A 65,996-nucleotide genomic window follows, 5' to 3' on the forward strand; every position below is an offset into this window, starting at 1 on the left:
GCAAGCACATGGTTTGCATGTAGTACTTCGAAGGCAAAAAAAATCTAAAATACAAGAAAACACAAAAACCTACATTCAACCAGTGGGGTATGGCCCCTGACTCTCTGAGGAGGTAGGTACCTCCAGGTACCCCCTCCATGCCAGGGCGCCCTGAATTTATGTTTATTAACAGCTCCTCCACTGGGGTCAAGACAATTTGAGGGCCAGATCCAGTCTACCGACTGTCGGCCTTTTCACGATTGGCTTAAAAAAATTGCTTATTTAAATTTATACCAATACGATGGTGGGAAAAGCTTACCAGTTTGTATGTTTTTTATACTTCATTTTTATACTTGATCCGCTGACCGCTTGGAAGCCATCGGAGTACATATTTTTTTAGAAGAAAGGGGTTATGTGGTAGGATCTTTAAGAATGCTTAACTGGGAGATTTATATATTCATGGCTCAAATATTAACGATCATGCTTTTGACATGTAACTAACGCATTTACGCGGTCAGCGATCCGCTGCCAGGCTTTGGTTCTCCGGGTTGCAGAGGCTTTAGCGTTCCCTTTTCTTGTGATAATGTCCTTCTCCTCGTCATAGCTCCCCAGGAGAACCTGAAGTTCCATTTCATTGAAATAAGCGGCCCGTTTCGCCATTTCGATCAGGGTTTCCATGATCCATACATCACGTCTTTTTAGGTTTGGCGGTGACGCGCACAACCCTGTGTTAACCAACACCGAGTTGGTTGAACTAATGCATAACCGCTGCTGTGGAACCGAAAACTCTGGGTTAGTCGGCACTGGGTAAATCAACCTAGAGTTCAGCGTTAACTCAGTGTTTGTTAAACCCCCGTTCGTGGAACACCCCTCTAGAAGAGTGTTTCGCAAGCTCTCTTGCGTTGTTTGGCCGCATGCATGCGCGGTAGCCAGGCGACCGCCTCATCCAATGGCGAGCTCAGTTGGCGCTGTGTGCTTCAAGATTCCGATTGGCCCAGAGAAATGTCAATTATAAGAAAGATTCTGAAGCAAGTGCTGAGATTCCGATTGGCCCAGAGAAATGTCAATTATAAGAATGATCCAATAATTGTTCGCAATTCTGGACCCCCCCCCCCCCAAAACAAAACTCTCCGGCTCTACACGATTCACGTGAATGACCAAATTGACCAAGAAAACGGCGATTGTCGCCGAAAAGCGACAAGTTTGCAGCTTTGAGTTGGCGGTGCTGGGGCAGAAGTCCCGCCTCCCCGCAATGTTTCGAAATTCTTTGGGGTGTTAATTGACCAACGCACACGCAAAGCGTTCGACCAATCACAGCAGACTTGGCTACTTGGGAGGGGGGCCTCAAAGAGACATGATACAAATCAGACCAATATTTGAAAGACTCTGAAATTGTTTTTGCTGAAATGAACAGTGTCAGAATAATAAGGGGTATTTCTAACCTACAGGCATGTAACCCTATCCTAGTAATACCCCCAAATGCAATTATCAACCCTAAAAAAGCATGAAACGGGATCTTTAAATCGCTCACAAAAGCAAGCCACCCAAGTTGGTGCCGATATATGTCAATCAGCACAGAAGAACATAACAGTTACTTGGGTTTGATTTGTGGACATTCTTATGAGTAGTATTTACAATCTGTTATTTTTGTTCTGTCTGTAAAAGTGACCAGCAGCAGGTAACAATGGCCATGGCTAGCTCCTCCCACTTACTGAAACAGAGAGAACAAGCAGGAAGACATTTTATGAGCAGGAACGCACACACAGTATTGGTTTCCATCGGTCAGCTGCTTGCTGCTTCGCTTTATTTACGTTCTCATTAAACAGTGTTTTGCTCGCAGGCGAACAGAGAAACACTGAACGGGAGCGCAGTAAAAGGGCTTGCATCTCCTATGCATGCATCCATGCATTTAGCATGGATAAACATCCATGCTAAATGTATGGATGTATAGTGTATGTAAATGTATAGTTGTGTGAATAAAGTCATGTTGCTTGTGATGTTTGGCAGTGATATGCCACCATATGGATGACTTTATGGTTGGAGGGTGAAAATGGTGTGTATGGTTGTGGGATTGTGTGTGTGTGTGTGTGTGTGTGTGTGTGTGTGTGTTCATAGTTTCAAATGTAAATAACAGCAGACGTGATCAGATAATCAGCTTCTCCGATGCAATCTAGACAAAGCCAAATCAGCTGCTGTGTGTGTGTGCCTGCGTGTTTGTGTTCCTACATGCGTATTTCATTTGTGCTTCCATGTTTGTGTGTGCGTGGTCTAGGTGGGTGTGTACCTCCATGTGTGTTTTTGCCTGTGTGCCTGCATGTGTTTTAGTATGCTTGCATGTGTGTTTTTGTGCGTGCCTGTGTGTGTGTGTGTGTGTGTGTGTGTGTGTGTGTGTGTGTGTGTGTGTGTGTGTGTGTGTGTGTGTGTGTGTGTGTGTGTGTGCAACCCGGTATCACGCCAAGGCGTAAAATAGATACGTTTGTCCACATCGCAAGGCGTGTTCAGGGCCACGCTTTGCCTGACCAAAGCGTCACCCTGAACACGCGTCCTTCTCCATTCGAAATGAATGGGGGAATAGCACCAACAGGGGGCGATACGTTCTCCTAGCATTTGGTGAAATTGTTACGTAGCCATATTAATCGTTATTATCTGAAAGGGAAATGCAATATTTTAGGACAGATACACCATTAAACGTGTTTCTAATGACATTTCTAGCGAGAAATGTACATTTTCCTTGCATAATCTTCAGTCAGTGAATGTGTATGATCTTTATTAATCTTTATTATCTGAATGGGAAATGCAATATTTTAGGATCGATTCACCGTTAAACGTGTTTCTAATAACATTTCTAGCGAGAAATATACTTTTTACTTGCATAATCTTCAGTCAGTGATTGTGTCTGATCTTTAGTTTTATAGTTATTAGGAAGATTTAATCGTCTCGCTCGCATGTTTCAACGACGTCAGGTTGCTAGGGACGCTGCTTTCGCTAAACTAGCAGCTCACGTGTTTCCTGCGTTTGTGTTATTAAACCGTTACTTTATGAAACTTTTAATGATATTGTAATAACCACAGGCGAGGTATTGAGCGAAGTAAGCTTGATAGCAGGTTTATTGGATTCCACAATCGGACAGGCAGGCACAGCTCCACCGGAAAACTACAACAACCAAAACTCCCGCCTGGAAGGAAACCCCCGGAACCCCCTCTCAGAAGGCCCGCCCCTTCCTCCCAAACCCTGTGACGTGAAACACGTTTATCTGAGAGCCAACCCAGTCGCCAAAAGCATACGTTGACAGTGTACGTTTTCGTGAACACTGTATTACGTCGCATTTCAACATAAAATAGCGTGTTAGCACACATACACACACACACACAATGCATTTCGCTTCTAAAACAACAACTTGGGCTGCTTCTAGGACATTTTGGGTGGATTTTGAACGGTATGTGGGCAGGACGTTTTTTGCAGGCAGGACCTGGCAACCCTGCGCTGTTGCCCGAGGTGCAGAAATGCTCCGGAACAGATCTGGATCCACCATGGCCAAAATAATTTTCATGAATAGCATGAATAGATTCATGCATTATCATTCAACTTGAACATGTGTTTTTACAGTATAGAGTGGTGGAGGGATGACGTATGTTGGCCAACCCGGAAGTGAGCGTCGACCTGGGTTTCCCTTGACAAAAAGCCAACGGGTTTTTCCATTGGATTTTGGATTATTGCAGAAAAATTAGCATCTTTGAAGCACCTCCACAAAAACTGAAAATAAATAAATAAATAAAAAATAACTGTGCTCCAAAGAACGAAATGTAAACCAATGCATTCTGAATGGGAGTTTTTCTCAGATTTTTCCATGCTACACAGAACGAAATGTAAACCCATGCAAATAAAGACTTCATGGTCATAATAATTTAAATATCATTATTCTCCTCAGTGTGTAGGGTGGTATTCTATTTTTTTCAACGGGGCTGCATCCAGTCACTTGACCGTCATGGTTGCTATGGTGGTTGCTATCGACCAGCCCCTCTAATCCTTACATGGCTCTGAAAACCACGCGGCAAAGGAGCTGCCGTACATTGTGTTGTTTTTGTCGTAAACTAGGGTCCGATGGTTAAAAAATAGACAGATATTCCAAGGTATCCTTAAAAGGCAGCTTGGATGTTTTTATTTTCTGCAGTTTAGACTTCTTCTATAACCTATTTTTGAAAGCAAAACACCAAGCTCAATGATTTAACGAGGCAGGGTTATTTGAAATAATTTATTAAATGTATATTTGTGAGAGGTCATTCCTTCTCCTGAGTTTGCTTCCTATTTATGTCTAGTGTACAACCCTACTGTCCACAAGCATCACCCCTCCCCATATGGATTTGGAGAATTGTTGCCACGTCCCAGTGGTGGAGGTATCATATATATGAAAGAGGGCATTCAATTATACTACAATGATCAATTAGGAGGCCGAAGCCCTTAAGGAAGTGATGCAATAGGTGACTGGGTCGACAACATTTGAGTTAACTGTACTTTGAGGTCTCTTATATATCAAAGGGGGTCTCAAAGGACGCATACGCTTCAACCTGTGGCTCCAGCCCTACAGGAAATGACTCAGCAAGTGCTCCATCTCGTTGCACCTGCACCCAGCGGCTCGCTTGCAAGATTTTGGCCTGAAGTTCTTCCCAGACCTACACCCTAGCCATCCAACCTGCATATCTGAGAATCAGGCCTCTCTTTAATAATGACAAAAAGTTATGAGAGAAATACACATTAACTTTTGTCTCATAAGCGGCGTGGTGCCGGCTCCTTTTGACCTTTTGACCCCAGACTTCTGGGGGAATAGCTGAATCAATTCATTAGTCAATCAGAAGCATGTAAATATCTTCCCGGTGGCGTAAGAGGGCGACCAAGGTCCTTCAACATCTACGCTTCCAGGCGATTGCAACGGTGCCACACATGAGCATATTCGAACATGTTTAAGGGTAGTAATTAGCTGTCGAAATTGGAGGCCTTAATCAATAATGAGCAGCTATTGATTTGCTTCCCGATAGAAATTTGTGACAAATGACATGTTATTTAGCATCTACACGTTGAGCTGAGTCCAATGACACCCAGCATGACACTCTAGCAAATGGTAACATGTATTTTACATGGTACACCTAGGTCTAGGACATGATCTCGGTGTAGCAAGAGAGCGAGCTTGATCTCATTGGACTCAGCTTAACGTGTAGATGCTAAATAACATGTAATTTGTCAAAAATCTCCATCGGGAAGCAAATCTATAGCTGGTCATTATTGATAAAGGCCTCCAAAATCGACAGCTAATTACTACCCCGAAACATATTCAAATATGATCATGTGTGGCACTGTTGCAATCGCCTCGAAACGTAGATGTCAAAGGACACCTTGTTTGCCCAGTTACGACACCGGGAAGATATTTTCATACTTCTAATGGATTGATTCATATTTTAAGGTTCTCGGAGTGAGACTTTAAGCGGCTGCAGCAGAAGTGTTGAGACGAAAGATGATATCAAGACATTTATAGAATATTCCCATTCACATTATGATTCTTCGTCATAACATCCGACCAAACATCCTTTACAGTCACCGAGCGAGGATTATGAAAGTCCAGGCCCCCCCTTCCTGCACTCGGGGTCCGACTGGGCCAAGTTTCGGTGCGGGGGTCCCAGTTAGGCCTTAGAATAAGGTATTCAAATTTCAGGGCGGTAGGACGTTCCTATCTCAAAAAAGTTTTTCCACCACATTCTGAACCATTAGGTCTTGCAGGTAACGCTTCTGAGGGGCTTTGTCCAAATGACAGTCCATTTGGGAAAACTTTTTTTCTCTAAGGGCTAGAACTCCAAATCTCGGATATGTCGTTCTCGGGGCCCCAGGAAATGTGTGTAAACATTTTAGCCTCCCTGCCTATCTCGAAAAGGCCGGAAAAGGGGCATGACCTCCAACAGTACAGTAAATGTACATAAGACAGAGGTTAGTTTCTAGTCCCCATTTTTTGTGGGATGGAGGTGTACATTTGTGGCTTAAGGTGTGTAGACACAGCTGGCCTGTGGCCACGTTTTTGAAGTCTGGGGTCAAAAGGTCAAAAGGAGCCGGCACCACGCCGCTTATGAGATAACAAAAAGTTAACGTGTATTTCTCTCGTAACTTTTTGTCATTATTAAAGAGAAGCCTGATTCTCAGATATGCGTGTTGGATGGCTAGGGTGTAGGTCTGGGAAGAACTTCAGGCCAAAATCTTGCAAGCGAGCCGCTGGGTGCAGGTGCAACGAGATGGAGCACTTGCTGAGTCATTTCCTGTAGGGCTGGAGCCACAGGTTGAAGCGTATGCGTCCTTTGAGACCCCCTTTGATATATAAGAGACCTCAAAGTACAGTTTACTTAAATGTTGTCGACCCAGTCACCTATTGCATCACTTCCTATAGGGCTTCGGCCAGTGGCGGACTGGGACAATAATTCAGCCCGGGAATTTGATGCCATTCCAGGCCACCCTTCTCATGCAGACCACCATACCTCTAGTTGTGTATTCTAACACTATTTGATAGTTAAAAGAGATTTAGGAGTGACCGATGAGTTATCTATTTGAATATATGATTTTCATTGAAAACCCTGCTTTCAAATGTTATAGCAATGGATGAATACTAAAAAAACTATTGAGGACAGCAGCCATAGGATACACAAATGTACAAGGCAAGACACACAAAACAATGGGCCTATATTTGTAAAAAGAGAGACAAATACTAGCTTGGATGTTCAATAATTAACTTTACTTTCAAGCATCAAACATATAAAACATTTATCAAAACTGGAATATATTAATTTCTTTAAATTTAACAAGCAACAATGTAAGAACAACAAAGAAGAACTTAGAATACAATATTCACTCATTAGTGTCAATAAAGTAGATCACCAAGAGTAACCAGTCAGCGATTATCCCTAGTAAACCAGTAGGCGGCGCAGTAGCTCACTGCTCTCTGCCATCTTGTCAATAATGTCATCTTTGTCAAGTGCCATTAGAATCTCCTTCTCTGTTGCCATCAGCATGAATGCTTCTAAGTTCTCTTGATTGAGAGAGGTTCTCAGGCGATTCTTCACAAGTTTCAAATCCGAACCCGACAAAGTCTATTCATATTTCATAATATTGTAATGACCACGGAAGAGGCAGTGAATGAAGTGATTAGACAGCTTAGATACCTAATAAACCGTTGGAACACGCAAGACCGGTCACCATAGCAACGCTGGTAAACAAACCCTCGGAGCTCGGCTTTTGGCCGAGTTTTATACCATAAAGGAATGAAGACATTTAATGGTCCAAATATTATTAATAAATATTCGAATATATTCGAATATTAATATTAATAAACATACAAACTTTTATCTTTGGTATACTACTGCGACTGCTTGATAAACGAACATTCCAGGTCGGGGAAGGGGGAAAATCAACAGAACTTGCGGTGGTTTGCGGCCATCTTGAACCAGAGCTCCCGGGTGTTTTCTTTTTAAATGCTCGTGCATTGCCGTAGTGCTGCTGTGGTACGCTAATGTAAATTTGCATAGTCTGCAAATAACCACCTTGTTGGGAGCGTTGAGAGTGAAAAAATCCCACACTTTTGAACACCTCAGTCGTGTTTTTTTTGCTGTTGGAGCCTCTGTGCTCCCGCTACTACTGCTTGCCGCCGCCATTGTTATGATTAAACGATTGGCGACTAACGTTCTGGTGCATATTTACCGCCACGACTGGACTGGGGGGGGGGGGGGGGGGGGGGAGGCGACTAGTCGACGCAAATTATTCATGTCGACGAATTTTTGAAGTCGACTATGTCGACTATGTCGACTAATCGTCCCATCACTCACGGGGTGAGTTCGGCATCAAACTTTTATTTACAACTAGCATGATGCTGCTATTGACGTCTTAGATGTCAATAGCGGTGAACGAGTTGATGGACTTAACCCTTCGTGAACGATAAACGCAAAAAAAGCTGTATCGTTTTTGACTGACCTTCCCTTCTGGTGAACATGTCATTTATTTTGCAACATTTTGCTCCGTCTGTGGCGAGGGCTTTACGTTTTCTGTCCCTCTCTCTCTCTGCTCCACCTTTCCTCTTTTTCTGACTCTCCATTTCTCTCGACTACTGGAATGAAGACAGCGGAGCTAATTGGTTGTTGTATTACGCCGACAGGTCGCCGAGCGGCGTTATTACGTAACTAGATGGATCGATTTGATTGGCCCGGGCGTCAGTCACTCAGTCCGGTGACTGTTCAAGTCAGGCCAGGAGGACCATCAGGCCACCGGGAAATGTCCCGGTGCTCCCGACGGCCAATCCGCCACTGGCTTCGGCCTCCTAATTGATCATCGTAGTATAATTGAATGCCCTCTTTCATATATATGATACCTCCACCACTGGGACGTGGCAACAATTCTCCAAATCCATATGGGGAGGGGGGGGGTGATGCTTGTGGACAGTAGGGTTGTACACTAGACATAAATAGGAAGCAAACTCAGGAGAAGGAATGACCTCTCACAAATATATATTTAATAAATTCTTTCAAATAACCCTGCCTCGTTAAATCATTGAGCTTGGTGTTTTGCTTTAAAAAATAGGTTATAGAAGAAGTCTAAACTGCAGAAAATAAAAACATCCAAGCTGCCTTTTAAGGATACCTTGGAATATCTGTCTATTTTTTAACCATCGGACCCTAGTTTACGACAAAAACAACACAATGTACGGCAGCTCCTTTGCCGCGTGGTTTTTAGAGCCATGTAAGGATTAGAGAGGCTGGTCGATAGCAACCACCATAGCAACCATGACGGTCAAGTGACTGGATGCAGCCCCGTTGAAAAAAATAGAATACCACCCTACACAGTGAGGAGAATATCGAGCATTCTTAAATGAAGTAGAATAATGATATTTAAATTATTATGACCATGAAGTCTTTATTTGCATGGGTTTACATTTCGTTCTGTGTAGCATGGAAAAATCGGAGAAACACTCCCATTCAGAATGCATTGGTTTACATTTCGTTCTTTGGAGCACAGTTATTTTTATTTATTTATTTATTTTCAGTTTTTGTGGAGGTGCTTCAAAGATGCTAATTTTTCTGCAATAATCCAAAATCCAATGGAAAAACCTGTTGGCTTTTTGTCAAGGGAAACCCAGGTCGACGCTCACTTCCGGGTTGGCCAACATACGTCATCCCTCCACCACTCTATACTGTAAAAACACATGTTCAAGTTGAATGATAATGCATGAATCTATTCAGGCTATTCATGACAATTATTTTGGCCATGGTGGATCCAGATCTGTTCCGGAGCATTTCTGCACCTCGGGCAACAGCGCAGGGTTGCCAGGTCCTGCCTGCAAAAAACGTCCTGCCCACATACCGTTCAAAATCCACCCAAAATGTCCTAGAAGCAGCCCAAGTTGTTGTTTTAGCAGCGAAATGCATTGTGTGTGTGTGTGTATGTGTGCTAACACGCTATTTTATGTTGAAATGCGACGTAATACAGTGTTCACGAAAACGTACACTGTCAACGTATGCTTTTGGCGACTGGGTTGGCTCTCAGATAAACGTGTTTCACGTCACAGGGTTTGGGAGGAAGGGGCGGGCCTTCTGAGAGGGGGTTCCGGGGGTTTCCTTCCAGGCGGGAGTTTTGGTTGTTGTAGTTTTCCGGTGGAGCTGTGCCTGCCTGTCCGATTGTGGAATCCAATAAACCTGCTATCAAGCTTACTTCGCTCAATACCTCGCCTGTGGTTATTGCAATATCATAGTAACGGTTTAATAACACAAACGCAGGAAACACGTGAGCTGCTAGTTTAGCGAAAGCAGCGTCCCTAGCAACCTGACGTCGTTGAAACATGCGAGCGAGACGATTAAATCTTCCTAATAACTATAAAACTAAAGATCAGACACAATCACTGACTGAAGATTATGCAAGTAAAAAGTATATTTCTCGCTAGAAATGTTATTAGAAACACGTTTAACGGCGAATCGATCCTAAAATATTGCATTTCCCATTCAGATAATAAAGATTAATAAAGATCATACACATTCACTGACTGAAGATTATGCAAGGAAAATGTACATTTCTCGCTAGAAATGTCATTAGAAACACGTTTAATGGTGTATCTGTCCTAAAATATTGCATTTCCCATTCAGATAATTACGATTAATATGGCTACGTAACAATTTCACCAAATGCTAGGAGAACGTATCGCCCCCTGTTGGTGCTATTCCCCCATTCATTTCGAATGGAGAAGGACGCGTGTTCAGGGTGACGCTTTGGTCAGGCAAAGAGTGACCCTGAACACGCCTTGCGATGTGGACAAACGTATCTATTTTACGCCTTGGCGTGATACCGGGTTGGTGTGTGCGTAAGTCTGGGAGGCGGTGGATCAGGGCAGATGTTCAAAGGTTAGCGAGGCCTCAGAGAGGTCCCAACCCCTCTGTGGTTGTTGTTACTCAACAGAGATGACTGAGTGATACACAGAAGGATGAATCAGGCACGGAAAGGTCAGATAGTTACCATGGCTTTGTTGTGTAAAGATAGAATCAACTTGATACCAATTGAACAGCTTTATGATCAAGATTGGCTTTTATTATTCAAAGGTCATAATAAAACAGTTGTTTTGATCTGTGAGGTATTAAAGATCAAATATCATGGTAAAAGTCAAATATAGCCCTAATTATATAGGAGGGTTACTCATATTACGTATGTGTTTCCATGTGTAAATCAATCATCTATTTTTTCAAATATAGTGAGATTAAGTCATGTCCTCGAGCAACAGCAAAAATAAACTAATGATGCATCAACCCGAGAGCCGCACACTTGCAAGTTGACATTTTATGTTAGCTCTGTAACATTAAAGGATAAGGTGTGTGTGTCTGTGGGGGGGACACCTGTCTTTGGTCAGGGGTTGTCATAGGAACAGACCATGGTGCAGATGTACAGAGTTCCAGCAGAGAGACAGGGCAAAGCCCACCGCCTGTCCCCAAGAGGGGAGCCACTTGGGGATGACAAAGAGGACCTGGGGGGTATTCCATCAAAGTCGCTAACGAAAGCGGCGCTTAGTTGATTAAGCCCGGTTAGAACTAACGCCTACTTCCACTTGAGGCTAAAGCCGTTCCATCAACCCAGTTCAGCCACGCCTTGCTCAGGTTAGTTCAAGCCTGGCTTAATGTCGAATCATGGATCAAAACATAAATTTTGTCGTATTTGGCTGTAGGTGAGTTTGGTAACTAAGATTCCTAGTGTTTAGAATTCCGATTGTTTGTTCTAACTTTCCATCTGTTACTACAGTGTGATTTAGACCTGTCGTGTTGTGATCAGTTAAGAGGTCGTTCTTCTTGCTATAGTTTCTGCCACTTGAGGGGGAACAAAAGGCTTGATAGCTGGGCAGAGCTAAATCTACCTGAGCTTTTAAGGGCTAGCTATCGTTAGCGTCAGCTGTAGCGTCAGGACCCAGCAAACGAAGACCCGGGAAACAAAGACTAAGGGAGTCCCTCGAAGAAGCCCGGGGAGACCACCTGCCCTATTGTAGCTATGTGTCATACTTCAATCATTGTCAGGATTTCTACCCGTAGACAGCGTTACCATGGCTCCTCTGCTCGGCACAGTAACCCGTCTAATCTTTGCCATCCAACTACCCTTGCTTACACTGACCTTGAGGTGATGGGAGGACTCTGGAACTGCCAATCGGCGGTCAAGAAGGCGGACTCGATTTCAGCCTAAGCTTCCCTCATGACCCTTCACTTCCTGGCCCTGACAGAGACCTGGATCACTCCAGAGAACTCTGCTACTCCTGCTGCCCTCTCCACCGTCTACTCATTCTCGCACACCCCTAGACCATCCGGGCGAGGAGGGTGGACCGAACTCCTCATCTCACCCATGTGGTCCTACCAGGTCCTTCCACTAGAACACTTGGCCAGATCTGCGTTTGAACTCCACGCTGTCACTGTCACCATTCCTATCAAGCTCTCCATTGTGGTGAACTACCGTCCTCCAGGTCCCCTCCGTAACTTCTACGACGAGATGGATGCCCTCCTCAGTTGCTTTCCTGAGGATGGCACACCACTCGTTATCCTCGGCGACTTCAACATCCAGCCAGAGTAGTTGCATTCACCTGAACTAACCAACTTTTTCGCCACCTTTGACTTAACACTATCCCCTTCTCCTCCCACACACAGGGCTGGGAACCAGCTTGACCTAATATTCACCAGGTCCTGTGGCACCTCTGCTCTCTCCGTTACCCTGCTCCCCGGGTCTGACCATTACTTTGTTGATTTTTCTCTCCCATTGAAATCCTCTCCCCCCCTCCTCTCTAGTCCCCACATTGTCACCACTCGCCGTAACCTCAAATCCCCCTCTCCCTCTACGTTTGCCTCTACTGTTCTGTCTTCACTACCTTCTATCGAATGATTCTCTCAACTATCTACAGATGAATCTTCAGACACTCTGCTATCCTCCCTCTCCTCCTCCTTGGATTCCCTCTGTCCCTTCCACTCCAGACCAGCGCGATCCTCATCCCCCCCTCCTTGGCTGTCCCATCCTCTGCAGACTTGTAGAACAAAGTTGCGAGCAGCTGAGAGGAAATGGAAGAGATCAGACTGTCTTAATGATCTATCTCACTATCTTTTCCTTCTTTCTAATTTTACCTCTTGTGTATCAACAACCAAATCTGCCTTCTACTGGAACAAAATCAACTCCTCCGCCTCGAACCCCAGGAAACTGTTTTCCCTGTTCTCGTCCCTCCTCAACCCTCCCTCACCCCCACCGCCTTCCTGCCACACTGCTGATGACTTTGTTACCTACTTTACCCAGAAAGTGAAGGACATTAGCTCCTCTTTTATCCCTGCCTCCATTCTCCCTCCTCCCGTCCCCTCCTCTGTCTTTACCCAATTTAGCCCTCTCACCTCTGACGAGGTCAACAGAATAATAACATCTAACCAAGCCATGTGATGGAAAATCTACATGTTGCATTGTTTTGGTCTATATGAATTTAAGTTTTGTTGCTATTCTGTGTAATTTTATATAGTGTCTGCCTTCTGCTCTCCTTTTGGGTCATTTAAAGTGTGAACGTTCGAGAGTCGTGTGATGCATTTTATTGCCTGCCTGTTCCTATGTTTTCGTGTTTTGTAAATCAGATTACAAGCAATGCTTTGATGTATGGGCTTGTTTCCTCGACCCCCTGGCTAGCGTCAACGAAGCCAGAAGGTTAGATGGCACGGCCGCTACCCCCTCCAATGGCATCCAGGGGAGCTTCAGTTGTAAAGATAACCATCTGCTACACAAAGGCTTTTGGCTGATTGGGGGACACACCCCCTTCAGAAGCCAACCGAAGTGAATAAGAACTCATTGATTTCAAACACTCGGTGGACTTCTCCCCAGCGTACCTTCAGAGAATGAAGTAACACGCAAAGAGAAGCTCCCATCTGAGGCCTCCGATTATTGTAATGTATGCCTGTTATGTTGTTTGTTGATGCATGTTGTGATGTATCTTTGTTCATACTTTTATTACAAATATATATGATCATTAATTGTCAACAGTATTGTGTGCTTTTTTGCATCTAAATATCTCATCTGCTTAGACGCAATATCTGATAGAGAAATTGTCACGACAGTTGGGGGCTCGTCCGGGATACCTAACATGAAGATTCTACGAAATATCAGCTTCCAAGACAGGTCTGAGGATTCGTTCTCAGTCCCAAAGCTCTACCTCGCCTCCAGGTGACTGTAACCAGAACTAATGGGGTCGAGGAGGGGGTGCCTGTGGGGGATAAACTAGTGGTTCTTCAGTACGGTATCCAAAGGAAAAAGAATTCGAGCAGGTGAGATCACAATACTGTTAAAGCTTCAAAATAAAATCTGTTACAGGAACGGTATATAAATGTTTCGGTAAACGTAAACTTATATCTGAACTTAGGCCTCGTTCAAAGAAACTCTGTTATAGGAACATGCGGTAGCTCCGTTTCGCTTCCGTCAATATATATATGGCTATATAGGTAACAGAAAGGGCAGCTAGGGTCTGTCAGGAACGGGAAAAAGGGAAACCCGTTGAAGCGCGGTTGGTGTTTTATATATATATATAAATAATAATAATAGGCATTCATTAATAAATATATGTATATGTGTGTAGTAACAAGGAGGTTTCGGGGATATTAGATAATTTGTTAAATAATAACTAATAGTGTGTATGGATCTAAAAATGTATAATAGATCGGGAGAACCATAGTGAAATATTGGTATAAACTGGGCTTAAACGTTTTAGCTTAAACGGTTGTTGGGGCCAGGATAGAGAAAAGAAATCAGCCAGGGACAGAGAGCGTAGAGAGTGTAGGAATTTTTAATCTCGATTTCACCCAAGATGTAGACCCGGACCTGGACTGCACTGGCGGACCGCGTGCGAATCCCCCTTCACCTCCACCGTATGACGACAACGCCCAGGCCGCCGCCCCATCATTCAACCTCTATCCAGACCTCACGGCAAAGGAGGCACCCGCTAATAGCGCAACAGGGGTTATGGCAGTCCGGCATACGTTTTCCGTGCATGGAGACCCAGTGACATTAAGGACATAGCAGAATGTCTCCCGGACCCATCTGCAGTGGGAGGGGAATCCCTCGCTACAGCCATTCTGGAAATGGCCCATCACCCATCGGCGAAACACGCCAAGTCAAACTGGGCCTACGGTGGGGTCGTATTCAAGGCGACATTCCCGGGAGAGACCAAGCTGATATAATGTTCGTGGAGGCGCCGGACGGCAAGGACGACCACAGGAAAGTGGGGAAGCACAGAGGCAGGCCTGCTTTCGTTGTGGCGTCATGGATCCTTGGTTCAACGATTCTCCCAAAATAATCGACTAAGACAATGGAAGGGCCGGCTGGCAGTTCGCACCTTCCCGTGAAGTGACTGTGAATCATCCAAGAGGCAGAGGTGGAAGGGGGCATTCGCATTGACGGGACGCAGGAGCAGACCAGGTCCAAGGAGGAGGTATGAGCACCATGACACAAACACGCAAAATGGTCTCAACGTCACAACGCACACAAGCACCACATCCAAATTATTGTTGTATGGTTCTCACCAGCCTTACGCGAGCTAATCAGCTAAATTTAATATTAGATATGGTTATTTTAAACAACGGGCTATTGTAGACAGTGGATACTCGATTATTACAATCTAACACAACCAATTTAATGGTCAACCATATCACACAGCCATGACATGACCCAGACTAACCCCGACTGACCCCCGACTGACAACGTGACGGGGACAACAGAAGTGTATTGCCTAATATTAAAAATGCAGATTTTTATATTATGATATTTTGTTAGTGTTTTATGGCCAAAATGGCAACAAGGTGTATTAATGAACGTATGAGAGAGATTGGAAGAAGTATGTGTTATGGAAGGAGAAGAGATAGATGAGAACGTAAGGCAAGACAAGATAAGGAAAGGGGTGGGGAGAGAGATAACCCATCTGCATCGAGTTTTGTTCAAATAGATCCGGACCTGGACAACGCTCCTCCTTCTCCTGCTTTCAGCCCGACCAGTGGCCCAATACAGTGCAAATACCCCACGTCACGACTCCTCTTCTTCAGACTTTATGAAGTTACAGACCATGGGAGGCCCACCTGAAGAGCTACGGAACGGTCTGCTGGACGACACTAGGAGACAGTCCAGCAGGACCAACAGCACCAGAGTGGTGGCCTCCATGGTGCCTGTGTAGCCACATTGAAGTGGCCTGAACAAAGAGACAAAGGAGGGTCTCAGAGACGGGAGAGACGTGGGGACAGGCACTTCAAAGGACAGCCCGGGATGCGGATGAGAGGCAGGAAGCAGAGAGAGAGGTGGAGGCGTGTCCAGGCGGAGGGAGAGAAGAGCAGTGTACGGAAAGTATCGCACTAGACACAGCATTCACGTATATTACAAGAGACGAGATCTAATGTGTAACTAGGACTGTCTATATGAGTGTGTGATAGTTTCTAAGAAGTATATCTGAAAGGTTTGAAAGTTATTAGGAAAAGTAGTTTGAAGGATCAAAGACAAGTAGAAAAGTTGTTCAGAATTAAAGTAGAAGGTTTTTGGTGCGCTCGCAACAGAAAGCCATGCTTACAGGCCTGGGCTTTCCCTTATTATGGTAAATTGACGCATGGGAAAGTCCATGCGTCAAGAGGGGGGATGGGGAGCCCACAACAACAACCTTGGGTATACCAAAGCAAACCAAATAATTACTCAAAAAAAATAAATAAATGAAACAAACCCCATGTAGGTCCCTCAGAGACATCATGAAGGACAATGGGAAAGAGAAGAAGAATAACGTTTACATTTTGGGTTATACTGTGTGTTATTAATACTGACTGGATTGACAATCAATGTTTAGAGTAGTAAACATTAAGTGCTTGCCAACTACTCATGTGTTTGTATCACGGAAGCAGCATTAAGGACAAATCAAATAAGAATATTTTTTGTTTAGAAATGTTTTTAAAAGGTAGCCTTGTTTCTTTGTTTTAGTTTATTTTTTGTTTTTATTTTTATGACTTTTGAATATATGGAAACAGATGACTTGATTGTGATGTTTATGTGGATAATTATCAAAAGGGGGGATTCCCAAAGAAATTATCCAGTGACAATGGTTCACATTTGGTGAACCAAGTCATCCAACAGAATTGATCCACGCAACCATTGTGCGTACCACCCTCGGAGTGGTGGGACAGTAGAGAGGGAGAGTGGTCCCGTAGAGAGCAACGTCTACGGGACAACAAGCCAAGGCAACTGCAGATACAGCCCAAGGAAGAGCAACTCAACGATACATGGATTACTATCAAAGACGTGCCTGGAATTCACCAAGGTGGTTGGAATCATTCCAAGTCCTGTGGATCACAGCAAGGCAGCTAAGAGTGCTACCCAGACCCACGCCAGCCACTGCAAGCGGGCACCATCACCAACAACAAAGGTCACTTCCGACCCAACCCCCCTGGCCGTCACCCCACACTGAAACCAGGGTGAAGTGCAAGTAACTCACCCTTACACACACAATCACGTCAGAACCAGGCCCAAAAGACTGTCTCTGGCCTGGGGAGAGATGAGGCCAGAATCGACATCATTCAGAATGGATGCCAGCCCTGGACCACTATCTGATGGGATTGATAGTGTGATGGAAGTTTAATGGTATTTTTCCAGGTGATGTTAGGTGATTTTATGCTACCTTCTGTAAAAGCGAACGATGGTATAAATATCTGTACTTGGAGGCCATGGTTAGACATAGTAGATTATGAACATATGCATGTTGTGATTAAGTGATCATTTTAATCCTAAAGGTTGCATCATTTTGTGATTATAAATAATCAAAGGGTGGATTGTGATGGAAAATCTACATGTTGTATTGTTTTGGTCTATATGAATTTAAGTTTTGTTGCTATTCTGTGTAATTTTATATAGTGTCTGCCTTCTGCTCTCCTTTTGGGTCATTTAAAGTGTGAACGTTCGAGAGTCGTGTGATGCATTTTATTGCCTGCCTGTTCCTATGTTTTCGTGTGTTGTAAATCAGATTACAAGCAATGCTTTGATGTATGGGCTTGTTTCCTCGACCCCCTGGCTAGCGTCAACGAAGCCAGAAGGTTAGATGGCACGGCCGCTACCCCCTCCAATGGCATCCAGGGGAGCTTCAGTTGCAAAGATAACCATCTGCTACACAAAGGCTTTTGGCTGATTGGGGGACACACCCCCTTCAGAAGCCAACCGAAGTGAATAAGAACTCATTGATTTCAAACACTCGGTGGACTTCTCCCCAGCGTACCTTCAGAGAATGAAGTAACACGCAAAGAGAAGCTCCCATCTGAGGCCTCAGATTATTGTAATGTATGCCTGTTATGTTGTTTGTTGATGCATGTTGTGATGTATCTTTGTTCGTACTTTTATTACAAATATATATGATCATTAATTGTCAACAGTATTGTGTGCTTTTTTGCATCTAAATATCTCATCTGCTTAGACGCAATATCTGATAGAGAAATTGTCACGACAGCCACCACCTGTACCCTTGACGCTATCCCCTCCTCTCTCCTCCAGGATGTCTCAAGCGACATCCTGCCATTTCTCACCTCACTTATCAACTCCTCCCTCACTTCAGGCATTGTTCCAGCATCTTTCAAGACTGCCAGAATAAAGCCTCTCCTCAAAAAAACAACTCTTAATACCACCGACATCCAGAACTACAGACCGGTATCTCTTCTTTCATTCCTGTCTAAAACACTGGAACGTGCTAACCAACTGTCCTCCTATCTCTCATCTAACAACCTCCTTGACCCTCACAGTCAGGTTTCAAGAAGGCACACTCCACTGAGACGGCTCTCCTCGCGGTGACTGAGTCCCTCCGTGCTGCCAGAGCCTCGTCCCTCTCATCGGTTCTCATTCTCCTCGTCCTGTCCGCAGCATTTGACACAGTGAACCACCAGATCATCCTTGCCACTCTTGCCGAACTTGGCATCGCTGAATCTGCTCTTTCCTGGTTCACATCCTACCTGACGAACCGCATCTATCAAGTGACATGGAATGGCTCTTTGTCCAAACCTTGCACGCTTGAAACTGGTGTCCCTCAAGGCTCTGTACTGGGGCCTCTTCTGTTCTCCCTCTATACCAGATCTCTGGGGTCGGTAATTGCATCACACGGCTTTTCCTATCACTGCTATGCTGACGACACGCTATTTCTCTCTTTCCCCTCATCTGATAAGCCCTGATTGCAACACGCATATCGGAATGTCTGGCGGACGTCAGCACCTGGACAACTGCCCATCACCTGAGGCTTAACCTCAACAAAACCGAGCTCCTCCTAATCCCAGGGAAAGATTGCCCACGCATGGACTTACTGGTCACCGTTGAGAACATCACTGTATCTCCTTCTCCAACTGCCAGAAACCTCTGTGGTACAATCAGTTATGCTGCACCGCAAACATCACTGCGGTGGCCTGATCCTACAGATTTGCACTTTACAACATCTGTAGAATCCGGCCCTTCCTCACAAGGGAAGAAGCTCAGCTTCTAGTCCAATCACTGGTCATCTCCCGCCTCGACTACTGCAACTCACTCCTGGCTGGATTTCCTGCCTCTGCGATTAAACATTTGCAGCGCATCCAGAATGCGGAAGCGCGCCTCGTGTTCTACCTACCGAAGTGACCCCCCTCTTCCGGGACCTACCCTGGCTCCCTGCAGTAGCTCGCATCAAATTTAAGACGATGGCATGCAAGGCAGCTGTGAACCTCGACTTTCGCGAGACCTCACGGCACGGCACTTCCTGCATACGGCCACTAGGATTATCGAAATACAGCAGCATTAACACCTTGAGGTTCCACTCATTCGCCTCGAGAGCCTCAGCACTGTATAACGTGGTCCCTCCTAGCATCAAAGTGCACACATCTCTGGCTACTTTCAAGTCAGCACTTGATGCGTTCCTTCACACTTTCCCTGACACTCCACCAACACTTGGGTACACTGGACAGAACAGGAACTCAATGTTGGAGTGGGCCGGTAGCACGTGTCTGTAACGTTGCTACAACACTGGCGGTGGAGATGCGAGACATCTTGGCCTGAGCCCTCCAGCTCACAACCAACCCAAGAAACCCAAGAAAAGTACCATGCCTACCTCCAAGCATTGCTAAAGCCACACACCCCAGCTCGATACCTCCACTCAACTAGCTCAGCTGGACGTCTGGTACCGCCATCGCTAAGAGCTAGCAAAGGCCGTTCAGCAAAGTCACAACATTTCTCGGTTTTGGGACCTCAGTAGTGGAACGAGCTCCCTGCCGCTCTCAGGACCGCAGAGTCGCTCGCTATCTTCCGAAAAAGACTCAAGACTCACCTGTTCAGAGTCCACCTCGACTCTGCATAGCCACCCTCCCCCTTCTGGCCACCATTGTACACTGTATTGTGTTGTGCTGTATTGTATTGTATTATAGTACTTAACTGTGTAGCATCTGCAGTAGCTACTATCATTGCTGTAAGACGGGAAATTGGTTAGCCTAGCGATTGTTGTACTTGCACTTGGTTTTATGAACATCCTTTCTGTACCGACAGCGATATATTGCTGCATTTCTTATGACAAATCTACTTATTGTAAGTCGCTTTGGATAGAAGTGTCTGCTAAATGCCCTAAATGTAAATGTCCGAAATGGACTGAGCGGGATCTTTTCCAGCGGCAAACAGAAGCTGCTTGTGGAGGTCTATGAGGAGTACAAGCATATAATAAATCAAAAAGGGAACATGGTAACCATTAGGGGTGTAACGGTACATGTATTTGTATTGAACTGTTTCGGTACGGGGTGCTCGGTTCGGTACGGAGGCGTACCGAACGAGTTTCCATACGAACATATTAATTAGAGGACCACATGTGTGGAACATGCTGCGGCCGCACATGCACAGTTGCGCACACTGTAGCTGTGTTCGAAACCTTTCCCTATTCACTCACTCACTATTCCCTATATAGTGTTTGTTGTAAATTCCCTATTAGTTTGTAATATCGTATCGTATAATATATAGCGTTATTTCTATTCAGGCACTTTGGGCAGCCCAGGTAGCGTCGTAGGGTCCTAGAGTTACGAGTTGTACGGGGCTGCGCCAGAGCTCGTTGCGCGCGACTGCTTAACACGCCATGACAGAGAATGCGTTCGTGAAGAGTGAGTAATATTGAACTACGTGTATCTACGTAATATAAATGTTATATACATTCCGTAACTCGGTTCCTTATAGTAGCCGTGATTTGTGTGGTTCTGTTACTGTGTTAATTGATTTACTCACGAATTGGGTAGCTAGTGTATTAGCCTGCACCTCGTGTAGCACGTGTGCGTCACTCTTTCGCACCATGTCGGCCGTTATATTGCACTATTGCATTATTGTGTTAATGTGTGCATGTGGCAGCTATTTATGCCAATTATGTTTAGATAGCATTTATGAGATGTTGTTAGTACTAGAGCCCGGTGTTTTAGTAGGTAAATCTAGTAATAACTATTTGTCTATTTCTTATTCTGTCTTACAGAAAAACCATTCCTACATCATTCATTTATTCCTACATCTGTTCATCCATTCCGTCATTCATTTGGTTGCTTATTGAAGCCATCATTGATGTCATTCGTCTGCAAGAGATATAAACATCCTGAACTGCTCCCTGTGTATGCGTCTACTCTCTGACCGGAGTTACCGTCCTGGATAAAGTGATCCAAGCAAACACACAATTACATTCTACAATATTGGTCCTTCGAAACCGGAATACTTCACCCACGATGGAGCCATGGACGCACAGAGAACAACAGCAGCCGAAAGCGGAACACAAGGACGAGGAAGGCCGCGACAACTTCCAGCACACATGCAGGGCTATCAGGTCAGGTTACCACAGTCCCTCATGCCTTATACTGCCTCCTTCAAAGACGACATCGAGAGCGCCAGCGCACAGCAGCTGCGGTCACTCAGCCTGCGGACCGAGTCCGCCGCTACAGGTGACCAGCTATACACCGCGCTCGGGCCCCCTCCCTGTCCCTTTTCGCCAGGAACAGTCGACGATAAGGCGAGTCAATGGGACTTAGCATCGGATGCTAGCAGTCTGCCCAGCCACCAGCACGTGTCTGTGGGGCTCCAATCGCCACCCCCCTCCGAACAGAGCTGCTACAGACGGCGCTTAACAGAATACAGCTTCGATGCTAGCGGACCAGGTCCTCCTACGCAACAGCACACGCCATATACTGGTCTAGGTGTCCTGTCGAACCAATCACCTTGGTTGGATCCCCAACCAGACAGCCGTGTCATTCAGCAGCAGCCGTTATCCCCCCAGCCGGGACCACCTACCCAGCCTCAAGATAAGCTGTCGCTAACATCATCGCTGTGCACAACAACCGCAGTATTGCGGTCTCAAACAGGTTGTACACTAGGCCAAAGGCAGCAGAGCTACACGTTGACTCAGTCCCTGCCATCAACAATAACTTCTGCACCGCCATTCGGAGCAGTTCCTAGGCCGCCAGTTCCCACTGCGACGAGTATGGTCATGACACAGTCTAACTCCCAGGCGATGCAAGCAGTGGGCCAACAACTGTCAACAGCAACGGGGTACCAGCCTGCCTTCCATCCAAACCAGCCTGTGTCATCGCCTGTGCATATCATGTGCGCCAATATGCCAACGGCCGTACAGGCCCAATATCAGCCTACATATCAACCCCAGACAGCATATCAATATGCTCCAGCTACGCCTGCACAGCCTACATATCAACCCCAGACAGCATATCAATATGCTCCAGCTACGCCTGCACAGCCTACATATCAACCCCAGACAGCATATCAATATGCTCCAGCTAAGCCTGCACAGCCTACATATCAACCCCAGACAGCGTATCAATATGCTCCATCTACGCCTGCACAGCCTACATATCAACCCCAGACGGCATATCAATATGTTCAAGCTACGCCTGCACAGCCTACATATCAACCCCAGACAGCGTATCAATATGCTCCAGCTATGCCTGCACAGCCGACATATCAACCCCAGACAGCGTATCAATATACTCCATCTACGCCTGCACAGCCTACATATCAACCCCAGACTGCATATCAATATGTTCAAGCTACGCCTACACAGCCTACATATCAACCCCAGACTGCAACAGCGCAGTACCCCGCACACCAGTTACCAGCTGCAGCTGCTCTCCAGCCAGTGGGCCAGCACCCAGGAGGCACGCCTCGGCAGTTCACCTGTCAACCACCCACATGGGCAGTGGAGCCCTTACCATACACACCTGCTCCCCCCCCGCAGACAGCGTATCAGCCTCCGCCAGTCATCCCAACTCAGCCAGCCTATCAGCTGGTGCCTTTACCACCGTACCAGCTGAGCCATCATCCACAACCGGTGTACCACCCCCAGCCTGCTCCAACAACTCAGCCAGCCTATCAGCTGGTGCCTCCAGCACCGGTCCAGTATGCCCTTCAGCCCCAGCATACACCAACACTGATGCCATCCGCTCTCCAGCCTCCCAGGCAGCCAGTCCCAGTACCAAAACTGCCTAAGTTGGTCAACGACAATGAGAGAGACTTCACTGACCTTAAGATGGCGCTGGACCACCTACTCAGTCCCCACACTGAACTCTCTGAGCATTACAAGTACCGTGTACTTATGGAGCACCTGGTTCTGGATGAAGCCAGGTTGATAGCACAGTCCTGCAGGCATTATGCGCAGCCCTACACCGCCGCCATGCAGGCCTTACAGCGGCAATACGGACAGCCACATCAACTCGCACAAAGTGAGATTGCCACGATCCTGAACTCTCCTGACCTCAAAGCAGGAGATTCCAAAGCCTTCCAGAGCTTCGCCCTTAGCGTCGACCTGCTAGTGGGAATGCTTACATCGCTGGAAGGGCCCAACGGAAAGGAAGTGATGTCGACCGGCCATGTCGATCGGCTCCTGAGTAAGCTCCCTAAGCAATCGAGGGACGGCTTCGTGGAGCATCTACAGGCTCAAGGTCGCCTCAATACAAACAGCCTAAACCCGTACAACATTCGAGACCTCTCCGACTGGCTCAGGGTGAAGGCTGAAGCTCAAAGACTGTCCGCAAGAATGGCACAGCGCCATCGGACTGAAGGGCCACAGGCCCCCAACAGAGATAGGCAAGTTCCTGTGCCCAGGCCTCGCAACCTCTCAGTTTATCATGGCTCCGACAAGCCTAAATCCGACAGCCGTCACGTTTAGGTCGGAGGCCAAGCAGCAGAAGTTCGAGAGGATATGTCTCTTCTGCAAGAGTGCCGATCACTACCTATCACAGTGTCCAGACATCGTCCGGCACTCACCGGAAGAGATCGAGAAGTGGATAGCAGACGGCAAGCGTTGTCGTAAGTGTGGTCGCACCAACCATAAGCAAGATGCCTGCACCCTGAAAAAAGCGTGCAGTGAATGTCAGGAGGTTCACCTCAGAGTTCTTCATTCCATTACCAAGCCAGGTCCCGGTGTCTACCTCATCACGCCAGAGGATCGCGCCTCACTAGCCAACTCCAAGCAAGGAGGAAAGGTGTACCTCAAGGTGGTGCCAATCATCCTTAGCCATGGGAGCAAGTCGCTGCACACCTACGCGATCCTTGACGATGGGGCCGAACGCACAATAATACTGCCAGCTGCCGTTCGTCACCTGGAACTCAAAGGCGAAGCCGAATCTCTCGCTCTGCGGACGATCCGCCAAGATGTGGCTCGCCTCACTGGTGCATCTGTAAACTTCCATGTGGCCTCCCTGGCACGGCCTTCAGAACAGCACCTGGTTAAAGGTGCCTTCACAGCGGGACGGCTAGCCCTGTCAGAGCAATCTTACCCCGTAACTGCACTTCAGAAGCGCTATCGCCACTTGAGGGGCCTCCAGCTGCATAACTTCAGTAAGGTGCGTCCGCTACTGCTAATCGGTGCAGATTGCACCCACCTGATCACAGCCAAAGAGCCCGTCAGGTTCGGCCCCAGAGGTGGACCCGCAGCTGTACACACAGCGCTCGGCTGGGTGCTCCAGGGTCCAGATGGTCTCGGGTCTCATGCTGCTTCATGCTACTTCACATCTCTCAAGCCAGCGCCAGACGACTACTACCAACATGTTGAACGTCTCTGGCAGCTCGACGTCCTCCCGTTTCGAAGCGAGAAGCTAGCAGTACGGTCCCGTCTGGACCAAGAGGCCGTGAGCATCCTGGAAGCACGCACTGAGAGGGTGACGGTCATTGACACATTCCGGTACGCCACACCTCTGCTCCGGGCTAAGGACGCGCCACTGCTGAAAGCCGCTGCTGAAGCAGTCATGCCAATGCTCCGCAGCACAGAACGCCGACTGGAAAAAGACCCAGCTAAGGCTAAAGTCTACGAAGCAGAGATCCAAAAGCTCATCGATGGAGGGTGCGTTACCAAGCCCAGCAAAGAAGAGACGGATAAGTCCAGTGAGTCATGGTTTATTCCCCATCGTCCACCACAACGGCAAGGCCTCTCCCTTAATGAGCAACTCCTCCCAGGTCCAACCCTTGGACCATCGCACATCGGGGTCCTCCTGCGATTCCGGCAGTATGCTGTCGCCATCAGTGGAGATATCCGGGCAATGTTCCATCAGGTTTGGCTCCTACCAGAGGACCGGCCATTGCTGAGGTTCGCCTGGAGGAACCTGCGACGAGAAGAGCAACCTATCATCTACCAGTGGCAAGTCTTGCCGTTCGGTACAACAAGCAGCCCATGCTGTGCAACGTTTGCGCTGCAGAAGCACGTCAAAGACCACGCAGAGGGAAACGAAGACATCCTGCAGTCCATAGAGCAGTCGTTCTACGTGGACAACTGTCTCCAGAGCCTTTCAACACCCGAGTCTGCCAAGCTCCTCGTGGACAAGATGCGGCAGTGTCTGGCCTCGGGAGGATTCGAGATCCGGCAGTGGGCAAGTAACTTCCCATCTGTCGTCTCCCATCTGCCTTCCACTGCCATATCAGAGAGCACAGAGCTATGGTTAGCTGAGAAGAGCACCGACCCTCAGGAGCCGGCTCTGGGCCTACGGTGGCATTGTCCGACCGATCAACTTGGCTACAAGCCCAAGCCGATGGAGAGCGAGATTCCCACCATGCGCCACGTGTACAAGGTGCTGGCCAGACAATATGATCCTCTTGGATTCATCATTCCCTACACAACGCGGGCCAAGGTTCTCGTCCAGAAACTGTGGGCGAAGAAGAGGAGCTGGGACGACCCAAACCTTCCTCCTGACATCCTTGAGGCCTGGTCCAGCTGGGAGAGGGAACTTCCCGAGCTGGTAAATATCTCCCTACCGCGAACCTACGCACCACAGGACATCGCCAATGATGCCACAGAGTATACAATGCATGTCTTCTGTGATGCCTCTGAACAGGCATACGGTTCGGTAGTTTACCTCACAACGAAGAGTGACGACACTGTCCATGTCTCATTCGTTATGGCAAGGTCTAGGGTGGCTCCGAAGCGCCAGCAGTCAATGCCACGTCTAGAGCTCTGTGCAGCATTGACAGGAGCCCAGCTGTCCTCCCTCGTTCATCGAGAGCTCACCTTAAGCATCACCCAGACCTTCCTTTGGACTGACTCCACCACTGTCTTAACCTGGTTGACATCCGAGTCCTGCAGGTTCAAGGTCTTCGTTGGAACCAGAGTCTCACAGATTCATGACCTGACGTCCTTGCACACCTGGCGGTATGTGGACACGGCCAACAATCCAGCCGACGATCTCACCCACGGCAAGACTTTGGTTGAGCTCCAAATCGGTGGATTCAAGGGCCATCGTTCCTCCGTGGTCCACCTAAAAATTGGCCCACCTCCACAGAGCCAGAAGATGCTGCTGAGCTCAAGCACAGTATCTTCTGCGGCCTCACACAGATGAGTCTGGCACCTCAAACACCAGACGTCACACAGTTCGACAGCTGGACAGACCTGGTCAACGCCACCCAGCAGTTATTTGATGGGGCGGCGGCTGACCCATCCCTACCTCAACCGGACCTTCTTGACGCCGAAGCCCTCCTGCTGAAGGCTAGCCAAGCAGACTGCTTCCCAGGAGAGATTAAGTGTCTCAGGGCTGGTAAACCAGTACTGCCCAGCAGTAAGCTCAGTACGCTTACACCGGAGATGGATCCAACAATGGGTATTATCCGAGTCGGTGGACGCTTTCGTCGTATGGACACTTCCTGTTCTACCGACATCCACCCCATAGTTCTCGATCCCTGCCATGCGGTAACAAGACTCCTTATCAAGGACGTGGATGCACGACTACTCCACCCAGGACCCGATAGGGTCTTCGCCGAGATCAGGCGCAAGTACTGGGTCCTGCGTGGGAGACAGGCTATCAAGCACCATCAGAGGACTTGTACGGAATGCAGAAAATGGAGAGGGCAGCCAGTGGTTCCAATTATGGCGGACCTACCGAGAAGAAGTCCTGCTCACAGTCTTAATTGAGGTAGAAGGTATCCTCAATTCCAAGCCCTTAGGATACGTGTCGTCAGACGTTGGGGATCCGGATCCTGTGACACCAAACATGTTGCTGATGGGGCGGCGGGACGCCTCCTTGCCACAAGTGTCCTACGCTCCGGACCCACTCACCAGGAGACGGTGGCGTCATTGTCAAATGATGGTGGATCACTTCTGGACACAATTCATCAGAAGCTACTTACCGTCTCTTCAGGTCCGCCAGAAGTGGCCCCAACCTACCGATGATCTTCTCCAGGACACTGTCGTGATGATCGTCGATCCTCAGCTGCCGCGTGCTCATTGGCCCGTTGGGAAGGTGGTCAGGCTGAATGCCAGTGCCGATGGATACATCCGGTCTGCTGAGGTCCAAGTGGGGGACAAGACTTACCTGCGACCAGTAGCACGCCTTGTCCGGCTGCCAGCTGTTCCGGACGACGACGCTGATCCAGGGATTCCTGTAGCACCTTAGGGAATTTATTTTGTTTACATAATAGCCATGCTATTCAGGGGGCGGCTGTTGTAAATTCCCTATTAGTTTGTAATATCGTATCGTATAATATATAGCGTTATTTCTATTCAGGCACTTTGGGCAGCCCAGGTAGCGTCGTAGGGTCCTAGAGTTACGAGTTGTACGGGGCTGCGCCAGAGCTCGTTGCGCGCGACTGCTTAACACGCCATGACAGAGATTGCGTTCGTGAAGAGTGAGTAATATTGAACTACGTGTATCTACGTAATATAAATGTTATATACATTCCGTAACTCGGTTCCTTATAGTAGCCGTGATTTGTGTGGTTCTGTTACTGTGTTAATTGATTTACTCACGAATTGGGTAGCTAGTGTATTAGCCTGCACCTCGTGTAGCACGTGTGCGTCACGCTGTCGCACCATGTCGGCCGTTATATTGCACTATTGCATTATTGTGTTAATGTGTGCATGTGGCAGCTATTTATGCCAGTTATGTTTAGATAGCATTTATGAGATGTTGTTAGTACTAGAGCCCGGTGTTTTAGTAGGTAAATCTAGTAATAACTATTTGTCTATTTCTTATTGTCTTACAGAAAAAACATTCCTACATCATTCATTTATTCATACATCTGTTCATCCATTCCGTCATTCATTTGGTTGCTTATTGAAGCCATCATTGATGTCATTCGTCTGCAAGAGATATAAACATCCTGAACTGCTCCCTGTGTATGCGTCTACTCTCTGACCGGAGTTACCGTCCTGGATAAAGTGATCCAAGCAAAAATACAAGTACATTCTACAATAGTGTTCATGATATAGTGCACTATTTATGGAACGAACAAACGAGAATTCGGACACTACGCTAAACATTTCTTAAAGGTCATTTGCGTCAGTAAATGCGCCGGATATTTCTGTGACGCAGACAGATGCAACCACATCATGTAAACAAACCGGGCACTCACGAGAAAAGCTGGAGGTTGTATTGATGTTGAATGTTACATTTCCTCGTTCAAGTTTTTTTTTAATTCATTTTGAATGTTAAATATTCCATGTTAAATCCCAAATAAATTGTTGACATTTCTAAACGAAAGCCAAAGTCTCCATCATTAAATGTATTCGTTTTCGCGATTATTCAGCTTCTTCTTCTCCTCCGGAAAAACACGACCGCATTGCATTGTGGTATACGGGAGTAACATGTAGGGTACAACGTATGTACACTCAAATTTTGGGTATTATTATCCTGCAAATAATGTGGATAAGCTGATTTTTCTGGCAAAAAACATAAAGATTGAGTGAAAGTCATCAGGGCTAAAGATTGGGGGGGGGGGGGGTAAAAATTAATCTGAGCAACAACTTGAAACTGTTTAGTGTTGCAATTGTTCATTGTTGCACATTAGATAATACATAAAAAAATAAAAAAAGTCTGAGCCAATGCTATTTATTTTTATTTCTACATTTCAGAATCTTTATATTTTTGGGCAGAATTCTAGCTTTGTATTGTCTAATGTTCTTATTGTAAAAAGCACAAAAGTGTGTTATGAACAACTTGAAGCACATGTTATGAAGCACATTTATATTTAGCATTTTGATTTCTTACTGTACCGAAAATGAACCAAACCGTGACCTCAAAACCGAGGTACGTACCGAACCGAGATTTTTTTGTGTACCGTTACACCCCTAGTAACCATTAATAAAAACAGGGAGGCCGCCTGGCAATAAAATCGCAGATCTTTTGAATGATATAGTATTAGGCGTAACATATTTTAATGTGATATTGACTGAACATTAGTAATCAGGGAGATAGTCTTGAGGTAACGTGTCGGACTTGCACCCAGTCGTCCGGGTTTCAATCCCCAGCTAATTAGTAATTTAGGAAGGATTGCTGGAGAAATCAAAAAGCTTTTCATGCCATTTATTTTCCATTTCTTTGAATAGACCTTTTCTAAATTGACTGACCATAGTATTTTTCTTAACAGAAGTCGTCTTGGCGGCAGGCAGTTAGCCGTGAAACGGCAGGCAGCCGTTTCCCGGCTGCCTGTCTGATATAAAGGAAATTACAAAAAATAAGAATTTAAGAATTCAATGACATGCCCAGGACGCAAACTTATGTCGCCCATACCATAGAGCAGACGGTAGACCACTCACCCAACTGCTGGTTTTCAATATTAATAGAATGCATATATTTTTCTAAAAATGTGTTTAGAAAATATCCACGGTAACAATAGATAGCAAATCTTTTCATTATTTTGTTTTCATCATTTCATTTTAGACCCTTAGTGAAAATATACGCTGTTTGTACCCTCTGATGGTACACTTGTTTCCGACAGATGGGACTTCTCTGAAACTACGCTCAAGTAAGCCTGACAGTTAGCCTGGTACCAACCAGGTTCATTTGGTCGGATAAATTGCCATGGTTACTTAGCGGAGAACCCCTTAAGTCACGTTGATGGAACGCAACTCTAGCTTAAAGTAGCGAGGCTAGGCGAAATAAGCCTGGCTTTGCCTTTAGCTTGGGTGATGGAATACCCCCCTGGTGGCTGAGAGGGGGTCAGCAGGTTGAGCTATGCACAACATACACACTGCACCAACATATAGACTGCACTGCACAACATACAGACTCACTGATCCAACATATCGACCGCACTGAACCAATATATAGACTGCACTGCACAACATACAGACTGCACTGTGAAGATCATGCCTCAAGTCCCCCATTCATTCCTCAATCTATGCCAAGTCATGTCCCTGGTGCCCACGGTCTGCAATAGATACCTCAAGCTCCACCAAATGCAATACCCATTCTTCAAGTACAGAACAGCTCTGATTTTGTGAATGTGCGAGCTGAAACTATAAATGCCAATCGTCTTCTGCTGGAAATTGTCTGAAATTCAAAGACTGGCGACTATCTTTCGAAACATTAATAGACAGCAAAAACATTCCAAAGACCAAAAAACGTTTTAATCGAAGACAGTCCAGGTGTAGCCGCAAATAAGTCTGTTGAAGTTATGTTCCTACTATGCACCGAAGCAACATATAACTCAGCCTGACAGCTGTTGGGAAATAATTTGTAGACCCATTTACAGGTGCACCTCAATGATTAGAATATTGTGGGAACGTTTTGAAAATTAGTTAAAGTACAATTTTAATAATTATATTTAAAAAGTGAATCTGAAATATTACAGATTCATTCCACCAAAAGTTTAATATTTCAAGCCTTTATTTGTATTAATCTTGATCATTATGGCTCAGAGCTCATGAAAACCCCAACTTCTGTACCTTAGAAATTTTGAATATTACATAAGACCAGTAAAAAATATATTTTTAAAAAAGAAATGCTGGCCGATCAAGCACAGTAAGCCTATGGTCATTAAAACAGGTATTTTTTGGCAGTTTGGGGAGGTGCCAAGTCCCGTAGGAAAATTAAATCAGCATCTCCATGAAGCTTTTCGGCAGAAGGAATAATCTGCATGAGGTAATCTGAAATGTCCTGGTAGATGACTGCGTTGACTTTGGACTTGATAAAACACAGTGGACCAGCACTAGAAGATGAAATGGCTCCCCAAATCATCACTGTGGAAACCAAATCAAACGGTGAATTCTGTGCATCTCCATTCTTCCTCCAGACTCTGGGACCTTGATTTCCCAATGAAACGAGCGACAGACCAGTTCTCTTAGCCTAGGTAAGACACTTCTGATGTTGTCTCTGGTTCAGGAGTGGCTTGACGCAAGGAGTGGACAGTTGTAGAACTCTGTGTGCTGTATGAATTAACTACTCACGGGGGGGGCAGATCATTTAGAAGAAAAAGACAGACATTTATGTGGGGTATATATTAACTTTTTATTATAACTTCTACATGTTACAATGAAAATGTGTAATTTAAAGGGTGTCTAACTTTTCGTTATTGTCCATCTTGTGGTAATCCACGTCTCTGCTGCTTAAACCGTAAAAGCAAGTTTATTTAAACAAAATTTCTCTGCCTGACTGGAGAATCTGTCAGGTCTGCAAGAGATCTCTTCTCCTAACTGACACAACTCACTGTTAGGGGCTTGTGGCCGCAGGTTTGCCCCGCGGCAAAGATTAGATTAGAATATTGCTGAGATTAGCAGCTAGCACTGGTACATGTAACATGTGTCTGTATCCTCAACTGTATGTGTCTGTCCTCAATTTGGTACGTGTAGGCCAGATCGGTTACTTCAATTTCTCTGGATTAGTCGTTTTAGAGCTGTTGAGATTCAACCAAACTTTACCTTTTCTTTAGTTTCTAAGAAGGCTGATTGTTACTGCACCAGTCCAATGGAATAATGAACACGCTTGATACCAATGTCCTCCCTTTATTACTCACCTCGTACACCATTTGACACCATGAAAATTACAAAAAAGACGATAAACAATATTTAATCACACGCTTAACTACATAGAAATGAACTAATCGTAAAACTGTAATTAAACAAATTACCGTGTACGCCTCTTGGACCATTCCTGTAGCTGTATCGTACTTGTCCCAATGCGTCCAACCCGCGATCTACACTTCCAGTGTTAAAGGTCATGTCCCGTGACCTAACCGCGCTAACCGGGGCTAACAGAGCCTGTCCCTTCCCGTCCTATTAGCTGTATTTATGGGACAGAGCCCAATTAAATCTGTGTATTTTAATAAGTTGGGTGTTATAGTTTTTAAACAACATGTCCGAGTTGTTTGAATGACAGAAGACCCGCTAGCTCAATGCTATAGCCAGGGCTCTCAAGTCTCACGCATTCTGCGTGAGACACACGCATTTCAACCCATGCACACACTCACACGCCACACTTCGTATTTTTCACACAGAGAAATTACCAGGATAGCGCTCACCAATTTGGGCCGCTATTTACCAGTGGAACAAGTAGGAATCAAATGGGTTTCCCGTACTTAGGGTAACCAGACGTCCTCTTTTGCCCGGGCATGCCCTCTTTTTGAGACACTTAAAAAAAAAGTGTGGGGCAATTTCAAAATCGTCCGGGATTTTATTAAAGCCTCATACATGTTCACATTGAATTTGAGTTGCGTTTCTCTGGGTCGTTCACAAAACTAGTTAGGCTATGCCCTCCCCTACTCAGTTCTGTTTGCTTTGCATTGGTGGAAGTGAGTAGGGGGAGTGTGCAGAGCCGGATTAAATAAATGGACTACACTAGGCAGACTGTATTTTTTGGGCCCCCCTCCATCGATAACCTAACCTAACCCTAACACTTACCAAAGTTACTAATAAAAGTTAATTCACATTTTACATAGCGTTAGCTGTTAAAATCTCCCACCGCGAAGTTGAAGCTGAGAAAAAATTGTAAAGATTTTGAATTAAGCCAAAAAAGGAAACTGCTTCTAGGCAACATTCTGCTGCACATGCACCAACTAAATTAAGAGAATGTGCAGAACATGGTACGAAGTCAGCATTAGGATTTATATTTTTTATTCTTGCCTGCAGTCCAGAATATTTCCCTGCCATATTACTTGCATTGTCGTAGCTCTGCCCACGACAGTCCATCAAATTAATGTCCAGTTCTTTGAACTCAGATTTGAGTGTTTCCTCCATGTGCTCTGCAGTATGACCATGTAGTGGTATGAACTCCAAAAATCTCTCGACAGGCTCCCCACTTTTCTTCAGGACATAGCGAATTATCAAAGCGAGCTGATCAACATGTGTGACATCAGGTGTTGAGTCCACAATGATGGAGAAATACTTGCCATCTTTAACTTCTTTTACAATGGCACGCAGAACCTTCTCAGCCATCAGCTGAATAAACTCATCACAAACTGTAGAGGACAGGTAACTGGTATTTCCCCTGCCCTTGTTTCCGTATCTGGCTAGATGTTCTGACAGTAGTGGATCAAAGCGACTAATTAACTCCAAGCATCCCAAAAAGTTCCCATTGTGGGAGACTCCTGTTGCTGTACTATGTTTGAATCTATGCGTGCATTTTTATTTCCAAGTGATGATAGACTTAGCACAGCAGTGCGATGATCCATACAATTATCATGTTCATGCAAGCGATTAGCACAGTATTTCCAGTCATTAAATCCCGTGACAAATTGATTGTCTCTTATACTGAACAACTTGCAGCAGTAACAGAATACATTACCAGTAGACGGTGAGTACACTAACCATTTTCTTGACAGGGTTTCTCCATTTAGCTTTTTTCTAAAGAAATGTTCCTTAGTTAAGCTTCGGTTAATGTCTCCATATTTCCTCTTTGATGCAGAGAAATCTCCAATATTTTGACAGGGATGGTTTCGTGCAAAGTACTCACGCATCCTGTCGTCAATTTGGTCCCACTTTGCAGGATCAGATGGATAGCTTGTCAATACCCTTACCGGGTCTAGAGGCTCCGTCAAAATGATATTGGGCTCACTTTTTCTGTCCGGCTGCTGTTCTTCCATCATTTTGTCATTCTGTGACGGCGCTGATGTTGACGGCGCCACAGCGTCTTCCGCCGCGTCTTCGGGCCGCGTCTCCGGGCCTGGCTCCGGGCCTCGCTCCGGGCCTCGCTCCGGTCCTGGCTGCGGGCCTGGCTGCGGGCCTGGCTCGGCCTCTGGCTGCGGGCCTGGCTCGGCCTCTGGCTGCGGGCCTGGCTCGGCCTCTGGCTCTGCTGACACGAGCAGGTTCACAGCTGTCGGACGGCTGCCCGACAGAAACTTCTGTAAAGCCCCCCGCTGTTTCTTCTTTTGTTCCTCTTCATTTTTTTTCTTTTTACGTTTTGCCGCACCCGAAAGCATCTTGAATGTTAGCCTACTCAAGAAACGACCTGCCTGCTAGCTTTATTGTTCCGCTTAGTCTTGACCCGCTGACCTCCCCTCGGACTTAACTGATTGGCGTTAATGTGACGTAACGTTAAGATAAACAACGTCACTATTTTTAGTTAATTAATATACTTTGATATATTATCACTGAAATAAATGGTAGGTAGGACATTTGTATTGGCTATTTCATTTTTTTTTTTTTTTTTTTTTACTTCTGTCTGGGCCCCCCCCCCGCCAATCAGGCCCTAGGCACGTGCCTAGTTTGCCTTTGGGTTAATCCGGCTCTGGGAGTGTGTAACTGTCATCATTAAAAAGATTCTGTAATTTAATTAGTAATTTCATATTATAAGACAAGCCTTAAGGAAATTCCTTTGTTTACATTAGTAATTCAATAATAGTGTTTGTTATTCGGGTTTTAAATTTTAACTAAATAGTTGGTTGAATGAAGTCACTTGTAAGGCGGATGTTCTAGAAGATTACTCTGTCGGCTAGAGATGCGGCATGAGAGAAGGTGAACAGCTTGTGATATGCATCGCCGAGAAGAATCTAGTTTCAAAGTCCCTGTCAATAGCATGCAGCCAACGAGGTATGTTTTTTGTTGTTTCCCTGTATTTTGTTTTGCTTGTTTGGCTCTTTGTGTGCCGTGTGTAACCCATATGGAATATAGGTCTACTAAACCCATGATTATTTAAAGATACAATTGCATGAGTTCTCCAGTAGGGTGCGCTCAACATGATTCCAGTAACAGGAAATTGCACATGAGCACCGCGTTTCGAGGGGGTCACCTTGAACCGTAACACTGGAAAGACGTTAGAGAGGTATTCAGCACAACAGAGAATCTCCCGGTGTAAAACGCCATAAATTAATATTTCTACCTTGATTAATTCAGTCATAAATATTTCCATGGTATTAATAAGGTGTTGTTTTATTAGGATCTGATCATTGAAAATACAGGAAACTACCGTGAATTATATTGTTCACTTGAATCTCCGGTGAGTGTTGCACATGCCAATGCTAATGTATTGTTGCTTAGTACTAAATAGAACAAAATACTATAAATGCTGTTTGAGTTCAGATACCTTTTTATTTATACTTTTGTGTTCATGGTGTCATTTTGAAATGTGTTTAATGAATCGCTAATGCGATCGCTAATCGTTAGCTACATGTTAAGCGCTAGCTGCTAATCGTTCATACCAGGCTAATTGTATGCTAATGCTAGCGAAAGTCAATCACTATGCTAATGCTGCTATCCATTTGGATGTACGAAGTGGTAAAGTTGCCAATCTCCCAGCTTTCTTGCGGTATTTCACTGAGGCACGCCCCCTTTCGGTCGTAGTATCTCGTCGCTTTCAAAGTAGAGCGAGCAGATCTGTACAACTAGCAAACAAGATGGCTGCGCCCATAGTCAATGGGGATCGAGCTGTATTTTCTTTGTATTTGTACCACGTTGGGGGTTGTAATGTCGATTTTAAATCCTCTTACACACTTGATTTCATTGCTGCTTTAATCCGGTCACCAATTTAAGGTCTTGCTTTGCGTGAAATTCAATGTAAAGTTGTGTTTTCAAGCTGGTTTGCCAAATAGGCTATGTTGCTAATGATGACTAGCTCGCTACTACCCCTCGTGGCTCGACAGAAACACGACAGCACTTGTTGAAATAAAAATTGGCGAAAATGGCAAAATATTATTGCAATGTAAAAGGCTTGCAATGTTAATGTTTCTGTAAAGGCTGGCAACCATTATACACTGGATTATTTCTTTTTTCCAACATAGTTTTCTTCTTAAACTCGTCGGACACATATAGCAAACTGGAAGGCTGGAGCAAGGGAAATACGTCACGTTCTCGCTGAAGCTGGTCGTTCGTACCAGCCTACCATCAAAATGGATAGCAGCATAAGGATGCATCTTAGTAGAGCAGCACAGACATGATGATGAAACCTTAAAGGAGCAATGCGTTTATTTTGATTTATTTTGTTACTGAAGGACATTGTTTTGCATACTTAACCCACTTTAAGTGTGATTGAATTCATTTCATTGACTGTAGTGCACTTGTTAGATAAGTTTAAGAATAATTTCATTCAATTTAATGGTTAAAACATAAATATGTATACAAATAATTTAAATTACAAATGTTAAGTTAGAAACATGGTTTAAAAAGATACATAATTAATTGTTTGATTAAATACTGTGACATATTGTAATTCAAGATTAGTATTTCATTCTTTGTGGTTTAAATACTGATAGTTCTAATAGGTGACAATTCATTTCATTATATTTATAAATATAACCTTGGTTTTTGGTTATACATTGTAATATAGATGTGTCAAATCCCATGTTTGATATGGAATAGTACCAGATAACTTACAATTCTGCACTATTTGTGCAGGTTTTTTTATTTTTTTAAACCAGTCTAAAAACAAAAATACTGGTTATACAAAGAAATCACACTCAAACAAGATATTGTTATGGAAAAATACTAAGAAAGTATGCCAAACCCTTTATGAACTGAATGACTTTATTACCACACAACTTAATTAAACACTATACAAGACGAAATGTCTGTTAATATTGAGCTGCCACATGAACATTGGGCATAGCTCTGAGAGACACACGAGCGAAAGTGCTCATAATGCTCACACCTGTTTAGCGAAGTGATCAGCCACTTCTTCGTCGTCGTACACGGCGGAGAGATCTGATGGCACTGCTTGCATTGCGTCCATCTCCGGACAAGTGGGACTTGTATTCTGCCACCACATTGTCGATCTCTCGCATATATGTAATTCCTCCGGCCTTGAACCCTGCATATGAGGTCAAGGAGTGGTCTCCCATAACTTCAGTGCAGAGCTTCCAACACAGATACGCCAAATTACGCATCTGTGGGGATAGACCTGTGTGATCGTGAGAAAACACTTGATAGGGGTTCTCCTTTAAGGACCGCATCACCCCTCTCCATACCGTGAGCTCGCCCTTGAGCGTGGTCAGAAGTCGGTTGGTGACAGTGATGGGTGTCCTTAGTTGATCTGCGTTCCGCCTCTGTGCCTCCGCACGAGCTTCTGTGTCATAACGCGTGTATTCCTCATCGCCCAGATCCATTGGCGCTTCGGACATCTTGTTCCGGTACCACTCAGTGCTGTAATCAACAAACTGAGTGGTACCGGTTTGTTGATAACAGCACAAGTGCACTTGTTAGATAAGTTTAAGAATAATTTCATTCAATTTAATGGTTAAAACATAAATATGTATACAAATAATTTAAATTACAAATGTTAAGTTAGAAACATGGTTTAAAAAGATACATAATTAATTGTTTGATTAAATACTGTGACACATTGTAATTCAAGATTAGTATTTCATTCTTTGTGGTTTAAATACTAATAGTTCTAATAGGTGACAATTCATTTCATTATATTTATAAATATAACCTTGGTTTTGGTTATACATTGTAATATAGATGTGTCAAATCCCATGTTTGATATAGAATAGTACCAGATAACTTACAATTCTGCACTATTTGTGCAGTTTTTTTTTTTTTTTTTGATCGAAGGAAGATTGCATCTACGATGGCGAGCTTTGCCCAATAGAACTGTGGATGGTGTGGATACGGCGTGGCCAGCCGTGAACACCACCATAGAAGACCATTGTGAAGATCCATTCATAACAGATAAGACATAGAACTAGATACTCACTAACCTACCCGGGTAGTAGTAAGAGAGAAACACACATATCCGGATATCCCCCCCTTGAACTCGACATTCCTCGACCGAACAACTCCTTCCCAAGGAGGGGAATCCAGCTACAAAGGACTTGATTTTGTTTGTTTGTTTGTTATTTTCACAAGCTTTATTTTGTACCAAATGTGAATGTTTTATGATGAAAGGCATTAAAATAGCTCATCTATTCAACCAACACCAACTCCCTTCGTGAGTCATCAGTGTTTAACTTCTTTAAGGACCTAGAGTGATGCTAGCATCCTATCTGCCCCTTCCGGCTAAGACCACGGGTGCTACACGTGTAATTTATGATTTTATGTAAAGCTAATGCCGTGATTTCTGTTGTACTCTGTGTGTGTTCATCTATAGTTTTCATGGTGAAGTTGGAGTAAAAGGCTGCAATAAAACCCGTCAAAGGAAACCACTGATGTCTGCCGACTGCTTTTAGGGTGATTTATAGTGATTTATAGTGAGCGCGGACTGTTCATCGACGCGAGTGGCAGTTCAACGAAGGAGCGCAAGATCAAAGGAGCTGCTAGTTAAGGTTTGGCTAGCCCGTTAAGGCACACAGAGCTGTGATCAACGGACCGATGAGTGACAAGCACGCACTGTTCACATGCGCAAAGAGGAAAGAAGAGATATGCAGTTCAAAAAGGGCTAAATCTTCAATGCAAAGGCAAAAATGAACTTTGACACTAAGTAAAGAGTGATCTAAGAAAAATTAAGGCTTTTGTATAGGATTTCGTTATTTACTGTGAATAAGAGCTGTGTTAAGTGAATGTTTTTTCTTATGCTGTATGGAAGCATTTAAGTGCCAAAGTTAAAGGGCAATTACAGTTCTCATTGAACTTTTGTATTTAAACTTAGAGTGTGTTGTAGAGGTTTACATATTGTTTGCATTTAAAGGTGACCTCCAAAGTTATTTGATTTAACTAAAATGATGAACCAAAATGATGTTTACATTCACGCTTTATTTTCAAAAGTGAGTCAACTTAAATAAGTGATTTAAACAATGACAGAGCCAAGTAAGTCAACAGTTCATAGCTAACACTCCTAAGATAAACCTGAAGTATGCCTTCCTGAAGCCCAGCATGATGAAGTGCCAAAGCTAAGACAAAGTTAAAGAATCAGAACTCTCACAGAGAAAGGCAAAGAAATGCAAGAAGAAAAATGTAAAGGGCTTCAACAAAAATGTAACTACATTTATGAAAAATGGAAACACAAGCAAAATTTGCCAAGATGTCATTGTCGCATTAAAGGAGTTAATCTTCATTAATCTGAAGAGCTGATCAAGGATATCATTGGTGATATCGCAGGTCTTTCTGCAGATGTCCGGCTAATTTATGATGAGCTGCGCAATGTCTCAACTCCGGATCAAGACGCGCTCAGAAAAGTGGAACTGTGTGTAGAGATCTCCGACTTTATTGTAAGCAAAGCCTCAGGCCGACTCGATGGAGAAGCCAAGGAAGCAGAAGAAGTCAAATGGCCAGAAGCAGGCTTTCTCTTTTGCACAAGCTCCTCTAAGTCAGGTTCTTTCACCACTGAGTTAAAAGTTCCCTCAATCAACTCCTCCAGGTCCTCTATAAAACGTCAAGAAGCTGCCGCAGAGGCTGCCGCAAGCCATGCTGTTCCGAAAGTGTTAAAAGAACAAGAAAAGGAACAGCAGAAAATACAGCGTCTAGAAGCAGATGTTAAAAGGAAGATATCTGATGAACAGGCAGCAATTGTTAAGCGCAGCTCAGAGCGAGAGGCAGAGGAAGTTAAAATCAAAGCTCAGCTAGAAGAGGAGCATGGAGCTCTTCTAAGAGCTCTGGAAGAAAAGAGGAGAAAAGTGCAGAAGTTGGAGGCAGTCAAGAATCTCAATGCAGCAAGAGCCAGAATGCAGGTGTATGATCAACCAAGGGCCGCAGAAGAAGAGCAAATGGACACATTGGGACAGCAACTGGTAGCAGATAACCCAGTTATTCCACCTTCAAGTCGTATGTCCATGCAAAGGTCTCCCATACAAGGTGTGAGTACCGGCTCAAATGAAAGTACAGCAGAGCTTATCAAGGTGCTAGCAGATGCTCTGAGCGCTAACAGAGTTCCCATCCCTGAACCTTCAATATTCAGCGGTGATCCACTGAAGTACAACGACTGGAAACTTTCATTTCAAACACTTATTGACCACAAAAACATTGAAGATAAGGAGAAAATATACTACCTCCGTCAGTACGTAAGTGGACTAGCTAAGAAAGCAATGAATGGCTATTTCCTACTTGGAAGTCGGCCTACGCTAGTGCATGGAAGATTCTGGAAGAGCGATATGGAAATCCATTCACAGTTGCAAAGGCTTACAGAGACAAGCTACAAGCATGGCCCAAGATAGGATCTAAAGACAACTTTGAACTCAGAGTTTGAAGATTTTCTACGAAGTTGCGAGGCTGCCATGGTCCATATAAAAGCACTGGAAATATTGAATGACTGTAATGAAAACAGGAGAATTCTGTCAAAGTTACTGTTACGTACAGTGTTCTGTATGTCTTATATGTTATACATGGTATAGGCCTACATGTATTGTGTTCTGTTTTGTGTAGTATGTTTGTGTTGTTGTTCTGTCTCCTCCTCCTGTTTTCATTCTCCAAGGTCTCAGATGTGCGCACCTGGTCCCGATCACCAAATCACCACACCTGTTCCAGATCTCCCATCAACCATTCCCCTTTAAATAGTCCTGTGTTTGTTTGTCAGGGTGGAGTGCTTTGGTTTGAGCTGTGGCAGAGCTTTGGTTGAGCTCTGTTTGCGAGTGCTTGCGAGTGCTTGGTTTCTTTGTTGGTTTATTGTATTGTCTTTAGTTGTTACACGTTTGTTTAAACCTTATTACTTTAGTTGTTAGCAGCCTACTTTAGTTTTGTCTTTGTCTTTGTTAATTCTTTTGTGGTGCGCACAGGGTCAATAAGGATAGGTAAGATACCCTGGGGTTTACATATTTCATACACGTAGGTTTACCCGTTAATACCCTAGGTTAGAGTGAGCACCACCCACTGTACTTTTTCGGTGCAAAGCACCTGTCAATGGGTGGGTGGGTTTTGTTATGTTATTTTCTTTGGTGCCACTGACAGTCCTTGTTGATCCCTGTGTTGCCTTTTTTTGTACATAAACACTTTATATTGAATTCACCTTTTGTCTTGGATTTTGTGTGACTGCACCCTCACTTGCCCAAACCTGTTGCCCTTATGTTGCGTCCTACTCCGAGCCACCAAGGGGGCGTAACAGTTACCGGATAGGTTAACAGCAGGATGGAACTGTAAGGTTGTTGATGAAGAAGAGCATAGAAACCAATTCCCTTCATTCAGCCAATTTCTGACAAGGGAAGTAAAAATCGCCTGTAACCCTGTTACTTCACTGCAGTCACTGAAACAAGCTGAGCCTGAAAAGTCCCAAAGACAACACCGTTTTGGAGCAAGGACACTGACCACGAGTTCCAATGAAAGGTTTCTCATGATGTCTTTTCTGTAAGAAGAACAGACATACTTTGCACAAATGCAGGAACTTCAGGGATAAACCAATTTCAGATCGAATCAAATTTATTCAAGCTGAAATGTGCTTTGGTTGTCTGAAGTTAGGTCACCACTCAAAGAGCTGCAACAGTAGGAGTGTTTGCGACGTGTGCTCCAAGCGACATCAAACCTGTGTGCATGAGGAGCGATCTAAAGAGCAACAAACACAACCACGCACTGAAAGAAATCCAAGTAAAGAAATGCCCAGACCAAGTCAAGAGAGGAACAATGAAAGCACTCAATCAACGCAACACCAAGGGGTATTCACAGCTGCTACTGCCAACAGATTGCTATTTCATGAACCGAACATGCAAACAGCTGCAATAATTCCTCTTTGGCTTTCAGCAACAACTCAACCAGCACGAGAAATCCTTGTATATGCTCTGTTGGATTCGCAAAGCGACACAACCTTTGTCTTGAGCGAAGTAGTGGAAGCCTTGGTAGTAACCAAAGAACAAGTCATTCTGAAACTTTCTACAATGAGCTCAAAAACAGCAGTAGTAAGGTCTCAAAAAGTGAACGACCTACAAGTTCGAGGGTTTTTCTCTGGTAAGAAGATTGCCCTACCACCAGTCTACACGCGGGAATTTATTCCAGCCAACAGAACTCGCATACCAACTTATGAAACCGCCAAGTCCTGGTCCCATTTAGAGCACCTTCAACGAGAGATTGCACCTCTGCAAGACTGTGAAGTAGGTTTGCTCATCGGGTGCAACTGCTAACAAGCCTTACTTCCAAGGGAAATTGTTCCTGGCAAGGATAACCATCCTTACGCACAGCGTACAGACCTTGGATGGAGCATTATTGGCCACGGGAATCTCTGTGTGGACTACGGTGACAACATTGGAGTGAGCCATCACATAATAGTGAGAAGTAACACCAAGTTTGGAGCCCTCGGTCAACCTCCGAACTGAAGTGCATTATGTGAGCCGTACCAAAGTCAAGGAAATTTCTCCTTCAGACATCATCAGTCTTAGAAACAGATTTCTGAGAGAGAACACAAGAAGATGATCCTGTCTCCCAAGAAGATCTCCAATTTCTGTCAAAGTTGAGCAAAACCATCACACAGAATGACACTGGTCATTATGAGATGCCATTGCCGTTCAAGGTAGAACGTCCAAAGTTGCTAAACAACAAGTCATGTGCAGTCCACAGACTTAATTGTCTTGAGAGGAGACTGAAGAAAGATCATAAGTACTGCAAACACTATGTTAACTTCATGGACGATGTCATTTCACGTGGTGATGCAGAGAAGGTACCTTTGGAAGAAATAGACAGTGATCAGGCTTGGTATATCCCACATCATGGGGTCTATCATCCGCATAAACCTGGTAAAATACGTCTAGTATTTGACTGCTCTGCCAAGTTTCAAGACACCTCTCTGAACGAGCACCTTCTTACCTTCTTCTTGCCTGACTTGACCAACACCCTGGTAGGTGTCCTGTGCCGCTTTCAGAAGGGTTCGATTGCCGTCATGTGTGACATAGAAAGGATGTTCCACCAGTTTCATGTGAATAAGGAAGACCAAGATTATTTAAGATTCCTATGGTGGGAGAATGGCAACCTTGACAATATACCATCAGTTTACAGGATGAAAGTACACTTGTTTGGAGCGGCATCGTCTCTCGGTGGTGCCAACTTTGGCTTGAAACATCTGGCAGCACAAGGGAAAGGGCAATTCAGTGAAGAGGCTGTACGCTTCATTCAAAGAAATTTCTATGTCGACGATGGTCTAATAAGCGTTCAAACTGAATAGGAAGCCATTCAACTTGTGAAAGTAACTTTGCTACACAGGCAAGTTGAGACTCCACAAATTTGTTTCCAACAGTGAGAATGTGTTGTCAACCATCCCAGAAGAGGAATGCACCACATTCAAAGATCAAGACATGGCCATGAGTCTACCTCATATGGAAAGAGCTCTTGGCGTGGAGTGGTGTATCAGCTCCGATTCTTTTAAATTCAGAGTGTACATAAAACCTAAGAAGGGGTGTGCTTTCTACAGTAGCTTCTGTTTACGATCCCTTGGGATTCATCACACCTTTTGTCCTCTTAGGGAAGCAAGTTCTCCAGCAGATGTGCGGAGAGAAGATAAGCTGGGATGATGAAATTCCTGAAAATGTAAGACCTCAGTGGGAATCGTGGATCAGAAACGTACCTCATCTAGCTGAAATGCAAATCAAAAGATGCTTCTTACCTTCAAGTTTCGGCAATGTCAAAAGGTATGAGCTTCCCCATTTTGCCGATGCGAGTGTCTCCGGATATGGTGTATGCACCTACCTGAGAGCCATTAGCGAATCCGACGACGTCCATTGCTGTCTGGTAATGGGAAAGGCGAGAGTTACGCCTGCCAGTGTCACAACTATACCACGACTAGAACTCACAGCAGCAGTTGTTGCAGTTCGAACCAGCAACATGCTTCGAAATGAACTTGAAATCCAAGATCTGCAAGAGTTCGTTTGGACAGTTTTATAGAGTCAGGCCCAGAGATAGAGATATATACGTAGGTAAGTAGAGCCTTCAGATTGGACGGTTTGACTTATTTACCGTCATGTTTTGTCTATATATTTTTACCATTATTGTTTTATAGGGTCAAACATTGAGACATTTCTCCTACAGGGGAAGGATGAAGTTCTATTTATTGAACAGAAAGAAACCCTTGGTCATACTTTACACACTTTACCACAGTATTGGCCTACTGAATGCCACAGATATATTTTAAGCATTGGACTGAATGCCACATAAATATATAAGTATGTTTTTGCACGTTTGCAACGTTTAAAAGTTCAGGGAAAAGTATAGCCTCTACTGGTGTTGCTTCAGCCAATAACCTTTTGAGGCAGTGTTGTTTCTGAATATTAGTGTTAAGGGCCAATAATGCTTTTCTTTTTAATATGACCAAACACAATGGCCAGAGGACCAGCATGCTTTCTTAACTGGCAAACAAAATAATCTTTGAGTTTTACATGTCCTAGAAATGTTCATTAATTGACAGTCCTAATGTTTATTTTCTTGTATTCTGATACTTTATTACAGTATGGAAGGAGGGGTTTGGAGGTACCTGGTCAGGGCTTGGTCAGCCTACAAATCCCAGGTGTGGAGACTGCAGGGAAACCGCATTTTCTTGAGAGGAAACTAAAGAGCCATCTCTCATTCATCGAGTGGACTCATTGGTTTGCGAATGACCACAAAGATGCTCCCATAGGCAGACTGCTGCATAGCTTTCGCCACTTATTCAAATTGTAGAGGTTGAAGCAGTCTGCATTTTGGTCACTTGCCATAACACTGTCCTGTGTTTTATCCAAACACCATCAGTAACATTTAAATTGAGTTGATGTGGACGGCTCTTTTTTTGTCCGATTTTTTCAGTGTTCAGTGCCTGTTTGTGAGATATTGTTTGAAAGATAAGCCTTTGATTTTGTTTAATTTTAATATGTCTTTCATCAACAGTGGTTTGGGGTTTAAAACTAAAATTAAAGTGCTTAACTACTGGTAAACGAAGTTGCAGAACATATATGGTACAAGTTTGTGTTGATTGCATGGAAAAGGGAATAACCAGTTACAATTTATATAGTAAGAGCCTGGTAATCCCATGAAAACAAGCAAGGCTTCCTTTTATAGTACAGTTTCAGTTTACTTAGTGGGTAAATTGTCATGTTTTACTTGGTAACGTTGCAGCTCATACATGGTACAAGTTTGTGTTGATTGAATGGAAAAGGGAATAATCTATTACAAATTATATGGTAAGAACCTGGTAATACCATGGAAACAAACAAGGCTTTCTTTTACAGTACAGTTTCAGCTTACTCAATGTGTAAATTTTCATGTTTTACTTAGTAACGTTGCAGAACATACATGGTAAAAGTTTGTGTTGATTGCATGGACAATGGAATGTATCTATTACAAATTATATGGGAAGAACCTGGTTATACCATGGAAACAAACGAGGCTTCCTTTTACAGTACAGTTTCAGCTTACTTACTGGGTAAATTGTCATGTTTTACTTAGTAACGTTGCAGAACGTACATGTTACAAGTTCCCGTTTACTGCATGGACAATGGAATGTATCTAATACAAATTATATGGTAATGACCTGGTAATACCATGGAAACATACAAGGCTTCCTTTTGCAGTACAGTTTCAGCTTACTTACTGGGTAAATTGTCATGTTTTACTTGGTACCGTTGCAGAACATACATGGTACAAGTTTGTGTTGATTGCATGGATAAGGGAATAATCTATTACAAATTATATGGTAAGAATCTGGTAATACCATGGAAACAAACAAGGCTTCCTTTTACATTAAAGTTTCAGCTTACTTACTGGGTAAATTGTCCATGTTTTACTTAGTAACGTTGCAGAACGTACATGGTACAAGTTCCAGTTTACTGCATGGACAATGGAATGTATAAACCTAGTAGGGGCCTGTAAAAGGAAGGTTTACCGAATAGGGTATATTTGGGTCTTTTTCTAAACTTTCCCCTATTGTGATTCTTCTGGGCTTTTTTTTCCTTACTCAGGACATATTGAGGATACAAAATCAGTTGAGTTTGCTTCTGCTACAATTTGTTCAACCTTTTTTCATAAAATGACTGGACTATTAAGGGCCAGAAAGAAAACAGAAAAACAACTCTTTGAGACTGGGGTATTCCTAAGACTATCGCAACTGCTTCGAGGCATAGTGATTCCGCTGTGATTCCGAGGTTATCAAATCAGGGAGTTTTTGGAGCATTTTTTTATTCTCTTCAGGGTGATTTTACACCTGTAGCCCTTTAACGTGAGGCATGGCAATGTTGCAAGCTGTCAGAAAATCACTTTATTGTCGGTTTCGGTTGCCCTGGTTCCTGCCCTACAGTGTCCTTTTCCCTCTCCATCTATGCTCATCTTGATTCTTCTCTCTTTACCTCCCTTATCGTCTGCACTCCTCTCCTACCCCCCTCCCCTCGTCACTCCCTTTTTCAGCTATTCTCCACAATATTGGAGGCATAAGTTGTCTTTCGTTAAACGCTGTCACCTTGTGTTACCCCAGTGCTCCTGATGAATTAATCCCTGGAGGCTACTTGTGTACCCATCATCTCGCGTGTTTCCTCTTCTTTTTCCATGGCACCCCATGCTGAAACATGGCAGGCTCCACATTAATATTTAGCTCCCCTAAGGCATTTGGCATTTGCGATAATAGTTCAGAGTTGTTGTTTGTTTGTTTCAATATAGTTTTTGGAGTTGACATCTCTCAGGAAGGAGAAATCAACTTGGCAATAACACCTTAGTCCTGGAGGTTTTTATTTATTTATTTAGTTTTGTTAAATTTGTGCAGTGTGTTATGGTATTTTTTTCTTCTTTTTAAATTGTGTTGACCTCTCCAAATGCCTTCTGGTCCTTGTGTAATCTGATAAGGCAGGGCATGGTGGATGCTGCCTGTCTTGTTGCAGGCAGTTAGCTGTAAGTTCCAACCTCCATGCCGTTGTGATGTGGCTCTTTTGATTGGTAGAAAGCCACGGCTTGGTTGGCGGAAACTGTAAACTCCTCACTTTGTCATCTGTTTTCTGCTACAAAAGGCACACAAGGCCTCTGACCATGGATCTGAAGATGGATTATTTCAAGTAACAGAGAGCACAGGCTTATGTTACAACTGTGACAGAAAAATGAGAAAACTATGATGACAGTTGTGGTCTCAGCAATTTATGGTTTTAGTCTTTTGATTTCCTTAGTCTTTTCCAAATGTATTTACATTTAGATTGAGGCTTGTATCTGTATTTTTTATATTTCCCAGAGATGATTCATGGCAAGAAGCAAATGTTGATGGATTGATTAATTATTGGCAGTGAGCATGTCATGATATGGAAACATAACAGGTTTTCATGGGAAAGATCAGGTCAGTTCGTGCCAGCTCTTACCTACAACTAAACGGAGCCCCCAAGACCAGTCAAGAAATTCAAAAAAGTCCAGGGGAGAATATGTTGGCGATGGCGATCATGGTGTCGATCATGGCCCCAGAGCCGTATAAATGAATCCAAGATCCTATCTGCTCTGTGTGTCGCTTTAGCCCAGTCTCGTTCCCCTGGACAATCATCTCACTGTTCCCATTTCAACTGATTGTATCAGATTAAGTCATTTTCCCTATAATTTTCCAATATGGATCCAATTCCCCTACGCAGATTTGTTGTACATATTGAATCCTCCTTCGGCCCCCGGTGCTCAATTAAATTTGTCACATTCACTAGCTGTTGCCTTTGATTTCCCTACACGTATCCAGGGACCCCCAGAGGTGATTATGAAACCCACAGATCCTGTTAGTGTGACCCCTATTGTGAAACATTTGAGATTGCAGTTGCGGTTGCCTCCACTTTTTCTTTTATACGTTCAAGATCGTCTTGACGTGACGGCTAGTCACTGTTGTTGCTGTTGGATTGGCTATAAAATCTATATTCTAGAATGCTCTGCCTTCAAAAAGATTGGATGCTTGGCTTTGGTTGGGATTCTTTTTACCTGTTATCTCCCTGTAAAACACGCACGCGCATACACACAGGCACGCACGCACACATAGTTGTTCACTCTCAGATAACAGAGGCAACCTACAACTTGAAATGGGTCACATATATTTATTTGATTTCCAATTGCATAATTGTCCGAGATATTTATGAAAAACATTTTAAAATAGAACATTTGGAAGCAATTTAATAAATCACTCTCAACCGCTACTTAATTGGAAGAGATCCCAGAACATTTCAACAAACATTATACCTGTATATGTATATCACAATAAGATAAATATACAGATTTCACAAACTATCAAGTACCCTCCAATAATAAAAATACATTGCACAACACATCACACGATATTGAGCAATTTTACCAAACACAGCTATCTTCCACCCCCCCCCCCCCCCCCCCCCCTCATCGCTACACCATTCTATTCTTGGTGAAAGAGACGTGAATATTTGAAAATAAGTTTACTTTCCATCTATTACCCTGAACGTTGTCATATAAGGGGGAAAATGTTCCCCCTGTGCTTCCGTTTTTTCTCTCACATTGTCTCCTCCAACGACATGAACAGGAGCAGAAAAGTAAAAAATCTATTCTCCTGTCTGGTAGATAGGAATATGCATATCCTCTGAAAGTAGCAATACATAGAGCTTTCAATTGACTTGAAAAAAGACATTGGAGCAGAAGAGGGACCATATCAACAGTGGGGAAAAGAGAGCGGAGGGGAGAATATACAGAAAGAAGATGAATAAATAAAAATAATTAGGACAGGGAGCGAGTTGATGAAGGAAGGGAAGACTGAACAAGCGATAGAAGCAATGAAAGAATGCAAAACAGCCATGTCAAAGCAATCAAACAAATAAACAAAAGCAGGTTGTGGAAAGGGGCCGGAAAGCTTTGCCCACAACACGGCTCCATTAGATTTAGTTCCCTCAATTTTCCCTTCCTCAAAATGCCCTTCCTTTTTTTCTCCAACTTATCTCTGGGCCTGACTTTATGGAAGCCTGACTGATAACATGGGGGACGTATGAGGATGGTTCATGCAAGGACATCGCCTGATCCCTCAATCTTCTGCTGGTCCCTCTATCTCCCCACGCAGTCTGAGGACGGGCTCTTATGGGAACTCCTCCGCCCGGCGCAGCGATTACTCTCAGCCCTTCTTAAGACATTGTCGAGGCCAGTCATGTCTGAAAGCCACTTTACCAGTGAATCATATTTTCAGATAACTGCGGCTGCTGTTTGCTCCCGCCGTAACGGGGACATGCCTCTGTTCAGTTCTTCAGCGCGCTGTAGAGGGTAGATCAACGGCAGTGAAGAGGTTTAGGTTGTTGTGTTTAAGATTACCAAACAGGTTTCCAAGAAAGTTTGTGGTTTTGGTCGGAAAGTACTTTATGGCAATTCAGTGTTTTGAAGTGATTTTATCTAAGTGCATTATATTTGTTGAATAATCATAGCTTTCTGCTAGTTGTGTTCCCATTCCACCTCTAAGTGGTTCCGAGGAACCTAACAACTATACATGATTAATCCATACATTTGTGATATGGAGTTCTATTCTGATTTGAAGTGCTGGTTATGCATGTTTTACCCCATCCACTACGCATGTACTTTAATTGGGTTTTAATCATTTTGGGATTAAGGGAGAAGGGAGGAAGGTGATTGAAACACCAGGTGAGGCTGATTACATTTCATCAGGAGTTCTACATTTTAATCTATGAGCATCCTTCCAATCAGTTTTCTAACAGTTTGCATATCCTGTGAATAAAACCGGTTAATTTGGTTAGATTTTTTTTATATATTTTATTTATTTGTTTACTGACCATATCTTGCAATGGTGAGCGTTGGCCGGGTTCAAGGGTTTACTGCTGACAAAAGCTATTTATACCATAATATTAATTAGAAATTGGAGTATGTCAGTCCACAGTGTGACACTATCTGCAATATTATCCAACATTCTAATGACTATCTTATCTCTGAAGAAGTACCTCTTCCCTGGATCAAAGTCTTGACCCTGTAAATTCAAGGCAAAGAATACATCAATGTAGTGTGTGTGTGTGTGTGTGTGTGTGTGTGTGTGTGTGTGTGTGTGTGTGTGTGTGTGTGTGTGCGCATCTCCAGCATCGATGGAAGTGTATACACCAACACAACAGATAGAAAGAACCCATTCCTCTTTGTGATCAATTTGATGTAATGCTGAAAGCCAGGGTTTTTATACAATTGTATTCTGCATCACAAAGCTGCAACATGTAAGACTTGGCCGAATTAGAATTCTACACTCCAAACAAATAGGGGGCAGCAAATGACCAGAAAGCCATGGTGTCCAGCCTAATGGGTATCAACAAACAGCTAATTTAGCAAACATATTAACCCTATCAGTACCTTTATATAAGAAGCGACCTTTATAACATTTCCCAAAATAGCCAACCTTAGCATTAAAAGCGGTCTACCTACTAGTCTAAAGCAATCAAACTTAATCCCTTTATTTGCCAAGGGCTGTGTCCAGTGGGGGAAATTAACCATGATGTAAACTCTTGTTTTGCTTCTATTTCTTCTATTTTTATAGAAATACTTCTATAGTTGCCCTGACGGGTAGACTGGCTGTTGCATTGACGGCATCCTCTTGCGATACAAAGTGGTGTTACAATGCCTTACAGACGGGCGTTAGCTGGGGTAACTGCTAACTGAAAGCCATAATATGCAATATTTCCGCATTAAAATATCTGAAAACAACATATGTTATATATTTTATTTGTTTGTTTATTTAACATTATCCCAAATGTTTTTAACCATTTCTAAACTCAGGGAAATCCATACTTTTATGCATGGTAACGGGCTGGTATTTTGTTTTTTGGTATTGATGAATGCAATGTCTTTGACCTCACAGGGGCCAGCTCTACACTACAAGAGACGAGAGCTGAACGTAAACTACAACCTCGTTCCTCCGAACCGGTTTCCCAAAATCAACGGTCATCTGAACAAGCTGCACCTGCACCATATATTTTTCATTCTTCATCCAATCATTTGATGTAAACAACAAAATTGTACTCATTTCTTTTTTTCTATATATAAAATTAAATGCATTGTACGGTGTGTAAAAAAAAAATGCTTCTGTATTTAATCACTCATACTCTCTATTTAATAAGCAAAATTAAACAAAAATAATAATAAAAAAAAAGGCCATTCTCTTCTATAAAAAGGAGGATATTTCTAAAGAACATAAAAGGAACTGGAACTGGTGTCGCTGACAGTAATTATAACATTGCTGCCATGAACCCAGTGTACTTGGCATTTGGGTCTGGGTATTGGTCCCGTATCCTGCTCACTCCTTACCCCCTGCCTGCTGATGCCGTCCCTCTACCTCTACCTGCTGGTCTTCCTTTTGCCGCACCGCTTGTTCTTCCTGTCCATTTTCCTGTGGCCGTCCCTCTTATGTTTCCCTCTGATGGGTCTTGTCCCCTACTATAGGGAGGATTCCAGTTCTCATCACCACTGACGTCGATACCGATGTGGCGTTATCAGTCTTCCTGCAACATACAGTATCCACATGGCAACAGAAGCACTTACAAACATCTTGAGGAAACAGAGAGTAACGCCACACCGAGCGGTGGCCAGCATCCCTTAACCCCCTTCAATCATTCATCCCCTTCATCAATTCATCCCCTCTGTCTACACACCGGCTGGCAATCTGCGTCAACAGCACACAGTAAATCAACTCGGATCTCCATACAATCATCGGCAGATCGTTGTTTAGACTTAACCCTGTCATCCTAGGCCCTTCCTCATGTTAACATTGTTGTTATGGTGTTCTATCGCTCTCACTGGGTTCTCGCCTGTCTCACTACCTACCTGTTGCTGAACCCCTCGCCTGTCTCACTATCCGCTGGGGCCGAACCCTAAACTGTCTCACTACCCGCCTGTTGCTGAACCACCGCCTGTTTGACTACCTGCCTGCCGTCCAGCCCCTCGCCCCTTCCTCCTGTTCCCTGTCTTATGTGTTGCCCTTCAGTGAAGCCCTTTATTATTCAATCTCTGTCAGTGTACACTAGTGATGGATTTCATGATTATTTTCCTTGATTCAGTTCGCGACAATCAGTTCACCAAGAAGAATCGTTCAGAATCGTTCGTTCATTCATCGCGTTTCTGGTAGCGGTGAATCGAATCATGGAATGCACGGTCAGACTCAGCTCAAACGATCGTTCTCATTCTCAAACAATCGTGCAAGTTGGTCATCAATCAACACAACATTACAACTTTAACCAAACGCAGCAGGATGGGGGTGTAGTTGATGATTGGATGTTTAGCATATCAGCAAGATAATAGACTTAATTTAGCAATGATGGAGTTTAAAACTAAATTATGTACAGTTGTGTTTATTCTAGGCATATTAGATTTTTCTTGGGTTAACAGTAACTTAACACTATTGTGAAGATGGCAACCCCCACTGAAGAATCCATCAAGATCCACCAAGGTGGGGGTCCCGGGTCGCGTGCGTGAGAACGAACCATGAAAGAACGAGACAGATTGACGAGACATTCAAATATTTTATTTATCTGGCATGACACAGAAAGTACAAAGACAGCATGCATTTACCATTTCACTGATATTTAATCGTATTATCATACGCTCGCTCACTAAGCCCATTTGTGTTTTTTTTCTAAGGTGATAAACAAGAGCATCCCAGACTCAGTCCTAGAACAGCATACCATTGGCTGACGGTCCCTCTTCACCACTCACAGTCAGTGAACGAGAACTAGAGGGCCTGGGAGGAGTTGAGTCTGAGAATGAACGAGACAGAAGAATCAGGTCGGTTCGTTCTTGTTAAAGATTCGCTCATTCGAACTGATTCGGTTGCAAACGACCCATCACTAGTGTACTCTCGCTCTACATTCCACAGAGGCCATGATCAGCTGGCAATATTTTTGTAACTACATAAGAAGAGCTGTTATGTGTTATAGCTTTCATTTTTAACTTGTACTTATAGGACAATTCTGGTATTTTGAACATTGAGCCCACTTTCTGGTTTGTATGGGGTGAAATAGAGTGGTTAACACCGAAATTTTGAATATTGGTCCTGTCTCGAGTATTTTGCTAATTTCGAATTGCCCTGGCCTGCTTCAAAATGGCTGGCTATGTGCATTAAAAAAACACCCCCAAAAGTTTTTTTTCAGAAATATGAAACTCATCAAATTTTTTAGTGGTGTTTGTTGAATCAAGTATCGTAGCGAAATACAGTTTCTGTCGTGTTTTATTTGGCATTTTGTAAATCGGAGAGCAGGCTTCGCTGTCGGGAGAGACTGTTTGCACCAGGTAAATGGAAGCATGGCTAATATTAGCGCTTTCGGTTAGCTACCTCATAGGAGAAACAATGTTGCTAGCGTAGAATATGGTCTTTGTATTGCAATTATTTGGTCATTGTGGGGACTGTTGCTATACAAAGTCCCAGAAGGATTGCTAGACTGTGTAGAAACTAGTTTGGACACGTGCAATCAAGGACTGCGTGTGTTTGTTATTATCCCCCTGTTGCACGGAATTTACGATTCTGATGAGTACGGCTCAATACTGCTCAGACCAGATAACGCCCACTTTTGCCGGTGGAAATGCTCCATTACACTCCATCTAAACTCAGGATTGCATTATAATGTGCTCCATTTCCATTCATTATCTGTCAGCACACCAGAAGAACCCACAGGCATGTTGACAGAGGTGCCGATACTACTAAAATGCTTAACTTGCTGGCACAGTCTAAGTTTGACTCCTATCCATTTCCAATCCTTTGTATATGCACTAGAATATTGTTTTGTCGATTACTGAAACCTTAATTTGTGATTCATGACACACACACACACACACAAGATACAAGCTCAACAGTATACTCATCTGGTAACCTTTCAAGAGCTCAGTATAATGAACTTTTGTCAGGGTCTATGATGGGTCCGGAGAGACAGTCTGCCACAACGTTGCACCTCCCTGCTACATGCTGGGCTTCTGAAGTGGACACAGATATGAAGGCCAGGTGCCGCTGCTGGCGGGCAGACCACGGCTCGGAGACCTTTGACATGGCTTGGAGGTGCTGGCAATGAGGATGTCATCCAAAATAGATGAAGAAAAAAGGGAGTCCATTAGGCGCTGGAAAGCTTGGGCGGTGTTTTAAACTCGAAAGGCATGCGCAGGGACTAGAACAGTCTAAAGGGGATGAAAACAGCTCTCTTATGGATGTATTCTGGGCGCACAGGCCCATGATTGAAGATCTGGACCAAATCCACTTTGGAGAATATGTCCATCCCAGTCCTGTATGTGCGGGACCGGATACTTGTCAGGGGTAGTGGCGTCATTGAGAAGGCGGTAGTACCCAAGGCGGCGCTGCCCCCTTTGTCTTCAGGACCATGTGTGTACCACGAGCTGTTGGACCCGCAGATTATTCCAAGGTTCTCCATGCTTGCAAAAGCTTTTGCCACAGCAAACTTCTCCGGGTCAAGGTGGCGGACATGAGCATGGGCTCCAGCCCGTGCCTGGTCTCTGGGGTGGCAGAAAGAGGCTTTGTTAAGTCCGGGAACTGGTAGAGTAAACTCATTGTGGGCCACGTGTGCATGGGACAGTGACCTTGTGGGGAAGATGCTGAGCATGCAGGTAAAGGATATAACATTTTAGCATCCACCAGTCGGCGGTTCTTCACATCCCCATGTCCACAGGAAATCAACACCAATCAGGGGCTTAGCTACTTCCGCCATGATGAGATACCAGTTGAAACGCTGTGCCTGAAGGCAGAGCGTCGTGCCTCCCATTTGTCAGTCCAGCGCTGACGTTGGCCGCCTCCAGTGAAGGAGTGAAGGACTAAAGAGGAGCAGCCCAGGCTTATTAAATGGAGTAGTAATATTAGCACATGCCTGCGCCACTTCTTTCTTTTTGATCCGTTTTCATTTTTACGGATTACAAAAAAACAAATGTGTTTAAATCAATGCAGTGTAGTAGTGGTAGTAAAGTAGTACAAATCACGCACACACACACACACAAACACACATACTTGTGTAGCTAGACAATGGGGGGTCTTTAAAGGACAATAAACGAGAGCTCAAGTAACACATAGAATGACAGTTAACTTTGGCCTAAAAATTAAAAAGCCAAAAAAACTGTCCACCCGTCCACCCCAACCTTGTCTTTCTTATTTAGAACGATTTGATTAGTCTACCAACTTCGTAATGGACATCACAGAGTGAGCGATGACTTAGAAGGAGAAAATAACAAAACAAAGGCTGTGATGGAGAGAAAGCCAGAACAAAAAGCAGGGAAAGTGAAACTATTTGTTTTCAGACACAATGGGGGAAGAGTTCAATATTAATCTATAGATAAACACTGACCCCTGTTGAAAAAATCAAAAACTGCACTTCTCCACAATCTAGCTAGTCTATTTTAACCATGACAGACATGATTATAATAATAGAGCCCAAATATGAACAAGCAGAAGATATTCTTTTAAAAAAAGCAGAAAAAATCAATTTGACAAATCATTAACATATGTCAAGCAAATGTAAACTGTCTAAATATAATGTCTAATTATAATAATGGCAAAAAAATGCACATATTATTCCAGTTGGTGTGCAATCAAACGCTTCCAATAATGCTATGACATGTAGAATTGTCCATTCGTGCCACATAATATGTGCTCAGCTTGCTTTAAAACAAGGGTGCAATTGGCTCTCCCTCCCTGTCCCACTTTACCTTCAATCTCTCTGACTGTCGCTGAGCCCTTAACGTCCACAATTGATTAGAATCCACATGAGCAATGCACCCTCTCACCATCTCTCTCTCCCACTTTGGCTCCCTCTCTCACATCCCTCCCGCTCTCTCTCTTACCATCACTCTCTCTCCCTCTCAATCTCACACTATCTCTCACTCTCTGTCCTGCCTTTCCCCTTCACTCCCTTACTGCTTTTTTTCCATTCCCTCTCCTCCTCGTTCCTCTCCATCCCTCTCCCTGATATCTATTCCTTCACCCTATTACCGCGTTAACTCAGTCATCTCTTTTCTTTCCCTACTCTGCTGCGTGGCGTTCTGGAATTCACCAGAGGAGCATTTTGCCTGACTCATCTGCGGCTGATAGAGCCATCAGTCTGGCCTATAAAGGTGGGCTGGTAGCCCCCTGGGCCCCAGCAGAGAAAGAGGGAGATTTGGAGGAGAGGTTAGATTGATAACAGGAGACCCAGGCGACAGAGAGTGAGAGAGCGAGAGCAGCAACGCACGGGCGCATGGAGACAGACAAGTGGCATCACTGTGCCGATGAATCACCTTGTTGTTCCTCTGTGTGTGTGTGGGGGGGGGGGGGGGGGGGGTCATGGAGGGAGCGAAGAGGTGTATGGGGGCAGGAGCAGAGAGGTGGAGCTAGGAGGAGAAAGGGTTTTGGACGAAAGGACAGCTGAAAAAGGTACATTGTCTTCTCCTCTCTGTCCTCTCTTCTCCTCTCCTAACTTCACCACCAGTCCTTGTTACGTGGGGTTGTCAGTTGGAGACAAGACAGGTGGAGTAAATGCTGCTCAAACCATTTCTTCTGTGCAAGTGTCTGATTAGAATTACACAACCTCCTCACTCCCTTACATTTTGAGTAGGATTGACCCGGGCCCCTCGAAATTAAAATAATATGTGGATGTACATTTGTGTTTGCGGCCTGGAGTTTGTGACGAGTGATTCAAATTAAATTGGAACTTGTGCAATATTCCCACTGTGTGTCCAAGCCATTAATTGTATATATATATATATATATATGTATATACAGTCTATACATAACCAAGATCCAAAAAGCTAAGAAAAGTGAACTAACTATAAACCTGCCCATTTAAAATATTGAATTTAGACATTCAGGCCACAACTCAATACATTCTTGGTATTATGCATATTAATGATCATCAAAACAAATTCCCTGCCACTGCTTCCAAATAAACTGCATTAGAGGAGATACATTCAGTATTACCATTGTTTATTTATGCATTAGATAATGGTCCTAGGTCATGTGTTTTCAATGCAAAATTGTGCTAATAAAATAAAATGACACCACAATTAAATGTGAAAAAGGGTAACAAGTCCATCTACCATTTTATTTAGAAGTCATCCAGTGAGTGGAAAAACAGCATTTTGACTCTCAGTACTTAATGTGAAGTGTTAATTAATGGGGGAAGAGAGGAAACGGGAGTACTGTTGTGGAAGTAGAAGGCAAATTAAGGTAAACAACTGCCTCTTTCAGTCTTTAAAGGTGCATGACTTTCTGTGTGTGTGTCTGTCTGTCTGTCTGTCTGTCTGTCTGTCTGTCTGTCTGTCTGTCTGTCTGTCTGTCTGTCTGTCTGTCTGTCTGTCTGTCTGTCTGTCTGTCTGTCTGTCTGTGTGTGTGTGTGTGTGTGTGTGTGTGTGTGTGTGTGTGTGTGTGTGTGTGTGTGTGTGTGTGTGTGTGTGTGTGTGTGTGTGTGTGTGTGTGTGTGTGTGTGTGTGTGTGTGTGTGTGTGTGTGTGTCTCTGTCTGTGTGAATGCATGTTTAAGAGAGCTGCTGGTGTGTACATTTGAGAAAATGTACCTGCGTGCACACATTTGTGTGTGAGTGTATTTTCCACAGGGATAAGAGCAGTGTTGGGGGTAATGATATTACTTTTTTGGGTAAAGTAAGTAAAGTAACGCATTCAATTTAAAATATCGGTAACTACACTACTTTACTAGACTAATAGTAACGTGCTTTCCTGCGTGACCCAAGCTGTGTTTGCCTGCCTGTAAAGTTCTGATCCGTTGTGGTGCGTGCATGCGTGCTGCCTGTGTGTCTGCAGCGCCTGCCTGCGGTCGAATTGAGTGACGTAGCTGCTTTTGCGAAGGAGTGTTCAAGTGTTGGCGCGTAGAAGCAGGTGACACAGAAAGACAGGCTGGTTGTAGGGTTCATTGTAGAAGACATGCATCCCCTGTCGACTATTGAATCGCCCAGATTTAGAAAAATACTAGATAAAATATCCGCGACTCGCAAGCCAACATCCGACAGGAAAACATTTTCCCATTACCTGAACAAGTGTTATACCGACATGGAATCGAAGCTCAAAATAATTTTCGAGTTCTCCCTGGATCATGTGTCCACCACCGCGGACATTTGGTCCGCCAACACAAAAGTTACTTAGGAATGACGGTGCACTGGATAAACTTGAGAAGGCTGCTCTTGCCTGCAAGAGGGTGAGAGGAAGACACACTTACGATGTCATAGCTTGCGAAATAGATCAGGTTCATTCAGCCTTTGGACCATATAATGAAACAGCATGTGTCACCGCCGCTTAAGTGCATTTCTGTTTTAATTGTATGGGATAAAGTGACCTTTTTATATTTTTACACTTAATTTTTGTTCTCATGTTTCCCAAAGCCTGTGTTTTGAAACTTGTGTGTTGTTACTAATTGACCTCACCATAGCCTACTGTATCCTGTTGCTTGACGATGAGGATGAGGTATTTCTTTGTGCAGACAGGGATATTGTACTTTCATATGGTCTATGCTATTTTGTATAGATTTATGCAATAAACACCAAGTGATGATAGGGCTATGATGTTTGTCCATGTATCTACAGTAAATTAAGAAACGGGAAAGTAAAGTAATAAGTAGTGAAGTTACTTTTCAAATGCAGTAACTAGTAAAGTAATCTCATTAGAATTTACAGAAGTAACTAGTAATAAGCCACTAATTACTTTTTTTGTGTAACTACCCCAACACTGGATAAGAGGAGGAGCAGGGTGGTTACAGCGGTTTCCAATAGGATTCGGCAGTGAGTCTCTGAGGGAAATGTCAATCGCACGCACCGACGCACGCACGCGCGGACACACACACACACACACACATTTACACACACACACATGCACACACACACACACACACACGCGCGCGCACACACACACACACACACACACACACACAACCTCCTCGATGTATGCCTTTTTCAGTATATGTGCCTTAGAGCAGTGAACAAAGCCTGGAGACAAGTGCCTGGATAGAAAAGACAAACAGGAAGAGAAGAAGAGAAAGAGAGTTTGGCCTCCAGAAGAGACACGGTTCAGGTTCACGTTCACACGTTTATTGGCAGAAGCCCAGAACAACAAGTCCTGAAAAGCAAGTACTTATTTAGTGCATAATAACATTCAAAATAATAAAAATAACTATTAAGGTAAATATACAAGCAAGCAATAAGTCTATCACATTATAATAATATAACAAAATAAACTCAGTCCAATTATTTACAAAATCGAATTGGCAAAAGTCAAAGTTAAAAGAAACGATGAGGTAGAATAAGAAAGATTAAAATATAGCTGCATGCAGCAATGTGGGTGTCAAGCATAATGGGACTCGATAGCTAATTCCAACCCGGTATCACGCGATTTCGTGCTCATGCGCACAAACGTTAATCTATTGAATCGTGTTCCAGAGCACGATAGTCCGACTTTTTTCGTGTTACACAGAACGAAATGTAAACCAATGCATTCTGAATGGGAGTGTTCTCAGACAATTAACGTGCTCCACAAAACGCTACGAGAGAGAGAGAGAAAGAGAGAGAGGGAGGGACAGAGAGAGAGAGAGAGAGAGAGAGAGGCTTCAGAAAGGGTGTGCGCAGATTGTACAGTGCACCCTAGTTATGTTTATGCCAAAACCACAAATGCTATATATATATGTATATATATATATTGCCTAATTATATATATTGCCTATATATATATAGGCTATATAATTAGGCTATAATTATATTATTTAGCATGTAATGAGACAATCTATAGCCAAATTGTCGAAGATGCCTGAGAATCTCCGGAAATATCAGCATGGGAAATCGGCGCATCAGACCCATGAACCGATAAAGAAAGACGTCATCTCAAGCGGGAGAGAACATTTGCAGTGCTGGTTTCTGTCACGTAAGTACAGGGCTCTCAAGTCTCATGCATTCGGCGTGAGACACACGCAATTCAACCCATGCACACGCTCGAACCTGGTCTCACGAAAATACGTGACACTGTCACGTTATTTAATCTATTGAAACGTGATCAGGGACACGTATTTTCTAAATTTTGTATTTCAATTGGAAATATTTGTCGTGTCACTAAGCAAGACTTCCAAACTAAGGTTCTGTCCGGGAGCGTTCTCCCTAATGTCCCTTAAGGAGCTCCGTACAGATTATTCATTGTTGAAAATTGTCTGTGATAACTAACAAATGACAGTTTTTGGCCACCCGTTTCTACTTAAAATTGATTAGGTTGATTGATTAGGGCGTGAATAATATTGTTTAGACCACGGTCTGGGGGAATACTCGTATTCTGATTGGCTGCAGGGCGTGCATTAACTCCTGATATAGGCATACAGACACCTGCTAAGTAGTTCCAGTCAGTGTTTAGATTCTCTGCCCGAGCCCGAGCCCGACGCGGGCCGGGTCGGGCCGATATTTCCCACCACTATACTCGGGGCGGGCCTTTGATCGAGCGTTTTAATTTTAATTTTATCATTGGTTTATTGGCCTAATCTGAGGAGGAATCTATGCCATGAACAGAAATATTATAGGCCTTTATTACACGGGTCTTCTCAATGCCGTGGAACGCTCCGTTCACTTGCATGGGTAGTAGTACGGTGACTTGTCTACCCCAGCGTCTTCCGTTGCTAAGCGACGTCACCGTTTTTGCGGACAAATTATTTCTCTGCTGATCAACACTACGAATGCTCAAAAGACTTGTATGCCCCCCCCCCCCTTAAATAAATACTATGGCAGAATTATTATTATTATTCTCATTCAACTTGAACATGTGTTTTTACAGTAGAGTGGTGGAGGGATGACGTATGTTGGCCAACCCGGAAGTGAGCGTCGCCCTGGATTCCCTCGACAAAAAGCCAACGGGTTTTTCCATTGGATTTTGGATTATTGCAGAAACATTTGCATCTTTGAAGCACCTCCTCAAAAACTGAAAATAAATAAATAAATAAAAATAACCGTGCTCCAAAGAACGAAATGTAAACCAATGCATTCTGAATGGGAGTGTTTCTCCGATTTTTCCTTGCTACACAGAACGAAATGTAAACCCATGCAAATAAAGACTTCATGGTCATAATAATTTCAATATCATTAATCTCCTGAGTGTGTAGGGTGGTATTCTATTTTTTTCAACGGGGCTGCATCCAGTTGCTTGACCGGTGGTTGTTATCAACCGCCCCCATCTAATCCTTACATGGCTCTAAAAACCACGCGGCAAAGGAGCTGCCGTCAATTGTCTTTTTTTTGTCTTAAACTAGGGTCCGATGGTTAAAAAATAGACAGATATTCCAAGGTATCCTTAAAAGGCAGCTTGGATGTTTTTATTTTCTGCAGTTTAGACTTCTTCTATAACCTATTTTTGAAAGCAAAACACCAAGCTCATTGATTTAACGAGGCAGGGTTATTTGAAAAATGTATTAAATAAATATTTGTGAGAGGTCATTCCTTCTCCTGAGTTTGCCTCCTATTTATGTAAAGTGTACACCCCTACTGTCCACAAGCCCCCCCCCCTCCCCTAATGGATTTGGAGAATTGTTGCCACGTCCCAGTGGTGGAGGTATCATAAATATGAAAGAGGGCATTCAATTATACTACAATGATCAATTAGGAGGCCGAAGCCCTAAAGGAAGTGATGCAATAGGTGACTGAGTCGAGAACCTTTAAGTAAGCTGTCCCTTGGGGTCTCTTATATATCAAAGGGGGTCTCAAAGGATGCATACGCTTCAACCTGTGGCTCCAGCCCTACAGGAAATGACTGAGCAAGTGCTCCATCTCGTTGCACCTCACCCAGCGGCTCGCTTGCAAGATTTTGGCCTGAAGTTCTTCCCAGACCTACACCCTAGCCAGCCAACATGCATATCTGAGAATTAGGCCTCTCTTTAATAATGACAAAAAGTTATAAGAGAAATACACATGACCTTTTTGTTATCTCATAAGCGGCGTGGTGCCGGCTCCTTTTGAACTTTTGACCCCAGACTTCAAAAACGTGGCCACAGGCCAGCTGTGTCTACACACCTTAAGCCACAAATGTACACCTCCATCCCACAAAAAATGGGGACAAGAAACTAACCTCTGGCTTATGTACATTTACTGTACTGTTGGAGGTCACGCCCCTTTTCCGGCCTTTCGAGATAACTAGGGATGCTAAAATGTTTGCACATATTTCCCGGGGCCCCGAGAACGACATATCCGAGATTTGGAGTTCTAGTTCTAGCGCAAAAAAGTTTTCCCAAATGGACTGTCATTTGGACAAAGCCCCTCAGAAGTGTTGCCTGCAAGACCTAATGGTTCAGAATGTGGTGGAAAAACTGTTTTTGAGATAGGTAGGTCCTACTGCCTTGAAAATTGAATACCTTATTCTAGGGCCAAACTGGGGCCCCCGCACCGAAACTTGGCCTGGTCGGACCCCGAGGGCAGGAAGGGGGGGCCCTTCCTGCCCGAAACTTGGCCCGGTCAGACCCCGAGGGCCGGAAGGGGTGCAAGTAAACAAATAAATAAATAAATAATAAATAAATAAAAAAACTTGCTGCAATTAAACAAATCCCGCATCAGGCTCTGACGTCATGAGACGCTCGTAATCCTTAAAGGGACAGCGATCCCTGAACCACGAGACGGTAAACGACATGCCTAACACAATGGAAAGAACAACACATAACAAAATACTGTAAGTGAATTATGTTACACTCACTACACACGTCCTCCCTGAATTCACCATCAGAAGAAAACAACAAAACAGACATCGCGGGGGCGGGCGTATTAACCGGCCACAACGGCTGCGTCGTACAGGAGGTCAAGGAGCCACGACTGCGGCAGGTGTCCCGCCATGACACGGGTATGGGGCATGGAGTGTGGGAGTTCCGGGAGGGAGGGGAGCAGGGGGCAGGCCCGGCAGGGGCAGAGCTGGAGGTCGTCCGCGCCACGGGGGCTGAGCCAAGTCAATGGGCCTGGCCACGTCCAAGTGAGCTGGCTTGAGGCGGTCAATGGAGAGTCGCTCTGGCCTGCCGCCCATGTCTACCACAAAATGTTTGTCCCCCGTCTCCAAAACCCGGAACGGGCCCTCGTAGGGCAGGCGTAGCGGTCCCCTGTGGTCGTCGTGGCGAATGAAAACATAGGCAGCCGTCCGAAGCCCAGCGGGGATGTGCGACTGAGGGAGGCCGTGACGGGAAGTGGGGACAGGTGCGAAAAGCCTCGCATTGTCCAGTAGTGTGGACCGCTGGAGAGTGGCAGACCAAGGAACGGTGGTGCCAGGGACGAAATCCCCTGGAACCCACAGCGGCTGGCCATAAACAAGCTCTGCGGAGGAGGACCGTAGGTCTTCCTTTGGTGCAGTCCTGATGCCAAGCAGTACCCACGGGAGCTTGTCGACCCAGTTGCTTTCTTTGAGGCTGCCACGAAGAGAAGCCTTCATCGACCTATGAAATCGCTCACAGAGTCCGTTAGCCTGTGGGTGATATGCGGTAGTGTGGTGGAGTTTCACTCCGAGGCTCTGTGCGACAGCGCTCCACAGCTCAGACGTAAACTGCGCGCCCCGGTCGGAGGATATGTCAGAAGGAGTGCCGAAACGGGCAACCCAGGTGCTGATAAATGCCCGTGTCATTTCGACCGATGCTAGCGACGTCAGTGGCACAGCCTCAGGCCAACGGGTGGTCCTGTCAACCATGTTCAACAGGTAGGTGAAACCGTGAGAGGAGGGCAGAGGGCCCACCAGATCCACGTTGACCTGGTCAAACCGTCTCTCCGGCACTGGGAACAACTCCAACGGGGCTTTAGTGTGGCGGTGCACTTTGGCCCGCTGGCACTCCAGACAGGTGTTAGCCCAGTCCCTAATGTCTTTCTTGAGGCCGTGCCAAACAAACTTAGCAGCCACCAATCTCTGTGATGCTTTGGAACCTGGGTGGGAGAGACCATGGATGGCATCAAAAACTTGTCGTCTCCATCCCATGGGAATGGGAATTGGCCGAGGACTGCCTGTGGAGACGTCACACAGGAGTGTGGTGCCGGCATCGCTAAAAACCACATCCTCTATTTTCAGCCCTGTAGTCGAGGTCCTCAGGAGTTGCACGTCTGGGTCTGTGGTCTGGTCCGCTGCAATGCGGTTGTAATCCAAGCCAAGATGGACTGCTCCTACCACAGCCCGTGACAGGCAGTCCACTACCTGGTTGTCCTTACCGGCAACGTGCTGTAAATCCGTGGTGAACTCGGAAATGTAGGACAGATGACGTTGCTGGCGGGCGGACCACGGCTCAGCCACCTTGGCCATGGCGAAAGTCAGCGGCCTGGGGTCGACAAAAGCGTTGAAGTGCCGACCTTCCAACAGGGAACGAAAGTGTCTGATGGCGAGGTAGAGACCAAGCATTTCCCGGTCGAAAGTGCTGTGCTTCCGCTCGTTGGGACGCAACTGACGGCTGAAGAAGGCAAGTGGCTGCCAGGCCCCGCCCACCCACTGCTCGTAGACGGCACCGACAGCGTAGTCCGAGGCGTCCGAGGTGATGGCGATGGAGGCTGTGGGAGAAGGATGTGCCAGCATGGTGGCGTTCGCCAGGGCCGCCTCACGCCCCGTGCCCACTACCTCCGTCAGTTGACCGTTGCCCATTGACTTTGAATGGGGACGGACGCGCAATGCATTGTGGATCCGTCCGTTCAGTTGGAGCGTTCGCCACCGTCAGAAAGTTGAAAAATGTTCAACTTTTTCGGCAGCGACGGTTCCGCCATCCAATCAGATCGCGTATGCTTGGGCTTGGCTGACGTATGCCTCTGCAAAGACTACTCCCCCATCCGTCAGCCACGCCTTCCCACGTCCGTTGACTGACGGTGCAGTGGGCACGAGGCGTTAGAGGCAACAAAAGCCTTGTCCCTGCTCTAAGTCACCACTAGGATGTCATCCAAGTACACAAAAAAAAAGGCAGCTCCCGCAAAACAGAGTCCATGAGGCGTTGAAAAGATTGAGCTGCGTTTTTAAGGCCAAACGGCATCCGCAGGAACTCAAACAGACCAAACGGTGTGATCACTGCTGTTTTGGGAACATCCAGTGGGTGTACAGGCACCTGATGATATCCCCGGACAAGGTCCACCTTGGAAAAAATCACCATACCAGCCAGGTGTGCCGAAAAATCCTGAATATTCGGCACTGGGTACCGGTCAGGCGTCGTTGCCTCATTTAGCCGCCGGTAGTCGCCACATGGGCGCCAGCCGCCGCCGGGTTTGGGGACGATGTGGAGGGGTGAGGCCCACGGGCTGTCGGACCGGCGGACTATACCCAGGCGCTCCATGTTTTCAAACTCAGCCTTTGCAACGGCAAGCTTGGTCGGGTCGAGGCGCAGAGCACGGGCGTAGACGGATGGACCAGTAGTGGCGAGATGGTGCTCCACACCATGCTTCACGGCAGACGCAGAGAAAGTAGGCTGAGTGAGGGCTGGGAAACCGGCAAACAGACGGTGGAAGTCATCTGAGGCGGAGAGCATGCTAGACAGTCGTATGGAGTCAGCCCCGCTGAGCGTGCACGCATATGAACAAAACGTGACGGCGTCAATCAAACGGCGGTTCTTGACATCCACCAACAGTCCATGCGCACACAAAAAATCTGTGCCGAGGAGGGGAACGGAGACCTTTGCTGTAACAAAGTCCCAGCCAAACTGGTGGCCTACGAAACACAACTCAATGTACCTCGTTCCATAGGTACGGATGGGGCTACCATTAGCAGCTTCCATAGGGGGGCCGTGGCCGTCGGTCACCATGTCCAAACGGGAAGCAGGCAGGACGCTCCTCTGTGCTCCCGTGTCGCACAGGAACCGCCGTCCGGATGAAAAGCAGCCTGCCAGCACGGCCGACGCTCATGGCCACTACCGAGCGCCGGCCCTGGCGTTTCCCAACCCGCCGTAACTGCATGGCGGAAGGCATTTAAGAGCCTTCGGTCCAAACTTCGCACGGTAGAAACACATGCCTGAAGACCGCTGCGGGCCTGAAGACTGCTGGGGGTCGGAAGACCCCCAGCAGAAGTGACGAGAGAAGCCGACGAGAAGTGGTGGCAGCGACAAGCGTGGAGTCGTCCAGTGTCACAGGAGCGATGTGCGGGGGAGTGCCCTTGACCCGCCAGGAAAAATG

The 65,996-nt window shown here is 44.8% G+C and overlaps 1 long non-coding RNA gene across 1 annotated transcript; it reads right to left on the reverse strand.

Annotated features, from left to right (window-relative positions):
• Positions 1 to 52,408: 52,408 nt before the first annotated feature.
• LOC132457556 (uncharacterized) lies at positions 52,409 to 56,023 on the reverse strand. The gene is made up of 2 exons (XR_009525719.1): positions 55,604 to 56,023; positions 52,409 to 54,718 (listed from the first exon to the last, which is right to left on the reverse strand). It is a non-coding gene; the product is annotated as an uncharacterized LOC132457556 (long non-coding RNA).
• Positions 56,024 to 65,996: the final 9,973 nt, after the last annotated feature.

The sequence above is a fragment of the Gadus macrocephalus genome, chromosome 5 (assembly GCF_031168955.1).
Source record: "Gadus macrocephalus chromosome 5, ASM3116895v1".
In the NCBI taxonomy this organism is placed as follows: Eukaryota; Metazoa; Chordata; class Actinopteri; order Gadiformes; family Gadidae; genus Gadus; species Gadus macrocephalus.